We start from the raw sequence: 72,089 nt of genomic DNA, 5'->3' as shown, positions 1-72,089 counted from the left end.
ATAATGTTTAGTATCACCTATTAAACTCGCAAACACTATTTATTGATATTAGACACAATACTAATACACTTATAAATTTCACATAAATATTTATTCTACATATTTACCAATAATATAATTTCACATAAATATTTATTATACATATTTCACATAAATTTAATTTGAATTAGAATAATCAATGAGAGAAATGTATCGGTTTAAAATAGAAAATAATCAGAATCAATATTTTTGTTATACTGTTTACTAAACTGTCTGGTAAGAAAACCAGAATCATATTATTTTGTTTACATAACTAGTAAAGGTAATCAGAATGCTTTAATTTGACAAAATTGCTATTATTAGAATATGTAATTATTTTTTTTGTTTATAGATTTTTAAAGGGCATATTTGTCTTTTTTATTTTTAATTAATAAAATTAAAATTAAAATAAATTAACCTAGGAAAGGGAAATGTATTCCCTATAAAAATGGGAGGAGAACCTTTCCCTTTGTTTTCTCCCAAATTTTTGTGGGTCCTACTACTTTCTCCCTTTCCAAAATGTAGTAAACAAATCAATACCATACCATTCATTCCCATTCCCTTTAAATAAACATGCCATTAAAGTTTAATTACAAGTCACGTAAAAAATGCAGATCTCCCCTCTCTCAAAAATAAAAATAAAAAAAAATAAAAGAATAATTTTCGTTCAGAGTTATTTAAAATAGAGAAATGTTAAGAGGTAATTTAAGGGCCTAAACACTACAAAAAAAATATCATATTATTATTAGTGTATTTAATATATTGAGTCTTATAAATTTTAATTTGATAAATGATATAAAAAATTATTAACTAATTATGAAACACTACATAATATGAACACCTTAAGATACTTAATAATGCTCTTTGAAATATTATAGAAAATAATAAAATATTAAAATTCTTTATAGGGAATTGAGAAATGTTAAAAAATATTAGTGGTGTTCAATATTACTACAAGATAATATATTGTTAATTATTAGCGTAATTAAATATTGAATGTCATATATTTTTTTACTAAATTCACAAGGCGGTGCATAGTAGTGGTATTAAATACCACATATATTTAATAAAAATGCACATAAAAAATCACTTAATATGAGAACTTAAAAATTATTTCTACTAATAGAGATATTTTCCATTTTCGGCATTTAAAATAGTAAGTTAGATGCTTATAAAAAAAAGAGTATTCTTACAAATTTATATTATGAACAAAAGTGATAATTCTATTTAAAAAAATAATAAATATTATATATTATATTTTTTAAGAGATATATATATCATATAACTATATTAGTTTACTTTTATTTTTTTTTTTAAATGAATATTAGTTAAAGATATTAACATAAAATTTGAAGTTAATTTTATATATAACAAAAAAATGTTACTATACTAAAGTATAAATTAATCATACGATTTTTTTTTATTTATTTATGTATTTCTATTACTATGAATATTAAAACTACATCATCTAGAACATTTAAAGAATTTAATGGAGCTCACCAACACCAGATAAGTAGTAACTAAACAAGTTATTAGTTAAGTTAGACAAAGTTTAAATAATAATTATTTAATTAATTATATATATAGTAGAATTAATTAATGGAACGAGTATTTCGTGGTCCCGTTTATTGATGAAGATTAACCAAAATTAGTGGAAATACTATACTATTACGCTATAATTATGGCTACAGTTCCATAGCATTAGAGATATGATTAAGTAGTGATTAATGAATGTATATACCTTTTGTCAAACTAAATATAGGAAATATATTATAGAAAAGAATTAATAATAACATATAATATATATCACCATCATCATCATCATCATATATCATCGTCATGTTTTATTATTTTATTGTTTATTCCATCAATGATAAAACTAAAGGGGGAATTTTTAAATATATACATGAAATTAATAATATTTATGTGAATAACGTCAACTATTTTAATACCTCGCATACTGTCCTTATTTTACCGAAAGTATAAAATAATATATACTTATCCACTTCCGTGCTTCCTTCCTCATTTTATTCAGCATTATAACTTTTTTTTTTTTTTTTCATTTCTCTTTCTCTACAGCCTAGCCAACTAATTGTTTTTTTTTTTTAACAAAACACAAAAGACAAGATAATATACAAACCAATTGTTTTATTAATGTCTTATATTTCTTCCCTTTATAAATATGAATATCTCTATATATTATTTCATTAAACTTTTTAGTTTCTTTTATATACTATATGCTATAAGAAAATAAGCTACTAAGATACACTATTTTTTTTTAATAAGTGTTACTTTACAATTATATTATTTCATATAATTTTTAGTTATTTAAAGAAACTAAATAATATTTTTTTTAACAAGCTAAATAATATCTTAAACATCATAAAGATTAATTACATTATAAAAAATTTATTTAAGTAACAATATGCTATCTTATTGTTTCTTTTACATTATTTTTTTAGTAACATTTTCTTGCCTTTCTATTCAAAAATTTAATAAGATACGATAAATAATAAGTATTAATCAGATATCTCTTATTAGTAAAGTTATTAAATACTGTATAATAATTTTTATAATGTAACTAATTCTGTAATATTTAAAATACTATTTGGTAACTTTATAAGTTTTTTTAAAAAAGATATAAGCAGACTTGTTCTAAATATATTATTTGGTAACTTTTAAATATAAAATAATAAAAATTATGAAATAATTTACAATCTTGGTTATTGTATTAAATTTTAATATATTATATGCTTCTCTTATATAAAAAATAAGATTCTAGTAACTTAACTTTTATTAACCAATAAAATTTATTGTTATATTAAATTTTGTTTTAGTTTGATTGTTAACTAAGTATATTTTAGAAATTTATCAATATTGTCTCAAAGCATACATTTTAGTAACTTTCAAATATTAAATGACAAAATAATTTTTCTAATAATTAATAAAATTGATTGGTATATTTTATTTTGTTTAAACTTAATTTTTTTGTTTTGGTTAATTAAATCAAAAGAAACTAAAAGGCCATTTTTTATTTTGATTATATCCTTATGCTAAAAAAAATATGCTATCACATATTAAAATGACTTCATTGAAGAGTACATTATAATGATACAACTCATATGACCAAACCATTACCAATGTAGTTGGAAAATATTTTCAAAACTATTTTTCTAATATAAAAGATATTTAAAACTATTAAAAGATAAAAAAAAAAAAATATACATGATAAATGTCCCATCATTTGAAAAGGAATTATTATAAGGAAAAGAAAATATTGCAAGTATAATATGAGTTAGATAAAAATTAAGAATAAAAGGAAAGAGGTAGATAGATATTCAAGAAAAAAAAAAAGAAAGAAAAAACTAGTGTATCAATCTAATAATATAAGAAGAGAAAGAGTGATCAGAAAAACAAAATAATACATGTAATGGCAAAATAAATTGGGTACGTATACACGTGTCCAAACAAATTTAAAAAAATCTAACGGTATATGCTATAATCACTACAAGAATTTTGATAATTAGGGGCGGACCTATTACCGGCGGGGAAGGTCCGCCCCTAATAATAAGGTTATTACCGGCGGATTTAGGGGGTCCGCCGGTATTAGTATTTATTTTTTTTAAAATATTAAAAATATAAATAAAAAATAGTAATACCGGCGGGGTACCAGTATTAGCGGCGGACAAACCCCGCCGGTATTTACGATGCACAATTAATGCGGGAAAAGGCCCGCCTTTTATTTCAAATTACAATTAGCGGCGGATCAATACCGGCGGGGATCCGCCGCTAATTGTAATAAATTAATATTTTTTGCATTAATACCGGCGGGGCCCAGTATTAGCGGCGGACCCCCGCCGGTATTGTTCCCCTATATAAACACACAAACACCCGGTTCCCCCATTTCTTCCCTTTCAATTTTTTTCCCCAATTTCTTTTTTCTCTCATTTTCTCTCTGAAAATCGAAGCAAACACCCCCAACCGGCCTCCTCTAATTTTCTGCCTCCGGCGGCCAGTATCGTCTCCGTGTCCGCCTTCGCCTCCGTCTCCGTTTGAAGTGGTTTAGGTATTTATATTTACCAATATATGTTTTACAGTTTATTTTTTTTAGTTTTGTTTTTTAATGTAAATTTTTATGTTATAATTTCAGAAATTGTAGAAGAGGTTTCAAATTTTTTGCTTGGAGAAGAGATCCGAAAGTTTCATTTGTGTAAAGTATGTCTTTTATTTCTGTAAAATTTGTAGTTAGTATTATAAATCTGAAATGTATTGTATATGTAAATATTTTAATTAATATGTGTAAAATATTGTTAGTATATAAATTAAAAATGTATTAATTTGTTAAATCTGTAATTTTTTTTGAAAAAAGAAAAAAAAATCTGTAATGTGTTGTATATATATAAATATATACAGTATATAATATAGTGTATTTTATATATTATATATTATACAGTAGATAAATAGTATATAGTATATATATCTTTATACAGTTTTATATATAGTATATATAATATTTATCTTAGTAAATATGTGTTGTATATATATATAAATATATACAGTATTTAGTATATAGTGTATTTTATATATTATATATTATACAGTAAATATGTGTAATATATAGGTTATTGTTTGAGTTCAATAGTTTATGTGTAATATATAGATTATTGTTTGAGTTTAATTGTTTATGTATTTTGATTTTAGTTATAATTATTTGTTTGGTTATAATAATTTCAGTTTTGTATTTAGTAAAATGTTACTAATTAAAAAATTGATAAATTAAGTTTAAATGTTTTAATTATAAATAAAAAACTTATATAAATATTTGTGTATATAGTATATTTGTGTAATTATTCTTAATTAACAAGTAAAATTTTATAGGTTTTTAATAAATTTATATAATTTTAGAATTAATACAATTTATGAAAATAATAATTATTGAAAATATAAAATTTTGCCTTTTAATATTTTAATAATTTAGTATTATTTTGTAATTATTTTTAAATATGTGATTATTTATAAAAAAGAAATTAATTTTTTAAAGAAAGTTATGTAAATAATAAATTAATATTATTTATAAAAATAATTAGTATTTATACAATAAAATAATTAACAAACATTAGAATAATTAGAAAAAACTTTTTTATTAATTTTTTTTTTTAACAAACTTAAATTTAATTATTTATATTAAGTTAATTATATTTTTTTAATTTTTTAAATAATATGATAATTATATTTATTTGCAAATATATTTATGTAATTATTAAATTGATATATTTATTTATAAGTAAATTAAATATTTATATAAGTAATTATTTAAAAAAAATTAGAGAAATAAAATGAGTTTATTTAATAGTATTGAATATTAATTTTAATAAATAAAATATAATTAAAAAATGCGTAAATGAATATCATGAATTAATAATAAATAAAAAATAAATTGATAACTAATATTTCATAAAACTTTAACCAAATAAAGTCTTTAACCAAATAAAACTTTAAACAATGTTGGTGTACACTTTGTTTCAATATACTATAAATAAACTTTAACCAAATAAATTACAATGTTTATTAATTTTCCTTTGCTAATAAAAACAAATTACAAATAAAATTTCTTAAAATAGCATAAGCTTTTAATTAATTTGTGGTGAATTCATAAAATTTCATAAAATAGCATAAGATTTCAATTAGTTTATTAACATTGCGTAAACTCATAAAACTTTAAAATTCTGTTAGATGACGATTGATAAGTCTTGGATTTCTTGGAGAAAACGCGGTAAAGAATATTGGGATTGTCTACAAGTATTTTTGGCGATGGCTTCAAATTATAAGAATTCTGATGGGAAAATTAGATGTCCTTGTGTTAAGTGCTTAAATACTCGATTTGAGCCATTAAACATTGTGGAAGCGCATGTATTTGATTGGGGTTTTGATAATGGTTATCAAAAGTGGATTTACCACGGGGAGTCAGAAACAGAAGTTGTTGCACGGACGGAAGCTGTTGAGCATATTTTAGATGATGAAGATGACGAGATGATTCCCATTGTTGAAGATTTCATTCGACCAACAACTGAAGATGTTCAACGCAATTCTGATTCTTTTCAATATTACGACGAGTTATTTGAAGAGATTGAAGCTGAATTGTATCCTGGATGCCATTGGATTTCTTCACTTAACTTTCTAGCAAAGTTATTGCATTTGAAAGTTCGTGGAAAAATTCCTATCGGCGTATTTGATGAATTATTAAAATTATTGAATCTTGCTTTTCCGAAAGGAAATAAAATTCCATCGACATACTATGAGGCTAAAAAGAGACTAAAAAAATTAGGTTTAGGCTATGAGTCTATTCATGTGTGCGAGCATGATTGTTGCTTGTTTTATAAAGAGCATGCCACTAAAGATGCTTGTCCAATTTGTGGAACTAGTCGATGGATTACTTCAACAAAAGCTAATGGAAAAAGGGTGCCACGTAAGGTGTTGCGCTATTTTCCATTGACACCTCGGTTGAAAAGATTATATGGTTCAAGACATACTGCAAAACACATGGTATGGCATCATACTGGAAAATCGAAGGATGAACGAGTGATGCGTCACCCGGTTGATGGGATTGCTTGGAAGGACTTTGATGCTAAACCACCGGCAAATTTGGGACATTGAGCAGGATGAAGATGATGAAGATGTTGTACATGATTTAAGCTCATCAAATTTTCAGTTGACTGTGGATCTAGGAGAGTTAATTTTGCAACCTTCTGAAGTGGCGACAATAATTGACACTGCACAAAATTTGAATCTAAATCAGGCTGATGAAAATGATGTGGATGGTGACGCTGATAACGTAATAGATGACGAAGGTGACGAGTTGCTAATTGATCGATGTGAAGACGATATTGTTTCTGAAAATGATGAGTGTGATAGTGACTATTAGTTTACATATGTTATTAATTTGTTTGTAATAATATTATAAGCGATGAATTTGATGATGTTAATTGTATTTCAAACTATAACTATTTTTGGTAATCTATATTTAAACTAATTTAGTCATACAACTTTGCTATTGAAGAGTCATAATGTCAGCCGATGTAGCTTCTTCGCACGGGGGAGACGGTGGAGGTTTAGATCCACCTGATCCTAGTAGAGTACCCTCAGCCTGCGAGGCAGCACCACCGCCCAAAAGAAAAGGTCGTGGTCGTGCTACTAATATACCACTAGAGGCTCGCAGACGTGCGAATGAGGGGCCATTGCCGCTTATACTTGATCCTGCAACAGGAAAAGTAGTTGGCGGGGAGAACCAAGCTTTCATCCGGCAAGTGGGTTTTGAAGTTAGCACATTATTGCCGGGGAACTACTTGGACTTCTGTGATGTACCTCAACATCACAAGGACCAAGTTGTGCAGAGAATGAAGGTAATAAATTGATGGACATAATAAATTTTATTCATGTATAATTAAACTAAGTAATAATTTAATTCTTCAAATGTAGTATTTTTATGATATCGATGGTCATGCTGAACCCGAAAAAGTGATGAGGACTCTTTACCATGAGATGGGCAAAAGATACTCAGAAAGAAAAAACATTAGGCATACTTTCTTCCAAAAATATTATGAGGGGAACCCAGATAATCTTGAGGCGGCACTCAATGCTCCTCCTGAGCACTATGTAACAAGAGAGCATTGGAAAGAGATTATTGATTTGTTTTTGAGCCCAAAATTTATAGCGCGTTCCAATCAAAACAAGCAAAATAGAAAACAAATGAAGTATCCCTCAACTCAAGGCACAAAATCAATGGCAGCTCAGCGTCATGAATTTGTAAGTAGACGTCAAATATTTCATTTATTGAAATAATAATTTTTATAGAATCTAACACTGATAACATTACAGAAGGAGCCTGAAAAATATGTTATACCAACTTGGAGAGACAGCCATCTGAGGAAAGATAAAACTTGGGTCAATGATGCTGCTAAAGAGAAATTTGTGAGTTACACTAATATTTCATTTATTTTCTAATAAATTATTATATAATTGACTATTTAACAATTTTTATTTATGTTCAGGAGGAACTCACTCGTGAAATGGAAGAAGAGATGGCGAGAAGTAGGCTTCAAAGCCAATCTGGCAGTGATTCTGGAACTTCGGAGGTGCCGTCTGACATCCAATTCAAGGTGATGGGCAAGGTCATGGGTGACAGGAGTGACTACATTCGAGGAGTCGGTTACAACATAGCAAAGAAGGGGAAAAGATCAACAACATCATCTAGCTCTTCGAGCCAAAGTCAAACTCAATCTCAAGCAGGGTCTACTATTTCTCAAGATGTTGGTATTATGGCTGAGATGTTTCAAAGATTGCGTGAACGCTTTCCACCGGGACAGGACACTTCTGATCTGTATGACCCGCGATTTGACAGATTCCTCCAACAATATTTACCTACCCAACCTCAGGGTAGTGCAACATGTCCAAGGCCGCAACAACCTTTACAGCAGACTCAGCAATCTCCTAATGTGCAAGGAAGTGCCTCCCAATCTCCTCTTATTCCAAACATGTTTGGACGCTCCTCCCAGTCTCCTCCATTTTTTTACTCTGATTTTTTTGGAGGATCACAGTCCCAACAGCCGATGTTGGGCCAATTTGGGAGTTCATCTCAGCAGCCGATGTTTTTCGGGGGTCCAATGCAGCAAACTTCTCCGGGTCAATTTTTCGGTTCACAAAATCCATACTTTTTCCCGGGTCAATTTCAGCAACAATCCCCGAACTTCTCGCCACAACAATCTCCAAATATTTCGCAACAGCAACAATCTCCGAATTTACCACAACAACGACAGACTCGGCCATTTGTGGAGCTTTTATCTTCCCAACAACCATATTACCCATCACCGCCAGTATCGCAAGCTCAGGAAAATGCACCAAATCCTGATATTAACTTAAACGTTACTGGCTCAAATTTCGAAGATGATTTGTTTGATCAAGACAATAATAATTAGTTTATCTTAATTTTAATTATGTATGGATTTATTTAAGTTTTTAATTATGTTTGGATTTCTTTAAGTTTTAAATAATGTATGGATGATAATAATTAATTTTTAAGTTTTAAATAATGTATGAATGATAATTATGTGTGGATTTGTTAGTTTTTATTTTAGTATTTATTAATAATATAAATTTAAAAAGAAAATTAATTAATAAAATATAAAAAAAAAACGTTATTTCCTATTAATATTAATTTATTTTTTTTTTTAAAAAAACATTATTACCGGCGGGGGTCCGCCGGTATTAATGTAAATATTAAATGTCAGTGGAAACCCAATACCGGCGGACCCCGCCGCTAATTGTCCGCTGGTAATAATAATTAATACCGACGGATGTGTCAGTCCGCCGGTATTAATCATTAATAGCGACGGGGTATTACCGGCGGAGCAATACCGGCGGACCCCGCCGCTAATACTTATTACCGGCGGATTTTTTAATTATTACCAGCGGACCCCTCCGCCCCTAAAAACGGTAATTGTTGTAGTGAATTAAATAAATAGTGTTAATTGTGACATTTATTTCAAAATTTTGTCACTAAGCGTAAATTTCTCAAACTAAAGTCATTTCTTTGAATATTTGTCATCACGTTACATAATGGGGCAATTATAATTCATTAAAGTTATGTTCTTTTAACAATAACGATTAAGAGTAGAGAAGTTAGTTTACAATTCTTGTCTATCAACTTCTTGATTATGGATAACTCTTATATATCTCCAACTTATTATATAAATGTCTATTTATTAATATTTTTTATTGTGTCTTAATAATACAAATTTTTATGTACTTTTTTAACAAAAAAAGATTAATTTTAATTAAAATATAACATTTACATCCTCCCACAAAATAATTAATCATTCACATAAAATATGCATCCATTCATATATACTATGGCAAATTTATTAAAAAAACCAGATTACATTTTTTAGTTGAATTACGTCAAATTTGTATTTTTAGCACACCAAAAAAAAATATAAATTTTAAGTATTAAAAAAGAAAAAAATTATAATATTTTCCTCACAATTTTTCCTAGTGGAAGTAGTGGGAGAATTTAGTTTCAAAACTATCATTATAAAAATGTAAACAAAAAATTATTATTAAAAATAAATAAATAAAAAATACCATGAAATTATTTATTTTTAGAAATAAAAAAACATGCATTTTCTGTCTTTTACTAAATATTTTTTCGAGACAATATTTTTTTTTTTCTTTTTGAATGTCTTTTTAGATCATGTTTAAGATTGTTTAGAAAAACCACTTGAGGCTATAGGGGGTGCGTGTGTATTGGAGGTCCTGGGTTCGAGTTCCAGGTTATGTTGATGTAATATATAAACGCTTAAATAAAAAAAAAGATTGTTTAGAAAAATTGTGAAAAAAAAAAGTGTTCAGAAAATTTTAACCCAAACCCAAAATGCTGCAATTAGAAAGTCCTAACTCAAAAGATATTTTAAACTTTTATACATTGTGTATTTGTGTGTTTCACTATTATTATGGTTTCTTAGTACTCTTCATGAAATTCTTCACGGTGCTGCTAATAAGTAATTAATCGCAGATGCCTATCTCTTTCTGTTGCCTATTTTTTTCTTCAGTCTTGGTTTATATATATACATGTATATGAGTTAATAGAGTGTAACGAGTCTTTCTTTTTTGCTATTTTTGTCTATTTATACATACAATTTTTTCAACAGTATGATTTTGGTTTTTTCTTCCCTTCAATTTATATTTTTTTTCCCTATAGAGTCTATTTTTAATTATATAATGTAAGCATGATACAAATAAAATAAACTAAATTTTATTTTTTTTCTTTGAACGCTTCAAATTATAATACTTCAAATTGGAGATGAGATTGTCATTTGTTTTTTCTATTCTTTTTTGTAATCATAATTTTAGAAATATTAAATTAAAGTATATCTAGGTGTGTGAACATTTTAAAGTTCAAATTCTTACTAAATGAATATAATTTCTTATTTTCATTTTAAAATTCAAATTCTTATTACTAAATGAATTTAATTTTTATTTTCACATCGTTATATATTGTGTTGTTATCATGATAATTATCATGAAGAATAACTTGCTATGAAATTAACTTTGTTGTTTTGATAATAACAATTTTTGTTTAATGTAAATGGGTGCATTGCAGTGATAGTTGCCTCTTCATGAGAGGATAAGATGCAACTATTAGAGCATATTTTGTATTGTATTTTATTTTTTGTTTTTAAAAAAATATTTTTAGAAATGAGAAAAAAAAAAAGTTTTTGAAGTTTTCAAATTATAAGTTGCGTTTGGTTAGTATTTTCTAAAAACAATATTAATCAAAAGTGAATTGGTTTTTAAAACAGATTTTGTTGTTTTCAAAATTTTGTTTTTTGTAATTTTGTTTTCTGAAAACTGTTTTTAAAAAAACAATGACAAACAAGCTTAATTGTTTTCAAAAAATAATTTTTTTTTTTTTTTAAAAAAATAGTTTTTTAATTAATTATAATAACAAACATACACTTAGTAATTAAAAAATCTGTTAAAGTTAATTTTTTTTATTTGAGAATATTTGGTTAAAAATATAATAAATTAAAGTTAAATAGACATTTATATAATAGGTAAGATGTAAATATAATGTTAAAAATGCATGAAATGTTTACCCTTTGAAAATTGAATTATATGAAATGAGATGTTTTTATATATATTTATATAAATATTTATATATATATATATTTATATAGTGAAGTAGCTAGACTCAACTATGTGTAGTTTGAACTTTGAATAATCTAATAGTCTAAAAGTGACTAAGTTAATAAATTACCCATCATCCCATGCATATATCTCAAAAGACAATTAAGGTCTCTCTTAATGTTAAATTTGGTATTAGAGCACACAAATTCTTCACTTACGCAATCCCATATATATTTAGTCTCAAGTAGCCTAAGTGTCAAATTTTGACTTTTTGGGTTGTTATTTTAGTTGACTTTTTGTTTGATTTCAAAAGTGTAATAACATTATAAAACAATGTGATTGTGACAAACAATTAGAGTAGACCATTTTTATACAGTTTTAGTGTAATCGCAAGTTGTCTTTATTAACTTACCACATGTACGTAATATTAACACAAAACCTAAACATTATTTTATGTTATCGTTTTAGCTAATTACTACCCAAATTTCGAAAGGTTCAATTCACAGTAATAATGATTTAAATAATAACTTATTTATTATTATACACAAACTACAACAAAGTTAGCACTTGCCTAAATTTCTTTTTTGGGTTCATAAGAATAATAAGAAATATTAAAAGAAACAAAGTAATAAAATAGCAAAATTCTAAAATTATTTTTAAGGAAGATTTCAACTCGAAATCTTTGTAAGGAGAACTAAGCACCATAAATTAATGTCTTATGCCACTTTTAAACTATTTTATTGATTGCCTATATGATCTTTTTTTTTTCAGAAATGGAATGTATATATTTCAATAATTGATATTTTCATTAAATAACTATATATAAATAAAGTATTTACAAAATATATTTATTCATTAATTTTGAGAGTGAGTGACGATCCTATACATGATACTTAAATCGTGTAATTTTTAAATAGATAATAAAATTACAATTTTAATATTTAAAGTTGTTCTCATCGTTAAATATTAATAAAAAAAAATTAAAAGTTATCTAAGTGTCTAATTTTACTTAAATATGTTATATTTTTATTAATATAATTTATTAATATCAAGTTGTAGTGATGCTACTAATACTTAATAATAATTATAAACAATATAATTGCTCAATCCTCCTATGTAGAACATTAACTATTTAGTAGAAAATAAATGGAATGGTCAAATTCCAACATATGCACCCACTATATCAAAATATGGATATTTTTGGCCATCAAAATATAGACATTTTAGTTTCATTATCTCTCTCTTTTTTTTTGGGGGAATTGCAATATAAATATACAATGCCAATTAAGGGTATAGTTTAGTGGAATCAAACAAAAAGAAGTTGTGATCAAAAGAGAGAAGACATTAATTATTAGACACTAAATAGACAAGGGGTTGCAAAATTCAAAGGAACAAGTGAAGGACTATAGGAAAGAAAAAAGGTGGGCTGCAGGACAAGACAATAACTTAAAGTCTTATAATATGCATTTGGCTTTATTCAAAACAACCATTCTCTAATGAAAAATTAGGTTTAGTGGAATAAAATATTTCATCCACTTATATACAAATTAAACTAAACTAACAGACAAAAGCTTGCACGTTTAGTCTAAATAGTCTTAGATTTTGTGGAATATATTATATAAATATATATAAATATGTGAGTGAGAAAAATGAAACCTCTCCAAATTAATAAATAAATAAATGGCAATACATATCCTTTTCCCTACTTTTGGTGGGGGGGTGAGTGGGAAAAAGGAGAGACAAGAGATGACCAATTCATAAAGTCCTACAAAATTCCACACCCAATTCTTTGTCTCCCAAGCTCCATTTCCTAATTCTTACCATTCCCCAATCAAAAATCTCCACTCCTGCCCTTCTAAACCATTTCATTTTTCTACTTTTAAATTAAAAAAACAAATGTTCATGTATATTCTAATTCACTTTTTTTTTTCTCCTCACATCAACTCAACTTTCTATAGTTTTTTTTTTTTGAAAAAAATTTATATATATATTCCAGTTAGGATACTATGGATATGTATGCTACTACTACTTTATTATTATTTGTTTAATTTAATAAATTGATGAATCATTTCAGAGTACTAATTCAAATTGATAAGAAGATCATCTCTAACTGTTTTTTCTTATTTATTTTTTTATGTTAATCCTACTCAAAGATCTATTTTTATTAACAAAGTAAAGATCCTCTACCGCTAAACCGTAAAAAATAACCTAAACATCTATATTGTACTATGTGAAAGTTAATCTACATCTTGTGAAGAAAGCTTATTATGTATCTCTAATTAAACACTCTATAGCTGTATCATTATCTTTTATATTTTTGAAAATTAATAGCACAATTTTAACATTTTTATCTATTTGAAAATCAAAAATCAAATTAAAAACTATCAATATAAACTTACAGAAATAATGAGGTTTGCAAACTAGTAAATGACTAGTTTTATTGGTTGTTGGCGCAAATAATATTAAATAATGTTATTAATAGTAATTGTGGCAATAGTAATTTAGTAAATATTATTTTATTCCACTATAGGAAAGATGGTCTATAGCTACTTTTTTTTTTAGGAATTCCACTATAACCATTATATTGAGCTATACACAGATTAAGTATACTATATTGGTCAAAATCAAATTAATGAAATTTGTTCCAAGTCATGGGTTAAGTTATTGTTACAAAAAAATACTATACAATCACTAAATGTTAAAACAAAAAAAAAATAACTTTGATCTTTCTCTTCTAATTTTATAAAAGACTAGATACTTTGAATGAAAGGAAAAACAAATCTTATTGGTAAATTAATAATTTTGGGATAAATATTTTACAAAGAGGTTGTTTGTGTAATTGTCTACACTTCTAACTTTTACCACATGTGAAAAGTATTTAAATCGATAAATAAAGTTTCTTGACAAAATGAAGACGAGTATTGTGTGGCCAATTTCTTTAATTGGAAACTAAACTTAATTTTTACTTAGCTCCACAATATATATTTATAGGGTAATACTATAGTAGGACCTAGCAAAAGTTCTCTACCGGTAGGAAACTTTTTTTACCAATGATTTTAGATCTTATGGTTATTATTGTAAGACATATACTCTTATTATAGGACAACTTGTATATAATTAAAACTTTATACATATTATAATAATATTTAATAATATATTTATTTTAAAAAATAAAATAATATTAATAATTAAAAATTTTATTAAATTTAATTTTTTTAATTATTATTATTATTTTCTAAAATTAATTTAAATTATTTTTATATAGATATTTATTTTCAAAAGTTCCTCTGATGTATGTTGATCACTTGAATGATTTTAGATGCTCTTTAATTGGAAGCGTACCAACTTGCTTCTCCTAAACCTAATTTTTTTGGCAGAAAAAATAATATCTAACTAAATTAATTATTTTTTTTTATAAGTGGCGTCTCAAAAGAACAACCAAACAACAAGATAAAAACTATTGAAAAAACAGTTAATAACACTAGAACTACACATAGCCTAAAAGCAAAACAAATAAAAAACTAGGTGTAAACATAAAAAAACCATCAGTAAATTATGAAAAGCCAAAAAAATGAGAAGCCAAAAAAAAAAATGAGTTAAGAAAAAATAATTCTTTTTTAAAAACAAATAATTCAAAAAAAAATTATAAATTTTTTAATTATTAATATTATTTTTTTTTAAAAAAATAAAATTAAATATTATTATAATATGTTTAAAGTTTTAATTGTATACAAGCAGTCCTATCGTAAGAGTATACACCTTACATCATAATAACCACATGATCTAAAATTAATAATAAAAAAAAGTTCCCTACCGGTAAGAAACTTTTGCTAGGTCCTACCATAATCTTGTCCTATATTTATATATATAAATTTGATTGTGACTTTTTTTAAACCCATTACAAAATACAATGGTCTTTGGTGCCCCTAATAAATATTGTACACTAACATTTTTGAAATGTTTGTATAAAATTGATAAAAATCACTATCCAAGTTATGGGTATGGGGATGATGATACCCAAGGTCCCAATCCCCTATTTCTTTATATGTGATATATTTCTACAACTGGTTGAGAAAATGTCATGATATTTTTGGGTCTATATTATAAGATAAATCATTACTTAAAGTTTTAAATTTGTAAGTGGCATAAATTTTATATTTATTTTTAGCAGCATGAGTACCCGATGTTTACAAAACTGTAATTTTTCTCTAATTTCGTCAGTACAGATTCTGTTATTATCTTAAACAGAGTATATATAAGGCCCAAATTCTAAATCATTGAGTTTAGACAGAATCATGTAGTACCAGTTACTTCTAAATATTCTTTTAATAAATTTAAAATGGAGTTAGTATTGATGAAAATAATAATTTTTTACAAATATTTAAGTATTTATGCCGCTAAAAATAACTATTAGATTTATATCGCTTAACTTAAAACTTTAAATATCTCATAAAAAAAAAACTTAAGATATTTAAATATTTATGTTGCTATTCACTCTAGAATATATATAACTTATAAGTATGTTAATATTTTTTGTATTAAATTAATTTCATTCAACTTCTGTAAAAATAAATAATTAAAGTCATTTCAACCTAATTATAGCGGATGACTAGACCTTAAGAAGTGTGATTTGAAATTTATAGTATATATTCAATGCTTTATGTAATATGGAATGTGTTTAAGGAATTGTGAGTAAGACATTAAAAATGAGAAACATACATAATTTGCATTTTTTTCTTTGACCATTCCTAATTAACAAAGATTTTAAGCTTTAATCCTACCCTATATTATTATTATTACCATTAAGTCAAATATCATATGGCATGAAAAACAATTCATTAAAATCATTCACATTATTCAACAGAGTAAACTCCACGGTTATAACTCTCTTAATAATGATTTTCCAACAAATATTCTTATTTTGAAATAGTAACATAATAATTTGTAGCTAAAAAAAATAAGCATTTTCCAGTTGTACAATGTAAAAATAATGAATGATTGTATTGTTCTTTTATTTGATAAAATTCTTACTTTCCAATTTTAGTTTTATTTTTAATGCATACATAATGATTTTAATATATCTAGAATTTTAGGGGTCCAATTTATATAACATTAAAATTGGGGGAGCATTTGCATGTGGCCTACGCCCATTTTTACGTCGTATGTGTATAATATCTATAATAAATGAGTGCTATTACTACTACTACTATTATTATTATTATTTTATTTTTTTTTTTGAATAAAAAGTGTTCTTTATTAACTTGAGCAATCGCTCTTCAGAATAGACATCAATTCCACAGGAACACTGTTAATTGGGAACATACGTTCAATTAAAGAAATAGAATGCCGGGCAATAAAATACGCAGCACAATTCGCAGAACGCTTAACAAAGAATAATGAAACATTTGACAAACTTTTAAACATCTTTTTGCACTCCTCCACAACTAAACCGAAACCAGAAGCAAATCTTTCTGCACTTCGAATTGCCTCAACACAGACCAAGCTGTCAGATTCAATGACTGCCCGTGTGTAGTTGTTACTCTTGAGCCAGCTTAAAGCCTCTCTAATGCCCATAATCTCAGCTAGCTCGGGTGAAACTTTGCCATTTTTGAAGCTTGCAATGACTGAAAGCAGCTCCCCATTGTTATCCCTCACCACACACCCGAACCCATGTTTGGAATCACGATCGAAAGTGGCTGCATCAACATTGAGCTTGATGCCTGAATTCGGTTTGATCCAGCGCTCCAAGCCATCACCTTCTTTAAGAGGTGAAAGCAAAGGAATATTCCCCCACCCTTGAGCTTTTATGTATTGATCAAGTCTCGAACTTGCAAACACAACCACATCCTGAACCGTTCGAACACGCTGCTGCCATATGAGATCATTTCTTGCTGACCATATGGCCCAACATATCATCACAATTTTACATAAAGCCTCGTTATCCACACGAGTAGCAGAAGCTTCCAGCCACGACAGTAAGGTTGATGACTCCCTGCCAACAGTAGTAAGTCCCGAGAACTCCCAACATGACCAAGCGAATGGACAAGAAACTAAGAGATGCATTTCCGTTTCCGCGAAGGCACCACACATAGGACAAGTGTTTTCAATCAAGACCTTTAATACAAAGATTCACCTTGGTTACAAGGCAATTTGATGCTGCTCTCCACACCAGGTCCTTAGTCTTAGGCGGTACCTTCAAACCCCATAGTTTTTTCCAAAAATGATGACCCTCGGGGTTGTCCGATTGAGGCTTTTGGTCTTGAAGCAGCTTATACGCACTACGAACAGAGTAAAAACCATTCTTTTCTGCAATCCAGTACCATGTATCATCCCCACCTGACTGAGTAATGGGGGTACCAAGAATAATAGCAGCTTCAGTAGGCGAAAATAAATCGCACACAACATCTGGATCCCACCTTTGCTGTCCTACTTGAAACAAGCTATTGACAGTGAAGTTTTCAAGCCCAGGAACAATTGGAGAAGGAGTAGTTCTATCCATGACAGGTAACCATGGGTCTGAAGTAATCTGCACAGTCAAACCAGCCCCAATTCGTTTCCTAAGACCAAGTTTGACTGTGTCCTTAGCAGCAAATATACTACTCCAGATAAAAATTTAAGGATTTTGAGTTTGAACTCCTACTATCTTATTTTTTCTCATCCATCCCCTACCGAGCTAGCTTTAATTGCTATTATTATAATCTCTTAGTCAATATTTACATATAAAGTTATATATTGAAATATTTTCTATAGCGGTATTCGTTATATAGTTACAATATCATCTCTGTAAATTTTTAAAAAATTCTAAATAATTTGTAATTTCGAAAATAGAATTCCTGATACTTCAATTTACTACACATATTTAAAAAAATTTAAACCTATTTTTGATACAGTAAATTATTAGAAATTTTTTTTAAAAAATTTTAGTATACTATAAGCATAACAAAATATAGCCATAATTTTATTTTTTTTTAAATAATATTAGCATGTATCTTCGAACATAGAAATTGACTAAAAAATTACAATAAAAACACTTAATAAGATTTTTTTTTCGCTAACATAATATTAATCATTTGATGAGATTTATATACAATATACAAAAAATACAAATATACAATATATACAAATATGTGAACTTACATATATTCTAATATAAAGCTCACTGATCATATTCTTTTTTGGCTGGGAAAAAGTTCAATAATACAGTCATGGACATGTATATGTATGTATGTATTTTTTTTTTCTTTTTTAATTGTTATTACTTTCATATAAACAAAATTATTTTTTAGACCAATTTGTTGGAATCATTTTCCTTTCTGAATGTGAAACTGAAAAGTTCAAATTTATAAAATTATATTATATTTATCTTTTCTTTTTTTTTTTACCTCAATTGATAAAATTCTTTAGAAATTATACATAATTTTTTATCTTTAAAATTTAATATTGAAACCACTTATAAGACTCGTTCATGTAATTGGGTATGTGAGATTACGAGGAAGACAAAGGTTGGATTCCCCATACCATATAAAAGAAAAATCCAAACTTTAAACAAATTTATGCAAAAAGACAACACAAATCAAGGAAGATTTTAGGTTAGCTAAGTAGTTTTCTAAGCTGCAAAATGCCTATGTCACATTTTACATGCTTTTTTTCTTTTCATATACAAATGAATATTTTAAATTTTACCATTTTCCAAGTGGCCAAATATATAATAATTTAATATAAATTTCTTCAAATAAATATATAAATATATAAATTAGACACCCGGGTAGTTGAGGAACTTGTTCAAAACGAGGAAAAACTGGCTAACAAAAGCCAATTATTCAACACACAAAAAACATAAGAGGTAGATATATATAAACAAATATAGACATAAAATAACATTAAAAAATGGGCCATTCTTTGCTTGTACTCCACATTTGGAGACTACTGTTTAGTAATCTTTTTTGGCAATTTAATCAGTTTTGGGGAGCCATACGTTAAGCTTGATTGATTAATAAATACAAATACAATGGAATCATTCCTCAACCTTATTCTTATTATTTAATATTAATTTAACAAAAAGAATTGTAATCCAGTTGTCTGCAATTTTGTGACTAAACTAAAGTGGTCAAATCTATCCACCCACCCAAAACCTCATTCATGATCAGTTTTAGCCGACAAAATCAAATTAATATTTTCATTTGGTTTAGTTAATATGTTTTAATCGTGGCTGGCTTCAACTCTTTATTTTATTACTACCAATAAGTGTTCTTTAAAAAAAATAAAAAAGTGTTGGCAAACATAATTACCGAAATGGAGTATAATAATAATTCGATTATAGATTATTAGTAACTTTTGCAAGGTATACTTCTAACTAATAAAGAGTCGTTAATTCTGAAAAAATAAATTTGTAATCACATTTAATTTGATATCCTCGTTAAAATTCTGAACAATCTATTTAGAGGACGTTTTACAAAAACAAAATATTTTGGTTCTTTTGTCAAAAAAGCATTTGAGTTACTGATCAACTAATCTAAATTATGCACGTTATATAAAGCTATTTCAATTCCATATATTATGCAAACGAAGTCCCATAACATGGGGTGTTAATTTCTTATATAATTATTAATTTATAGTAAGGTTCTTATAGTATGCATTATTTCATACAATCATATAAAAAATGTAGCTTGTTTGGTCAGCTGCAACAATAAGTTAATATATATAACAGTGTTAATCGTTGTTACTATATCAACTTTTATTATTTTTAATAGATGATTTGTAGCTCAAATATTGGACAGTTTCTTGAGTGGAAAACATTGAATAACACCGGCCTAGATTAGATTATGATTATAATGACTAATTAAAATGAATGAAAGAAAAAGTTGATGAAGTAGGTGCCAATGCATGCCATGCCGGGTTTGGCATCTTTTTCTATTTTACCAATTGTTTTTATTAAATCAAAAGCAATATTCCCTTACCAAGGTTGAACTGAATAAGGTTATTTCTCATATTTACATATATTTTTAAAACTAGTCTCAGACGCTCAGTAGCATATTATTTCTATTTCATTTTGGTTAAGTAAGATGAAATGAAATTATTCAATTGGAAAAATATTAATAATAATTAAGAAAATAATCAATCAGGTTAAGTATAGGTTTTAGTTGATAATGGTAATAAAATTCTTTCTGAAGTTGCATTTTAGTCCCAGAAAATAAAAAAAAAAAGATACTTGTTAGACTTGAATACAAAATCTACAAAGGAATTTAACATCTTATGCATATAACTATGGATATGGAGATGTTACACACAACATATAACCTTTCTTTTTTATTCTTCCTTTTCTTTACAGTAACTTAAACCAACTCATATAATGTGGTTTTATTGTAGAAAAAGGAAGAAGGAAACAATAAAGAAGAAAGAAAGAATCAAAACTGATACATTGTCAAAATTCAGCCTGATGCCCTTCTTTCATCAAGATTCAAGAACTGGTTTGCCTTGTATTTTTTCAAGTTGAAATTCGAGCCTCTGAGTTGCCAATAATTGACGGTAAAAAAATCTCTCATATTGGTGTATATGCACACTTGAGAAGTATTCTTGCTATGGACTTACTAAAGCTCCTTAACATAGGATGAAGAATTATCTTTCAAGAGGGAAAAGTTACATTGATAATACACTTCACCTATTATCATACAGGCCTAACAATGCCTACTATTATCCCCTTAGTCCAAAGGACTAAAATGGTGTAAACTTGCACAGACCTAAAGAAGCTCGTGACCGAGCAAGACAACTCTTCAACTCTCCTACTGCTAAGGTTTGAAGAAGCTATTAAACCAGTTTTTCATGAAGGTGTTATATTTACATGTTGCCATCCCATCTTTGAATACATTATTTTGAAATTACCTTTCATCATATCTCACATTGTCATCTGTCTATTTCTGCTAAAAGAGCAAGTAGCTCATTGTCAATGAAGTGTGATTTTTTGAAGAGCTTAAGAGGAGTATTACCTTCTCTGTCAATGACTTTCCGATTAGCTCCCCTGCAATTAGAAGTTGGTAAGAAATACTTGGGATGCGCCTTATGACAGAAACAACATTTAACATTCAATAAGAAAAAAAAAAGAAATGGAATCAAAATCAAGTGAGTATAAAAGTATACAAGACAAACTTCAAAGTAAAAGACTGGTTGGGAAACCCCTGAATCAGAGTAGAAACTAAAAGAGTTTCCAAGTCCACTTAATTGCATAATTCATATGTAGATATAAAATATAATGAAATGTGTGTAGTGTAGATGGTGAGTACAGAATCAAGTGCCATTTTCCAAATCAAGATGTAAATGCATTAAGCTGCAGGCAATATAAAGGCAGACAAAATACACACCTTGTAATAAGTAATTTCGCAATTGCATACTTTCCTCTGATAATGCAATAATGAAGCGGGGTCTGACCTCTTGTATCAGAAACATTCATGTTTGCACCATATTGTAAGAGTAGTTCTACCATGCCAATGTCAGCAGTTATGCAGGCCAGGTGAAGTAAAGAACAGCCTTCGGGGATGTCCTCTATAAGTTTCTCATTTTTTTCCAATGGAATCAAATTAGTTGTGGAAGACTTTTCCCTAGAATTATCTGCAAAGCAATTAGTTAGTGATAACGACTTTCTTGCTTTTGCTAAATGCTCTACATTGCAGGCTTTAAGGATGTACATTTTAGTGCTTGTCCACCGCTGGTACTATTCACATCTACGTCAGTGCAAACAATATATCGGTAGACAGCTTTCTTGTCATTAACACAGACACCTCTCCACACATGTTGCTCCAATGGATAAAGATTTTTATTATCTTTGGCTTGGCGGACAAAAGCTTTTTCTGAGTACTGCAATTACAGAGAAACTTGCAATGAATCTAAGTCACAAACTAACAAATGTTAATCACTTTCATAAAAGTTTATCCGCTTATAAATAGGAAGGAACATCTAATAAACTAAAGCAGATTGCACATTTGTGGACTATTAACAGTTGGCATGCACAATTGTTTCTGAATATAAGTGAAACTTTCAAATAAAAATAACTTGAGAGGAAGAAAGCTCATACCTTAGCATGAATGAATCTCTCCTTTAATGATATGGGATCGTCATGACATGGCTTTCTCATGAAAAACAGCTTGCTAGGTTTGGAAGGGCTACAATGCAAGAATAAATTGAGTAACTCAAAAAGCAAAGCACAAACTTATATTCAGAATAAGTCAAACGTACTCACCCAGTAAGGACACCATCAGCCTGATAGTTACTTCTTGAATACAATAGCTCCTCCCAAATTGAATTTGTATATATATTGCCGAGTGATTCAAATAAAGTTAAGACAGAATTGTGCCAGGCTTTCACATCAAGAGTTAGAGACCTTACCTGCAAAACAAGAAGTTTAGAAATAATTGAGTAAATAAACAAAGGGGAGAACAATTAAAGCTCACCAAACATCAACTAAATAAATGTTCCTCTTTTTTACTATCATCTGCTGGGCAATTATACCGTAACCAATTACGTGGAAACCCTTTTATAGGGACTTCTCAACTTCTCCACCGTATAGATTTTCAAAATTAGAGGAAATATGTCTAGTACTTCAGTTATATTCAAATTAAATTTCCACTTTGGATAAGTAACATAACTTAGTAGGAAATTGTGCAACAGTGAGGCAATCGACAACAGTTTCTTGATATCCATTTGATGAAAAGCTGCGACACATATGGGAACTAGGCAACATGAATGCAAATTAGGATTGCTTACTTTTGATATATGAACACCAAGGTTACGATGGACACCGGAGCATTCAATGCAAATAAGAATTCCGAGGTTTAAGGATGCCCAATCTGGTTCAGGTGCACCACAATCAGCACAGATTTCATTCCCACGGACTCTTTTTAGTATGTCAAGTGGCTTCTCATTTTTCCAACCATCCTTATGTGATTTGAAACTTCTAGAGACACCTGAGGGATTGTTTGTGTGATACATCTTTGAAAAATGATCTTCAACAGCTTTGTGATCAACGTCAGGAGAACTTCTGAATGAACTACTATCACTAGCAGAGTAAAATTCATCGCTTCCTGTGGGGCTTTCAGAGAGATTCTGACACAATAATTGGATTTTATCATTACCACACATAGAAACTCCCATAGAAGCTTCACAATAAAAGAAAAATTCTTTGTATGTACCCTCTCAGGTCCTCCTTGGAAACTCAACAATGAAGCAATTACTCCAGTTATTTTTTCCACCCAATCCATTCGGTCAATGGCATTTTCTGCCTGCATCATAAAACAAAACAGACATATAAGATCTAAGATAAACAAAAGTAACAGTGACATGAGGAGGGTCAACATTCCAAATTCTCATGCTATACCTGCAGCGTGTAGGTTTTGGAAGGTGAAATAATCCTGAAGCAGAACCTTAAATCTGTTTGATCTGCATCAATCTTTATTGTTGATGTCAGGAGGTTTACTGTGTGATGGGCAGATCTTTCATCATTTGCACCACCGTGATGGTGAGATGAAAGCAACCTACTCAAAAGCCCATGACCATTTTCGAAGGAGCCCTTTTTCTGTGGTGCAGACTGGCTTCCAGACTGAAATTTATAGTCAACATCTACATAAGCAGAAAAGAAAAGGCATAATCATTTGAAAGTACCTTCTTTTAGTTAGTAACTCACTGGCCAGCCCCATTGTTTTCGATAGTAGAACAACATCCCTCTGCTATCAAGAACAAAAAATCTTCTTTTCCAATCACCCCTCAAATTGGAGGACCGTTTTGAAAGATAACCTTGTCGAATCGTTTGTACCTTGAATAGAGATAATTATCAGAATAACTATTATGAATTATAACTGATCTGAAGTAAAATGAGAGCAATAAACACCTTTCCCTTTGCAGCAGATTGCATCACGGCCTCTATCTCTTTGTGGGATCGCCAAGCAAAAGGCTGCATACTGTCTCCATTTGTAGAATTATGAGAGCCATTTAATGATTCTTTAGTTTCAAGATCAAACTGCTTTTTGTTCTCTAGCATCCTTTCAATGAGAGATACCTGCTCATGGTTGGAAATTTCTCTAGACTGTTGAGCATAAGTCAAAATCTGTAACGGAAGAATTGAAGTTAAATTTTTTTCCATGAAATAAAAAAGTTTGACACGAATAAACTGTAAACTAAGAAAACATTAGTTCTGCTAACTAGTTGTTGAATGGCATTTGAGTTTGTCATATAAAATAATTGCTCAAGAAGAAAATCAGATGCTTATTACACTTGATGAGATGTTGGGTAGATTACTTAGGGACTAATACATTTCTGATAAGCTAGCTCCATATATAGTCTAAAACTTAACATCAATGATGGGAGTCAGAAAGGGATAGTATCTGGATTCTGACAACGGAAATAAGTTCCATTTCTTTGCAAAATCTGTTCTAAAATATGTTCTCTGAGTTCAGATTCAGAAGAATAAAGAGAAAAATTCTGGAGAATCAGTTACTTTGTAATTGATGTCCCTTTATGCTTACTGTGTAAATTAATGAATTTTCTATTCTTACTATCATATATGCTGTTCTGAAATGACAATTTTTTTTTACTGATATATGTTCTCTCCAGTGTAGAGCAACTGTATTGAAAATTGCATGTCATGCATTCACCTCCCTAACACAATCTTATGGGTTGCAGACTTTAACGTGGACCATATATCAAATGAAATTAAAATAAAAAAACAAGGCAGTCAAAAAGAAAAGACGATTGAGAAGTACAAAGCTATATCTGCTTACATGAAACAAGGATAGAATTACCCAATGTGGTATTGTAAAGTTGTGTTTTGCAGTTCTAATGAGAATGGTTCTATTGCCACATGCCAGTGCATGCTGCTATGGGAATGATCATGAACGTACTCTACTTCTACTCATAGATGAAAGAATCTACAAGTTTTCTAATTTTAAATAGAATTAGATGTACAAGTAATCTGGAAGGCATTATTCTGAGTTAGGAGGGGGAGGGAGTGGTGGTTCTGTTCTACCTACTTCATCCCTCCCATTATCTTGGAGAAAAAGTTTTACTTCACAGAGATCTATTTGTCCTACCCCGGAGCAATCAAATCTATACAGCAAGTCAAGAAATAAAAATATAATACTGTAAAATAGAGCAAGCTACACACCTGATTAATGTAAGGCTCCATTTCATGTAACAGCTCATATCCCTAAAATAAAAGATGGTGAGACCAAATAAGAGGCAGCATACATCTGTGATACAACATTGGGATAAGCATCATTTTGATTGCATTGTATACCTGTTTGAAGTAACGAAGATGAGCATCCATCATTCCGCTGACAGCCTCCAAAAATTCGAATCTCTTCTTTGCCTCAATGTCAGAGAGAGCACCGACCTGTATGTGGAGTTAATCTATTAGAGGCATAAGTGCTTCCACGAGGAATTTTCTAATCAAATAACATATAATTGTAAAACTTAGTTTACCAGATTAAAGCGAGCTTCATCAAATGAAGACCTTGCATTATTGAGTTCCTGGAATGCCTCTCTATCAAATTAGATATAAATAGATAAATGTAAAAGTATCCGAAGTAAATGTATGTAGAAACATTCAGTAGCATGTCAGTTTGGAGATAGCCTACTAGTCTACTATTAGGTATACCTGCTCAATAACAGCAGCAACATCAGTCTTGGTGCTCTTCTTCACTGAGAGAAACTTCTCGCGGGCCTGTGTCAAACAATAGGCAATACAGAACACATAAACAGGACATATCTTTTAACAGCATTAAGCTGGAAAACTCAAAGACAATTTTCATACAACTTGGCTTCAATAGTACTCCACATAGTATTGGATACTAAAACTCAGCAAGAAAAGTGGAAATCAAGTTGACTCAGTCAGAAATTTTGAAACACTTTCCCCCCTATTTCAATTCTATTCCTCAAGGGACCACAATTTGGGAGGCTTTAGTTTTAAAACACATCTTTCTAGTTTCTACTGCTCTTACTAAGTTGATAACCAAAGAGATCACATGTTGGTCATACAAACCAGAAGCGAAAAATCCGTATTATACAGAAATATATCTCACTAAAGAACCACTATAAGTCTAACATCCGCTCACACGGTCAAAAAAAATAATACTAAAGGCTCATCTTTGATGTTTCATTGGAATAGACTGCTCTTACTAAGTTAAAATGCAGCTTTAATTATCATGTTACATTACGGTAAGCAAAAAAGAAAAAAATTATCGGTACAATATAAAATAATGTTCCTGTGAATGTGATCATTCAAAATAGTCTTGTTCATGGGGCCATCTAGCATGGACAGATATTAATTGTATAAAAATATATAATAAAATTATCACTGAAAAAAATATATATGCATGTGGATTATGAAGCATGGTAAAAAGGTAAAGTCCCACGAAATGTCTACTGAGATATTGAGGATGGAAACCTACCTGATCATGTGTGAATGAAGCCTTCTCAAAGCGCTTTCGGGCTTCCTGCAACAATGATACTTACTTTAGTGAGAACATGAATTTTTCTAATTGGACAGTAGGGGATCATGAAGAATGATAGTTACACAACATCATATATTGAATAAAATACAAAGTAGTAAATGTTTCCTATCACGTGTGTATGAACTGAAGAACTGGATGTACCATTGTAGATCATTTTTTTGGTATGCTATTGTTACCAATAAAATGTAGGTTAAGTTGAACATGCCACTACTGCTGTGAGATTGAGCGCACATTGTGTAAATATAAGGACCTGGCAGTCATGGATACTTATTCCCAGCAGTTCATGTGGAGTATTCATAAGGTTTCTATGAATTAAATTCTCCTTTCTTATGCAGTAAATTTGATATTGAAAAGTCCACAAAGTTTTAGTCCACGTCCACTTGGGATTTGTATGGAATTATATTAGAAAGAATATTTCTGCAGTTTTGATTTTACGTCCTTGGTGTTCCTACTATGTGCAATCAAAGTATGTATTTTAAACACTATACCTTTACATCATGAAGGTAAACATTCACGAACTGTAGGAGCCTGTCATTTAGCACATGCTCTACCTGAGAAAAGTCAGTTAAAAAAGATTTTTTTTTTGGCAAACAGCGAAGTCAATCAGAACTGTCTCTTTTCCACAAGTTAGATTGTTGATGATTGCTATTGGATCACCTGGGAATGATATAGGACGGTCAAGTTGAAGAAATATTGAAATATGATAATTTACCTGGGATTGAAGAACTTCCTTATAAACTGCAGTTTCTCTCAAAGCACTTGCGAATCTGCTCAAAACTGGGCCTGAGAGTAGCATGGATTCGATTAGTATATGTAAATCATGTGAACATACACCTATATGAAGTTAAGTTGATGCCCTTTTTCCTGGGGCTTGTTACAGTGAATTTTAAAAGTAAAGAATTTCACAAGCTATACTATTGGGGAAAGAAACAAGAGATTTATATGATGTTGGTAAAACCATTACAAACAGACAACTTTGACATTGTCTGTGAAGAGGCCATGTAAGGTTAATTATCATTATAAATGTAACAAGAATATAAAATTATCACCACAAAGTACAAACTATGATTAAATTTTCTTCTAAAGAAGATGAAATACATATTGATACAGCAAACTAGATATGGAACAGTTACCTCCTAAAGCCATAAAATCAGGGTCACTAGTCTCTCCTCCAAAAGTTTCAAGCGCACTTGCAAAAGCAATGTCGCCATCATAACCGTCTTCAAGGCCTTCTCTGAGAATAAAATTACAAAAGAGAAACTAAGCACAGAGAATCATTGATTTTGTAAATAATGAATTTGAAAGAAATTACACAGTTAAAACATACGTACGTATACTTTCGACATCCTTTGTAAAACTTGTGACATCTTCCCCTTAGTGACTCTGAACTTTCTTCCAAGCACTGTATCTGTTTCAAGAACCACACAATACAATATATCTTAATCTTACATTGTTTAGTAAGCTTGATTGTATGCTAAACAAATTGCCTACCAAAACACAAGAATTAACAATAAAGAAAAGAGAAACATCCATCTACGTTTCATTCCCAAGTTTCTGATACATATTACACTAAAGACACAAACTTATTCATCAAGAAACCAATACCACTGATCTATATTCTATAACAAACCAATACATGCCAAAATCACAATTCACAAATGGGTCATATTTCTTCTCAAGCCAAAAGAAAGAAAATGGGGCTATGAATTGATGAAACGCATGCAAATTGAACATAAATGCTGATGAAAAATGAATCGAATGTAACCTGTTGGCGGAACATAGGAGAATCATCAAGCTTTTCGAAATGCATAATTACGTTTAGCAATGAGCTTCGTCTCCTTTCTTTCTTTCTTTCTTTCTTTCTTGTTCTGTTACAGCACAGAGAAGAGAAGAGAGAGAGAGAGAAAGAGAAAAGAGTTAGCTTTTGGAGAATAATTTATGAGTAGTAGCGAATTTGAAGGAGCCTCGCACGTCTCCATGAGTTTTCTTTATTTATTCAACAAAACAAATTTTTTAAATAAATGAATGGCGAACTCAGCTTCTTACCCGCATTTTACTCTCTGTGTCCTTCTAAGTTTGACTTTTTCTCCGACATCCATATATCCATGGCAGCCATTACCCAATCTCTCTCTCTCTCTCTCTCTGAACTCTGCTTCAACACTCGTTTTCTAATTTTCTATTTCCTCAGTTATGGACCAGTGAAGCCGGAGCCTTCATTATTTATAAACACGTAAATATGTACGGAAAACCATCGCGCAAACGCAAAATTCAGTGCTGGGCACGAACGAGTGATTTCCTTGTGTGACAAGTAATATATAAAATCAAGATGCATTACATAGCTGAGAGCCATTGCAATGCAAGAGATGCATTTCTCAAAGTGAAACAAGCATTGGCACTAGCTGAATTAGCTCATTGTTGACTGGTTTTGGTATTCAAAGGGAATATTTATTGAGGTTTTCATCATGCTATGCCTTCTTTAGCCAGATTTTCCTCTCTTTCAAAACCTCAAGAGTCAAAGATATATGGTAAAATTGTTGCAACCTTTGAGTTGGTGGCATTTGGAACCAATTTGCTTTTTACCTTCAAAAGAGGAGATCAATTGCAGGTGAAACCTCATGATGTATAATTTTTCAATTTCATTTCATTTTCAGCTCTATGTTTTTTATTTCAATTTAAGACAATTAATATTATTAGTTTTCCTTTTACTGTTGCAATAGCTGAGAACAAAGACAATTTATAAGACAAGCAAATGTCTATTTTTCTTTTTGATCACCTCAGCCAATAAAATATCTTAAAAGCTTAGAAGTTGATGAAGCATTGTAGAGGAAAATTACTCTTCTAATAATCAAGAAAAACTCATATATCATATATGACACTAAATGCCATAAACTGATTTTGGTTGGCAGAATATTTTATTCCTCCTAAGCAGAACAAAATAGCATTCTATATTGACTTCTTATTCTTATGATTACACATTTATTCTTATGGATGTGAAGACCGCTGAATTAAGCTTCAATAGTTTGACTAGCCTTGCATGAACCCCAAATGGAAAAATATGAAAATACTTTGTTTCCAATGCCAATTTTCTTGCATGGAATCTGCAAAGTGAAACCCAACCATAAAGATCTCTTCTCTGATTTTCAAAGAAGAAAAAGAAATTTGTTGCAGGGGGCTTGTACTATTCAGTTGTTGATCATCAAGAGTAGAAGTTAATAATGAAGGTTCTGATTTCCATTGGAAAAAGCTCCACAACTAGATTTTTTTGATCAATTGGTCTTCCCCTTAATACCTTTGGCTCTTTAGAAGAGCCTTTAACTTTCCAGACTAGTCTCTTTTTCTCCATTTCTGATCTTTTTTGGTTAGCAGATAAACTGGTCTCTTCTATGCTATTTATCTGAATTTCAAGGAAAAGAAGAATATTAGTAGAAATGATTTAAGTGAGATGAATATCTGGATGGAGAACAAGTTGTCTCAATTATTTGTTTGACTTACCTTCTTATTGTTGAACACCTTTTTCAATTCTACACTTGCCATAATGGAAAGATCTTTATCTTCTCCAACCTTTCAAAGAAGCACCATATGAGAAAATCAGTCTTAGAAGGCACAATCATTGAAGATGAAAAATGGAAGCTTCAATTAGCAATTTGGTCATAAGAGAGAAATCAAACCTCGTACAAGTGTGCCAATCGAAGGAGGACTTTTCCACCTTCTAGCTCCTGCAGAGGTCAACAGTAAGAGATGATTTGAAAGAGATTTCTTAAGACAAGAAAAAACTTGATCTTTGAGAATTGAGATACAAACCTGGAGAGTCAGTATTGCAACATTATCTGGTAAAGCATAGGAGGGGCTCATACCATAAAACGTTGGAACATGGGAATTCCAGTTGTGTTCATCCTGCAACAAAAAACCAGTCATCTTCATATTATGAATTAAAAACTTTGTCTACCAAATACTTCACTGTCCTCATTTAACCTGTTCTGTAAATGCTAACAGAAATGGAGAATATAATTCTTGGCCATAAGATCGACGCCATTTAGCACCTTCTCCTAGGGGATCAACTCTGAGGTAGTACTTTCCTACAATCTGCAAGTATAAGAAAAGAAACCAAATTTAAATATTATGATTTTATTGAAAACTAAGAACAAAATTTGTTATGCTCTTACAGTTAGGCCTTGACAGTTATCAGCAATGCAAACTGTTTCATTTAGTGCCTCTGCCACTCCTCGATCATCATCTTCGAGCAACCTCCTACACAAAGAAGTAAATTCAGAGTAATTTTGAGATTATACCTTATTTGAATCCACACTATAGCACATTGTTTATAACACAAAAACTAAGCCACTTTTCAATCTCTTAACAACTTAAACACAAAAGAGGAGAAAATTTAAACCTGTGAAGCATAAGTTCTAATTGCCCATCCACAATGCTGGATCCACCCACTGCTCTATCCACCAACAATGAGAGCTCAGAGCTCTTATCCTTTGTATAAATGCCAAGATTGATCTGAATGAAAACAAACCAAAGAGAGCAATAGACCAGACTTTGTCATTCATGCTGTAAGAAAGTGAGCACTTTGTATAGTTTTTAACAATGTATTATCCACTTCATCACATCTCCATAAATCCTTGTTGTGGAATATCATACAGTTGCAGACTATATACATGATTGTAAAAGAAGCAAACAGTAGTAATTGTATTATCTGGTATGACTAACAAAATTTACTGCCTGAGTGTAATGATCATAATTTGATGAAGAAAACTTAAGCATGTACAATATCCAAGTAAAGAAAAATAGAGACGAGTTGATTGACTTAATTATCAGATGAACATACTGGGTAATAGTTTCCTGCAACAGGTTGATTTACTTCCAGGTTCCAGTCTTTCCTATAATCTCGAATCTGCAATGAAACAGTTTATTACAGAAAATTTATGTTAACATATCTGCTTTGCCTCTTTGAAGAACCTTGAAGAAATTGAACATGAAATCAATGCATTATCAACTATACAAGCTAACTGATGACAGCATACCCTCTCGATAAAATCACGCCCATTAGAATCTGTATAGAATTTTTTGTTGCTTTTCAAACTGCTGGAGATTTTTGTTACTATCTCTTTTCCAATTCCATCATTGATTGGTATTGGTCCAATCTGAAATGAAAATATTGTTAACATAAGCATGAGATCAAAATTGTCACACATTCAAATGAAACAACTAATTTCCAAAATTTACAGTTCATAGTATAACTTACAGAAAACTCAAATTCGACATGTTCTTTTCTCTTGAACACTCTAGTGATCTGCTCAGTCAGTGCAAAATATTAATGAAAAGAAAAAACTCCATGGCATGAAATATTTGAGACATCCAATCAATCAAGAGAAGAGATAGGAATAAGCACCTGATATATCCATGAATTGATTCTCTGATGTACTTCATCCAATATTGGTCCCCGGAAAACAGTAAGAGGAACCTGAAATTTCCAATCATACACTCTAGATATTCTATTGATTACAAGTAAGTCATTTATTCAAAGTGCTTTAAAAGCATATCATTACCTACCTTCTTTTCATATCTAATAGGATAAGTGAGATTAGGACGAAATATGTATGCTCCTGAGGCCTGCATATCTACACTTCCATCATCTCCAGAGTAATAGCCAAAGGATTGTTCTACTGACTCATCCACCTTGAATAGCACAAGAAAATTAAGCCAAGTAGTACTTTAATGATGTAGCATAATTAAGAAAAGAAAACCAGGTTTTATTAGAACAATCAATCATAACAGTATACCATGCTTCTTTTGTTAATGTATTTTGTAAGTTGTCCACTCTTTTTAGAATAAAAAAGTTTTAAGTTTCCTGATCCCACTTGAATTTTATGATCTTCATTTCTAGCTGACACATTCACTGATTCTTTCTCAGAACCACCACCAGCTGCGAATATGGAGCAAAAAAGTCTTGATCATATGCATATGGAGACTCTAATCTAACTATTATAAGTTCTATGAGTATTAATGTATTATAGATACAATACAAGTGGCCAATACCTGCTGCCCCTTTGGCACTTGAGACAGTGTAAGTACTGAATCCAAGAGGTGGTACAATGGCAGAAAATGCGAGCCAATAGCGAGGTGTCACTTTTGGAAGTTTTCCCAAATAGGCCTTTGCATGGTATTTTCTTATGGCCACAGAAACATGAGACAGAGGTATGAACTGTGATTCAATTTCCTTTCCTCTAAAATCCTTAACCACCACATTCTCATCCACAATCTGTAGTAAGGTTGATAAGGTTAGATCATGGCAGAAGTAAACCAAGCAAGTATTCAGGGTAGAGTTTTTCTCACTAAACTTTTTACAAAAAATATATATATAAAAATTAATACTATCTTAGAATAATTGCTGATTTCAGAAAATGTATATTGCTGATTTCAGGTTACAACCAGAAATAAAGTACTGAAATGACATTTTTTTAATGGATTCTTCTTCTTTCACCAGAAAATGAAACAAGAGAAAGGTGCATTACTTACTGGAATCTTAACAACATCCTCTCTTTTCCATCCCAAGGGGTTATAAACTACAATAACCTACAGAAGGAGAAACAAAAGAAAATGATTTAAGAATACTCAAACTTCTCAAGACCTGACACCTTACTTGCTATTTATTACCACATTACTATTCTCACCAGATTTTTTCCCTTTGACAGATCAACCTCTGATGGGGGACAATAGCTGATGTTCAAAAGTGGACACTGAACAAAAAGAAGGAAAGGAAAGACAATAAATACATGGAATTAGTATGCTGAATAATCTTAATAAGCACAAGAAACAATTACTTGTACACCAAGGAAGATAACCATAATACATTAGAGATAAATATATACAGATTAAACATATCTCAATCAGTATAATGAAGACTACAGATGGTGTGAATGAATAATAACTTATAAATTAATTAACAGAATCCAAAGTTAATGGGGGTGATGAGGAGCATCTAATTTAAAGTTCACCTTCAAATCATTAACTTAAGCTACAATACACAAATGATAATGTAGTACCAGCTGTACTAGGAAAACTGAACAGGGTCATGGTTAATAAGTTCTTGAAAAGAGAAGAACATTAAGACAGGGAGTAAGTTAAACTTTCCTGTTGATACTTTATAGAAGAGTGGTTGTAACCAGTTTTTGATGCCGAATTTGTTAACTGTGAAAGCGATGCTGCAACAACCTTCTCAGCCTGAAACAAAAAATCAAATAAAAAAAGATTCAAAATTACAAACTAATATGGGGAATGAGTGACATGAATCTTACCTCAGAGTAACCAATTGCTATTCTTTTTGCATAATCATCTGCAACATGTTGTTTCGATGTACCACTAACTGCATCATGATGTTGAGCAATTGCTAAAGCATCAGCAAGATAGTCTGTGTTCGGCCCAGCTTTACTCTTTCCCCTAAAAAACTCTAGCTGCCTTGCTGCCTGTTAATGGATATTACAACAACAAAGAGCATCACAAATTTGAAATCCCATGGTAATTGGTAATTACTTAAAAAAGATACATCAAAAGTGTACCAAATAGTAGGCGCTTGTCACTCTAACATAGCCTTTAAGGGCTGGTCTGCTAGTAAAATAACCAGTCCAATATGCATTTTGTTTGTCTGCATAGCTGAGTTATTGACAGGAAAGTGGTCAGTGCAACACAGACAAGAAGAAGATTTTGACTTTCGATCATATTGACTTACGGGAAGTAGTCTTCGCTCTTTAATGGCCAGTACTCATCTGCTGCATGTTTTGCATCAGTGTATATTGATGGGGTTGAGTACAGGGCATTTACACGCCCATCCTACAAGCATGAAAATACAAGAACATAAAACTAGAAAACCACTAAAAAATATACATGTATTGGAATGAGTTTTAAATACAAACTAACTTGGTTAACATAATGAATAAACTTGTCCATCTGCCGAAACCATGTTCTTGCATATTGGTACTGGAAATCTGTCCCCATTGTCCACATGACATGATTTGTACGAGTAATGTTAGCCTGAAAAAGGAAAAGAAGAAGAAGGCTGTCTCTTTTCTGAGATTCAACAGTATTCTACCAATTGCTATTTGTGTAAAGAAGTTGATCAAAAATTTCTAGACAGTATGAATAATGAAGTAAAGATTACTTGTGATATAGCAGCAGCCACAAATTGATTCACACGCTCCATCACATTGTAGTCAAACAAATTTGGATTATCCTTCAAGTGAAACAATAAAGTAAAATATATACATATATACCCCCAAAAAAAACAAACTGTGTAATGTTGAACAAACTACAACAATAATTGACCATAACTTACTTGCACAATAGGATCATCCGTACCACTATTAACTTCGTAGTAAAATCTGCTGGGAGGTTCATAATTCTCAGGAAAAGCCCCAGCAAAGATCTACAAAAAACAGCATTAGGACATAAGAGTCTTCCAATTAGAAAATAAGTTGAAAGAGCTTTATGTGAAAATAACCTGTGAAGATGAGCCAAGACTCTTAGATCCTCGCCAGACAACCTCAAGGGTCTTGTCATTTTTTCGCTTAGCTCTATCTTGGTAGTCAATTCTCCCAAAGAAAAAAGAGTCAAATCCAACCTAAGAAAGAAAAAAAGAAGGCAAAAGGGGTTAAAAGATTGGTTTATAGAGACCCTTTCCTCACAACCATAACAACCATACCTCAGCTCCTAACAGGTAGGCTTGTACGGCAGAATGACCAAATGGATCAATCTGCCAACCAATTCTAGGAGTGACATTAAACTCAGCCTTTATAAAGCGATGGCCAAGAGTAGTCTGATCAATCATATCAATGTAATGAGTTGCAGCCTCATCGTGCATGCACATACCCCCATTTCTACACACCCCCAAGAAGAAGAAGAAGAAAAATGCCAAAACCCACTCATTAAATCACAAAAACAAAACATAAATACATTTGATTATCTTATTCTGTTTAGTAAGTACATACATGAGCTCTAGTTGACCAGAGTTGACTAGTTTCTTGACTGTGCTTTTAACAACCTCACTCTGTTCATCCCACCAACGCTGGAAAAATGCCTGTCATTTACTAAAACAGTAAAACTCATTTAGAAATAAAACACTACAATCCCATAAATTTATATATATATATATATATTTATATGGATTGGCTTGCCTGTTCTACGTAAATGAACTTGCGATTCTTATCAGCCAACAGTGCGGGAACTAATGAATCCAACACGTTTTGAACACAAGCATCCTGTTATTAATACTTCATTAATAACATCAATATTACATTATATATAATTATAATAATAGTAATAAAACATGTAATGACCTGAATGGAGTTGTTGGAGCCAACATAGTACTGATCAATGGTCTTCAACCATCCAACATCATCGTGAGTATGGGGAACCAAATGAACATTGATCTTTCCATTAACAATAGTGGAAGTAGTGTTGTAAGCAATGAACTTAGAGTGTCCAGTCCATGAAAACAGAGCTACCGCCATGAACAACAGCAACCAAGCTCTGATCGCCATCACGGAGTAATAAGTAATTAACAAACTAGCTCAGATCAGATCAGACCCCAATTGGGTTTTCATTACTATCGCTTCACGAGTGAAAACAGAGTCTCTCTGTATGTATGTATATATATATATAAGGATGTATGTACCAACTTTTCTTTTTTTCTTCTTTCTTTTTCAATAGTAATGTTGTCACTTACTACTTGTTCGATTCCAAGTATGAGAATAGACAAAGAAAGAATACAAAATCAATGCATGATCGATACTATACTATGTGGCTAAAACTGAAAGATAAGATCGAAACATAGATGGTTTTCTTTTTTTGTGTGGATAAAAACAAAAGGTGTGTTGTGTTGGTCTTGGTCTTGTCTTGGTCCTGAGTTTTGTCCCAAACTCTGATGATTTCTAGGCTAGGTGTCTTTTTTTTTCCACTTAATCAAACTGTTCGAACCAGGAAGAATACCATAATCGATGGTGGTGGGGTCGATCGGTGTTATCGCCAGATTTTATTTCTTTCGCTTGTTAATTACCATTAAGTTAATATGATTATGTTGGAGGAAGATTGTATAGAATGGTGTAATTCAAACTTTGTTCTTTTTTTCAGTTAATATTATAGGAAAATTGTATTAAAAAGTATGTGCACATATATCTCTATCCGGTTTGGTATATGAAATAATTTTTCGGTGAAATTTTTTTTTATTATTATGTAAATTATAATTATTTAAGATATTATACAAAATTTTAAGAAATTTAAAATAGTTTAACATGCGAAAAACTGCATTCAAACAATGTGTTGCACGCGTGATTATTTTATTTTATACGCATATAAAATAGACTGTTATGTTTGAATATTTTGAATTTCTCACAATTTTGTAAAATATCTTAAATATCTATAACGTACATGAATATGAAAAAAATTAGACTAAAAAATTCTTCTAGATGCCGAAATAAATAGAGAGTACATCAGTAAATCTCTTTTATAAATGGTACATTGTAGAATCACCTGTCAACCAAATTTTATAGTTGCTGCATTATATTGGGCAAAAATAAAAAGAAAAAGTAAATAAATAAATTTTGATGGAAAGTATAAGAAAATTTAATTAAATATATAAATAAAAAGGTTAAATATTATTATGACCCTTTTTTCAAAAAAAAAAAAAAAGTTTAGAGTTTTATTTGATATTTTTTAAAAAATACAGTATCTAATTTGTCATTTAATAAAAGAGATAATTTAATTAATAATTTTTACAAAAAACAAAATTTAAAATAGTATTTACCTTAAATAGGATGTGAAAAAAAAATCAGTTACTAATTCACAAGAGTAAATAAAAGAAAGTGATATTTATTATTAGGTAAACTTAGCTCATATATTATATTGTGTCAAATTTTATTTTTAAAATGTGTCGATTAACTCACATTATACACAACTATTACAATTTAATCTTATTTTATAAGTAAAAAGTACTAACTTTATATCACTTGAAGGGGCTCTTATGAGACTAATGGGAATAATGGGATGGACCAACTTGTATAGAGGAGATGCAATTATTTTGATTACATGGAGATAATGATTTTGTTTTATGATTATTATTAGGGGTTTTTATAAAAATATTAGATTTTAGGTAAAAATTTATAATTTTATATAAATATTATTTTTTTTATAAAATAATAAAATAAGAAACAACTATAATTTAACAATGAAAACTTAACATAATACACAATATAAAGAATACACATTATTTTTTAAAACAATTTTGTCCCGTAGTAAAAAAAAAATTAAAAATTTCAGTATGTGATATAAAAACTCTTATTATTATTATTATTATTATTATTATTATTATTATTATTATTATTATTATTATTATTATTGTTGTTGTTATGTTTGTTGGTTGGTTTTTCCAAATTAGCTGTTAAACCGGTGATCCTCTTCTTAAATACTCTTTGAAAAATATATTACTGTCTGTAGACAAGAAGACAAGTCAATGATCAATTGTTTTATTATACTAGGTGAAGTTAGCACGTGCGATGCACGTGCTTAGCTCTTCTTGCTACATTTTATTTTTTATTTTTATTTGTATAATTTTAATACTATAAATATTTGTAACAAAAACTTAAGTTTGACATTTAAATTTTAGTACAATTTAAAACTTAAAAATTATAGAATACAAATCTTATTATTGTAAATTAACTTTTCAAAAATGTATATATATCTCATTATGTTACACTTTACACTTTAGTAGTATCAATGTAATTATATATTGTTGTAAAGGGCAAAAGTAGTATGGTAATTAGGGGTGTTCATCAAACCACTCAAATCGTCCGCACCGCAAAAAAATGTGGTTTGAAATTCTTTGCGGTGCAGTCGCGGTTTGAATTTTTCTTACACCGCGCGATGCGATTTGTGGTTTTGAATTATTAATATGCGGTTCAAACCACACCACACCGCACATTATAAAAATACCAATTTTTATATGTATTAAGGTCCAATATGTGAATGTCTAACCCAAAGCCCACTAATTATTGTATTATTGAAATGTAATTTTTTTAATATTTATTTTCAATCCTTATGGTATTTTTGACAAGTGTTGCTCAAATTTTGTTGTATATGTGATAGTCTAAACCGCAAAAACTACTGCATCGCACTATTTTTTGTAGTGCGGTTCTGTGATTTTTTAGTTTGGTGGTGCGAGTGTAGTTTGAAAAATTAGAAAAATCGCATGTGCGGGTTGGTTTGAAAAAATTATCAAAAACCGCACCCTGTAAACACCCCCAATAGTAATATCATGAGATGAGTTGTAAATGACGAAAATAATTAATAATTGTGGTAATTAGAGAGTAATTAATTACATGTGATCAAAAATATAAAAGTAAAATAAAATAAAAAAGCACTATATGAGATATAACCAACACTATAACTAATCCTATGCATAATAATATATATTCTTTATTTTTATAAAAAGAAATAAGTGAAAAAAGTAAATAAGACAAATAAGGTTAGATATAAAAGTAAATCCAATTAAATAAATATATATATAAATAAGTAATAGTTGACTGACTAATTATATTGACAATCGTACATAAAAAAAGATATAAGGATATAAATAGGTGAGTGATAGCATATAAAATATAAAGAGTATTATTGTCATTAAAATTATCACACAAACACCACACTTTTATAATAGTAAGATTAGTTTTCTCATATGTATCTATATTTTTATTATTAATAATTTTTATTTGGAAAGAATCATAAACTCCTCCCTATTACAAAATTGGAATAATAACAAAATCACATTCTTTTGGTACTTACTCATTTTTTGAGTCTGTACGTATTATATAAACGAGTGTGTTCTCTTTTAGAGAATTGATCATCTTTAAAAGTTTTTAATTATACAATAAATTAGTATATAACAATCATTCACACATAATTCATGACCATTGGCAAGAAATCATTACCAGTCAATTAGTATATGTTTAAAGTATATATATGAGATCTCACAAGCTTTTGTAACATTAATTTTTGTGTTATTTATTATGGTTTGTTCCTATTTGTTTAGACTATTTTTGTGGTATCGTCAATTAGCAAAAGAAGTGATCATTTTTGTATTCATGACTTCTACTTCAACAACTTTTCAACATTTAACAACAAGTATTTCAAGTTTTTTAAGTTCTTATATTTAATATAGATTAGTTTATCATTATTCTTTCACATTATCTTTTTTTATTATATTGTGTAGTAATAGAGTTTTATTTTTATTTTGTAGGTTTTTTTTTTTGTGGAAGACCTACAAATACAGAGAATTTACCCATAACTTTAATTTTAAATATAATGTCTTAGAAATTTTATTGATTTTAGTTTCTTATTAATGTTAAGCTACTGATATGGGTTGTGTGTTAATTTTTAAGTTTGTATATTGATTTTTTTGAGATTGTCATTCTAATATAATTGTGTTTTTTGGTTTGGTGTTGCAATATTTTTTCAAATTCGCTAGCTTTGGAGCCAACTATTAATAATAAGAAGGTATTTTTTTCAATGTGATGTGGTGTTATTTTGAAAACGTTATAGCTTTATTGTTTAAATTTTCGAGGGCAAATTTATCCCATATGACTCGGGATAAGAATTCTGCAGCACATGATTTGGCAAAGCATGCCCTTCGGTTAGACAATGAGCTATCTTGGTTCGAGAAAGTGTCGTCGTCGATTGTGGATTACTGCTTTATTAATCTTGTGTGATTTTGATCACCGCGTCCAAAAAATATACATATATATAAAAAAGTTTAATATATTTTATTGCCCAATACTAATAAATTAAATATAATAAAAAATGAGTTTTTTCATTTTTACACTTCAAAATATTTTTATTTTCTTGTATTTTTACATAATTATACACAGAAACTCCTATAGTAACTAACAGAGCAACTGAAATCCGTATAGCAGCCTACATAGAAAACATCTGAGAAACCACCAGAGCAACCTAAACCATAAATTTAAAAATATATATGTATATGAGCATAGGCGGACCCACATTGTAGCTGCCCCCCCTGAAAAAAAAATCGAGAAAAAAATGTATATGTATTTTAATTAGTTACAACATATATTTGTATTAAAAGATGATATTTATAAACATAATAGTAACCTTGGTGTAATGGTTAAGGCATTTGGTAGATAGGTTAGAGGGTAAAAGTTCAAACCCCACTAACTACACTTTATATTTTCTTTTTAAATTTATTTACGCCCCCTCACTTTAAATTTTGGGTCCGCCACTGTATATGAGGTAATTTCCCTAAAAAAAATTGACATTGTTAAAGTTATTACTGGTATGAACACTCTCATCAGTTTTTCTATTCAATCTTTCAAAATATATTATTAAAACTTTTATTTTTATATTTGACTTTACATTACTTTATACATCAACTTTTTTTAAATACATCATCAAAACCTTTTTTTTTTAAATATTAATATAATTTATTTATTTCAAATATATAGTATTAATTGTTGTTAATATGGGCATTTTAGAATCTTTTGATCTTTTGGGTTAGTGGGAGTTTTGTTTTCTGTTTGTTTTTAGAAATTATTATTTATAATTTTCTGAATAAAGTTATGAACTACATTTTATGTTTCAATATTTTATTATTGAATGGATATGTTTTCAATTATGTTTTGTTATATTCTCGAGAATGATTGAATTGAAAGCATGTGGTTCATATTGTTGTGATCATTGTCTTTTAAATTTATTTGCTTATTGACAATGATATCTTGTTGGCTTAATTCTTTAAGCATATTTAGTGACACTAACTTATTTTAAGTGGTGTATGTTTAATTTCACTGGCTTATTTATTAAGCATCACGGTATCAGTGAAATCGAGGACTGATAAGGATATTATGTTATTTTAAATTGATCACATGTTGAACATAATTCCTTACCACACTACTAGACTTATTGACCATGTCGATTTAATACTTTGATATTTGTGATTATGAATGTCTTTTGTTGAGTTAAAAATAATATGACTGTCATAGTTCATTATCAAAGGTTAAATTGGACCGGTATGTTGAGATGCTATTAGAGAACTATCATTTTTTAAAGTGGCCACAAATATTTTCTTGTTGTTCAACCCATGAGTCGTTTTCAAATAAAATTATTTTGATATATAATATATATGTATTAAAATCAATGTAGCCCAAGTGGGAGAATGTTAGACTTTTATTTGGGCTTACATTAAATTTTATTGGTTTTATTAAAACTTGGGTTGATTGGATAGTTCTTTGCTGTGTTAGCCCATGTTGTTGGTGATCAATTGTTAATGGGCTTAGCATCTGTGTGTAAAGTCTAGGTGAAGCAGAAGTGTGAGCTTTTCTAGTTGACTGAAGCCTTTGATGAGCAGGCCCAGCCCAACTAGGGTTTTGTAGCTAAGTCCCCTCCCTAACTCTATAAATACATATTGTCTCATCACAATTGAATACTTTTGATAATCAGATAAATAAACTGCTTCTGCTTTAGAGATCTAGGGAGGAAGACTTAGTTGATAGTATTGCACTATCAAAGTGGAGTAACTGCTGTGGATCAAACAGAGATAATTGCTATGGATCAATCAGGTACACATACCTAATTATTATATCTTATTATTGTGTTCTATGTTATATACAAATAGATATTGGGTTAATTGTTAATTTATTTAACATTAATATATACACACATTTTCGTATAAAACTAAATATTAAAACTTAAAATAATTAATAAAATATTTTTAGAATAGTGAATGTATTTTTGTTTCTTGAAATTGAGTAATAAATGTATTTAAATTGAGAATAGTAACTTTTTAAAAATAAAACTTAAAAATTAAGGAGTTTATAATATATGATGTACCTTGTTTTTAGTTTAGCTTTTTAAATATTTTAAAACTTCTCTATTTTAGAGCATCTAATGTGAGTGCTATAAGAGCAAAAAGTTATACTCTTAGTGCTCTAATGTGACTGGTCTGATGCAGGTCTAATGTCTTTCTATTGTTGAAATGAGTAAAGGTTAAAAACGTAGGTTCGATGGTGGTATGATGGTGGCATGATACTACCAATTTTTTTATGTACAATAGCATAAAAAAATAAAAAATAGGTAGCATCGAGCCACTATCGGGCCTACATCGAACCTAAATCTTTAACATTTACTCATTTCAACAACAAAAAGACATCAGACATCAGACATCAGACAACAGGTATTCAACTAATTTTTTGCCCTAAACACAAATCCGACCAAACCCAACTCTAAATCTTAGATAAACTCACTGATCACAGAAATTTATCATATACTTTAATATTAAATCAATAAACTCATACATTCTAATAAAAAAATACAATAAAATGAAATGAAAAAGAGAGGGCCCGAAATCTTACATTACCTTCAACATTGCGATGGTCTGTCTGAGGTGGTCGTGGGTTGGAGAAAGAGTTTGTCATGGATTGGTGAGAGAGTTTGAGATGTATGATGTTAGAGGTTGGGTCGGTGGAAATATTTCGATTCGAGAAGAGAGCGAAAGAGAGTAGAGGAAGAGAGAGGCAGGAATGTGTTGAAAAATTGGAGGAATAATTTAGAGAATGGACAAAAGTTAACCTAGTTGGCCAATATTAGTTAGCATTAGTTTAGGAAAAAAAAAATTAAACTTAATGCGTAGATATTTTATCAAATTTTCCTTTGAGAATGAGAAATATTAAGAGGCACACACTATAAATTTAAGTATAATATTATTGGTGTCTTCTAAATCTAATATTGACTGGATTCCACATATTTTGACTTAATAATAATATAAAAAATTATCAACTGATAATAGAATAACGTATCAATATTATATCAATTATTTTAAGGTGCCAAATAATAATATTAAAATTGTGCTATAATTTTTTTTGAGAAGAAAAGTCTTGAAACCATCTTGAAAGCAAAAAGGATCGGCTAATTAGGAATTTTGTTCCCTGAATTTTGACGTATACCAAATCATGTCCCTTGAACTTTTAAGGTCGTTAAAAATGCCCCTTGAACTATTGAAATTGTTGGATTTAAGGACTTTTTTTCAATTTTAGTAAAAAAGTCTAATATGGATGAAAGTCCAAGGGTCATGGTTTAGTACATGTCAAAGTTATCAAAGTTTGGGAAGCATTGTTTAGTATATAAACAATCACTGAAATAGTAAAATTGAATGAAATTAGACAAAAGTTCTTAAATCTAACAATCTCAATAGTTCAGGAGTATTTTTAACGATCTCAAAAGTTCAGGAGACATGATTTGGTACATGTCAAAATTCAGAAGGCAAAAATCCTAATTAGCCAAAAAGATCACTGAAAAAGAGTTCAAGAATACAATCGGGATGCGCAAACCATCAAATTTTACTAGTAGCATCCGGCAATGCATATTTGGCAAGGGTAAAGACAACAACATGTTCTAGCACAATGAGAAAAACAAACAAACCAAAATCATAAAATTATAATAAAAAAATATAAAAGTAAATAAAACAAATAATACATCACTTTTTTAAAATATGTTTTATTTTTTTTAATTTTATTTAAGTAATTTACAATGTAAATATTTAAGTTTGAGATAAATAAATTTTTAAATAAAAAAATTAATATATTTAAAACACACAAATTGTGTACGTGGTCGGCTGAGATTGAGAGTTCTATAACTACCAAACCCGTAACAGAACATTTCCCGGGTAAAATAGAAAGCGGGTGGGGACCCACGAGAATCGAAGAAGCTCAGAAATCCAACTTATCTATCCTATTCCCTATCCGATAAGAATTCCACATAACAACACCCATTCTTCTTCCTCCTCTGCTTCTTACTCTTCCCAACTACCCATCCACTCCATCGCCGGAGAATCCCAACAATGGCGCTCTCCGCCTGTCTCTCTTCCTCCATTTGCTTTCATCCCACTTCAAACCCTAGATTCTCTCCCAAGCGCACCCCCACTACCACTACCTCAAGGCCCCTCAGACTCCTCGCCCCACCGCCGGCCGCCATTCCTCCTCTCGCTGCCGACGTAGACGGCACCACCATTGCTGTCATAGGCGGTGGCTCCGTCGCTGCCTTAGCCGCCGCGCTCTCCCTGACCGACCCCGAGCGGCGGCGCAAGCTCCAGGCCGAGGAGGTCGGAGGTGGCGACAAGGAGGTTGTGAGAGAGTACTTCAACAATTCTGGGTTTCAGAGATGGAAGAAGATTTATGGAGAGACCGATGATGTGAACAGAGTTCAGAAAGACATAAGACTCGGACATTCCAAGACCGTCGAGAATGTGTTGAAGATGTTGGCCGATGATGGTCCGCTTAGTGGAGTCACTGTCTGCGACGCTGGCTGTGGAACCGGCTCGCTTTCGATTCCGCTCGCAAAGGAGGGCGCCATTGTCTCTGCCAGTGATATCTCCGCTGCCATGGTTGCTGAGGCTGAGAAAAAGGTTTGTTTTTAATTTTCTTTTTTTGATCAAAGAAAAAAGATATGCTGGTTTGTCGTTTTTTGGGTTACAGTGTCGTTTTTGAAAAATTATAAGTATGAGTGTTCGTTTCTGAACTGAGCATATAGGCTTTTCCAGCTGATAATTGAATTTGAAATCAAACAGAGTTTTGCATATTGTGAAATACTCGAGACTTAATGTAATTGGACTTGGATTTTCTTTGATAATAACTCTGTTTTGCTTGGAATTTGGTAAAAGCAGAAATTTAAGACATTTATAGCATGAAAGAACTACTTGGATTTCATATTGAGAAATGCTAAAGTTGTTCAGTGGTGTCTATACGAGTCATAGTATCATATGAGTATTGAATTTCACATATTTTAATTTAATAACTATTACAAAATATTGCTAAATATTAGCTTGGTGCCACCTTGTTGGTGGTACTGGTACAGCAATTCTCTTTCATTTTTTAAGGGAAAAAAGTATTAGCTATTTGGTGCCAAGTATAGAATGTTTGATTGGTTCATGCTTCATTGGACAATAGGATTGCAGAAATTTTTATCCCTTAAAATTTGCTGAAAGAGTTTATCTTGCTTATTTGTTTATGTTTCAGCTGAAATTGTTTCATCTTTCAATGTTGTGCAATGTCAGTTGTCTTTATTATTCTATAATGTTTTTACCTATTTAGATTGTTCAATCTAAACTCTTAGAAAAACATGTGAACCTCAAACTTACTTGAAATATTTTGCAGGCGAGAGAAGAGCTACCAGGGTCAGTAATGCCAAAATTTGAAGTGAAAGACTTAGAGAGCTTGGATGGTAAGTATAACACAGTGGTCTGTTTGGATGTTTTAATTCATTATCCTCAGAATAAAGCAGACGGAATGATTGGCCATTTAGCTTCCTTGGCTGAGAAAAGGTTAATTCTGAGCTTCGCACCAAAGACATTCTATTATGATCTGTTGAAGAGGGTTGGAGAGTTATTCCCAGGGCCTTCAAAGGCAACGAGGGCATATCTCCATGCAGAGGCAGATGTTGAGAGGGCTTTAAGAAAAGTTGGGTGGAAAATTAATAAAAGAGGCATTGTCACTACACAATTCTACTTTTCAAGGCTGGTTGAGGCTGTACCCGTATAACAAGTTAATTTAATAAAGGTTGGATTTCAGTTTTGCCGTAATGAAGTTTACTCTCTTATATTATCTTTCTAGAAATTAAAGAAAGAAGAAAGAAAGAAAGAAGGGTGTAGAATTGTTAGAATGTTAATCCGATATTTTGTAAAGCTCAAAATTGTTGTGTAACTTATTGCTTTATGCTTGTATTCGTGGATCTGTATGTACATTGTATAGGGTAATTCATTTTATGAACTTTAAATATGAGTAAATTTATTTTCGTTTTTTGGAAGCTGAATCGATTGCCTTGATCACTTTTGGTGGTAAAACTCAACCTCTTAAGTTTTGAGCTCATACACCAATAGGGTGATTATTATTATTATTACTTTTATTTTAGAAGAAGAAAGAGAAGTATGATAAATGTGAGAATGGTAGTTTAGTAAATTATAAACAAACATTTGTATGTTTGTTTGTAAATATAAGGTGTTTGATGATAGTAATGATAATTTTTGTTCAAACAATTATTTTGGGAAGAGACATAGGCCAAACCAAATTTTGAGTATCACCAAATTTTGGAGTGCAATTTTAATTTTTAAGTTTTTTATTATTTTACAAGTTTACAAATCTGATTTTTTTGAAAAAAAAAAAAATATATAGGAAAAACAGTTTAGGATTTTTTTTTTTTTTTTTTTTTGTGAGTTTTCGAGTAACTAGCTGCCACCAAGTAATTAGTTACTTTATATTGTTTTTCTTTTCCTAATTTTTTTTTCTTTGAATTTTCATAAAAATTATGTTATGGGAAAAATTAAAAAAATAATAAAAGAATATAGGAAAAACAATTTAGAATAACTAGTTACCTCCTCATAGTGACCAGTTACCTTTGAATTTATAGGAAAAACTATTTGTGTTACTTTATATGTTTTCAAACTTTTTTTGAATTTTCATAAAATAATTTTTTGAAAAAAAAAAAAACTTATATTTTTTAGACAAATGGTTTAAAAAATAGTGAAATATGTGTAATTGTCACTAATTTTGAAAGTAAACAGTAAAATGACTTAAAATTTCGAGTCTTGCCTACTTTGCCAAAAAAAAAATCGAGTCTTGCCCTTTATCTTTTGTTCACTGTTCACTCTACCCCCTTTCATTTTGGCGCCAGAAAAAGTAAAGGGCAAGACCCCAAGGCTCGAGTAAACCATGGTGGACACGGAGGAGGACGATTCGATGACCGAGTTGTTGCGAGACCGATTTAGGCTTTCTACCATCTCTATTGCTGAAGCCCAAGGTTCCTTCTTCTTCTCCTCCTCCACCTTTTTCTTCTTTTAAATCCATTTCTTTTCAATTCACATTTGATTCTAATCCTATAAACAGCGAAGCAAAACGACATGGAAGTATCTGAAACCGTAGTAGCTTGCATTGGCGATTTAGCATTCAAATACACAGGTATTGTTCCCACTGGATTCTGTTATTGTCGCTTTTTCCTTTTCCGAGAATGGGTTCTTATCATTTATATTTATATCTATGTTATTGGGGGTAATGAATGTGATAGGCTCTGTTCTATTAACATGTTGTCTGATATTATCAGGAGTCGAATTTGTTTATTACTTTAATTTATTTCATATTATTAAATTTCATTGCTTGGAGATTGGAAGGAAATCATGTGTACCAAGACCAGAATTTTATTGATTTGTTTATTGATAATTTGGGTTGGAACAGCCCCAGTGAGATTTATCAAAGTTTTTAGTATGTGATGTTGAAGATGACTTAGCTAGCCCATGTGGTTGGGGGGAGTATGGGTTCAAATCCAGTTGGGTCTCACCAACGGCTTAAATGGAAGATAGCTCATTTTCATGTTTGCCACACTAATTAACTATTGCAAAACATTAAATTTCATACTTCTTCAAAGGAGAAGGATAACATACTTAATAATTGAATGATCATTATCAGCATACCAATCAAGGACTATAGCTCTTGTTTGGTGAAAAGCACCACCAAACAGTATAATTCGAACTAGGCATTATTGTGGGTTTAGGCTTTGATTAGTGACATTAAATGCAAGTAATTCTAAAAGTGCTTGTGTACTATCTTATGGGATATTAGTAATGGTTCTCTGTTGTTTCTTGTTGTTATTATTATCTTTGCCGCAAAGCAGAACAGTTAGCAAAAGACCTTGAGCTATTTGCGCAGCATGCCAGCCGTAAATCTGTGAACACGGAAGATGTCATACTTGCCGGTGAGTTTTTGAAAGCCTGCAGCTGCAGGAACTTTCAGCTCCTTCACTATATATATGATTAATTTTTTAAAAAACAAAGTAACCTCTGAATGGAGTCTCATCAAGATATTCTTTCAGCTCATAGAAATGAACATCTAGCTGCTTCATTGAGGTCTCTCGGTCATGAGTTGAAAGCCAAAGAACCTCAATCTGAAAGGAAGCGAAAGAAAGGACCGAGGAAGGAAGACAAATTGAGAGCAAGTACAAGTGCTGTGCATATTGAAGACTAGTTACTATAATAAAAAAAAAAACAAGGCTCGAATTTCATCATCAAATTCTATTTGTATATGTGTCAACTACAAATTTGCTTGGCGCTGTCAAAATTAGGAACTATTCTCTTACTTTCGAGCCTCATTATAATGAGTATATACTGCTCAAAATTCTTCTACAGCACTGGAAATCCTACTCAAATTTCTGCAATTACTCAAGAACAGTGACCAATGCAGCATTAGTGGTCCGACCAAAATGTAAGCTATGTAACATGATCAAGCTGCACGTTTAAAAGTGTTTCAAGACCGATTTGATACCAACTTTACTGTGTTGTCTGACCGAAATGTCTCACATTGTAATAAGAATTACTCTACTCATCACTTGTAGCTTTGTTGTCTGACCGATTTGACAATTACACATAAGTTGATTAGCAATTACACAAATAGAAAAATCTTTCACGACAGATGTGCAAGTCTTTTTAGGTCGTTTTTTTCTATGTTGTTTTTGGAAGTTCAAATCTTCCTGATATCATTTTAGGTTGCCTTAAAAGTGACATTTTATTTAGAAGACATGTTAGATAAGATAACCATAGCTTTCCGGGAAATGCTTCCCCAACCTCGTGTTTCTCCTCAATCACTTTGGCTATGGGAGGGTTTGGGATTGAGATAAGACTCACCATCGATGAGTACAAGAAAAGCTTCAAAGCTTAGAAAAGAGAGAAAATAAATAAACTTTTCATAATATCATATCCTAGTTTCGAGTGTGGATTTGCAAATGCTACTAGTAGTAGTGACAAAGATTGAGATAAGGTCCATGACTGGTGTCAATGCTTGGCATTGATTGGTTTCACCAACCTCTCTTGTGCATTTATCTACATAAAAACAAATAGGCTTGATCTTAAAGCAAATAAAATGTCAACTATGTATAAATCCTGAAATGCGTGTTTCAATATCAACATACATTTATATAAATAAAAATATATAGGGAGCTGAAATTACGGGTAATGAATAATCCCTATGAACTCTTTTATCTCTAATGATTGTAGTTGTACTACACTTTGTAACATGGGTGACATTCTTTTATTTGTTATCTTTGTTTTCATAGTGATTGAGCAATTCAATGTGGAAAGAATCAATTTCTTCCTTTTGTGTTTTCGAGCAAAACTTTATTGTTATTATTATTATAAATGTACCTTTATCTTTACTAGCCACGATATGCAAATTTTTTTAGCATTTTTAACACAAGTGCTAAAGTCAAATTAATGCTAAATTTGAGGTGAGAATAGGTTTGAATTTGAGCACTTTTTGCATTTCAATATTTCATAATCTATGGTTCTATTTAAACTAGGCCCGCTCTTAACCGATAGTGTGCTATGTTGTTATTTGCCAAATTTCGGCATCAATGGAATACGTACGCACATATACTATACACTATAGCCACTTTTTTATTTATTTTTTATATAAAAAAATATTGCTATCAGATTTCATTCATCTGAAATATTTAAATCATTAAATTTAACCACTCACTCATAACATATTATATTAAATAATGTCAAGCACCACCATATTATAAAGTAACTCATCATTTTTAAGTGATCTGAATTACACTATAGCGATTATCGACGCAAAAAAAATTTAGTCAACAAGTTAACTGTCTAGCTAAAGATATACAAAATCGGAATACGAGTTCAATATAAAATAAAATGACTTATATAAGACTAAGTTATCTCATAGACAAAATAATTTTAGACCACTTTCAAGAGGTATTTAATATAAGTAAATAATGAAATCAAAAGTACCTACAAAATAAATAATTATAAAAAATAGATTAGCACATTATACAATAATAATGTTGTGAATTTTAAATTAAGGATGAAACACAATTATTATTTTAACAAAAAAAAAAAACTTTTTTTTTCACTTAACATGTGACCATTGTATCGAAATTAATTTGTTATGTCTAACTACTAGAGTTAAGTCTTTAAGGCAGAAATATACTAGTCAACTGAATCTATATTATACATAAAATTTAAGAGATTAATCAAATTTAATAAATTAAATCCCAATTAAATTAATTATTTTGCTCAAAAAAAAGACAACAAAAACTCAATTAGCTAACAAATAAATAATAAAAAAAATAATGATATAAAATAATAGAAAGAAAATTCTTTCAAAATTATTAAAATATAATTAAAAGCAAAATTTAAAATTTATTAGTGAAAATCTGTAATAACACTCTTTGAGCTTGTATCTATAAGTAAAACTAGTAACAACATACTTCAAATTAGTCAAATAATTTAGTACAAACTAGCTAAACAAAATAACACAAATTAATTAAAAAATATGGCACAACTAACCAAAACAAATATTAACTCGTCATTTAATTGGAGAAGAAAAAAGTTGGTAAAACAATAAAAAGGAAAAAGAAAAACGAGTAGATGTTACAATTAGTAGAGTTGGTTATAAAGTCTCTTTAAGAAAATGAACAAAACTCCGTATTTCTAGTCTCAAATACCAAAAATTTTGGAGGCACAATTAAAATGAGTGAATAGTTCCTTATTATTATCATGAAAAGTTAAGGTTGCATTATTATTATACTCCCAAAAAATTAATGATTAAGAAAAAAGCAGGCCTAAAAAGGAGGAGAAAAGAGAAAGGTACAATATAGGGTCCAATAAATATACATTTTTTATACATATATTTAATTAAGCATGTGTATGCATCCTTGTATCCTTTTCCTATCCAACTAGAAGTGTTTATGGAACCTCTTTTGTCGTTTCTATACTCCATTACTGGTCCTGCCTCATATTTTTCACAAGGAATATCCGTATATATAAATACCCAGCTTCTCACTTAATCAATTGAAGTGATCAATGGGCCTACAACACAATTCAATCTTTATTTCAATCTACCACTCATTAATTATTACATTTGGCATAAAATAAAATAAAAAACCCAACAAAATAAAATGTGGTAAAATTCAGCAAAATAAATTGTATTTTTTTTTTGGGTTTTCAAATTTCGAGTTGTACCATGTCCTGAGTCTGCTGACCTGACTTATCTTTTAAAACTTGTAAGAGATTTGACATGAGGAACAGCTTTGACCATGAAAGGCCAAGCCCATGCTTCCAATCCAATAATGGAAAAGTTATAGCCACCCATTTGATAAATGACACGTGGATAAAAGTATTCATCACACATGTTTAATTAATTAATTTTTAAAGAAAAAATAAGGATAGAGCCAAACCACGTGAACCTTTTTAGAACCTTAACCGCTGCAATGCAATGTCTCTCTTTAGTCTTTCTCTTACGGCTTTCTTTCCGGAAAAATTGTTTCATATTACGTACATCTCATGTCACCCCAAATAACGCCACGAAATTTACCATAGCTAGAGTTGGACACTACACATTTGTTTGGTATCTCGTGTTACACTCTCATATTATATTAAATTGTATTTTATGCAAAATTATATATAAGATTGAATCCCATGAGCACATTTTCTTCTCTTGTGTGTTGTCAAGCAGGGTTCTTGATATGATGTTCAAGTGGATGGGATATAGAAGGTGGCCGACTGATTATGCAGGCTGGCGTATTTGGTTAGCTTTGAGAGGGCAATGCTCTATGCACAGGATCAACTCGTCCATTTTGGCAGTTGTAGTCTACAACATCTGGCTCAATAAAAACAGATGCATCTTTAAAAGTTACTCAAAATCCATTTGTGGTATTGTTAATAATGTAAAGAATACTGTTAAGTACATGTTACAAATCGTAAACACTAGAAAGCTAAATACTTTTGAGAAAAGATATGTGCTAAAATTACAAAGTAGTTAGTTTTTGTGTGTTTTGGTCTGCTTCTCCTTGTTTGGAGTTAGTAGTTGGGTCCTGTGTATTTTATTGGTGTTTGTACATGTTCTGTTGATTAATGAAGTCTTTTCTTCTTGATAAAAAAAAACTATATATAGGATTAACTTTTATGGGCACCTAAATATATAATATTTTAGTATAAATTAAAATGTAATATGATATTATATAAAAATATGATATATATAATCCAATTCAATATACCTAATAGGATGTTCTAAAAGAGCTTTAAAAAAACTACACGAGTGTCTATTCTAATATTGTTTAAAATGATTGTCATAGCTACTGAAAGAAAAAAGAAGAAATCTACAGTATGTGATCTCATTTTTATTGAGAAATTAAAATGGATAATATTTTGTTTGAAAAAATACTCGTGGTTCGGCCTTCAGAGAATCATAATCATCATAGTCATTCAACAATCACAAACAAGCAAAGGCGAAATCATGTATAGCCAAGAGGTGGTCATAGAACCCTAACAATATACATGTGCAAAAACCGCATATGTAGTTTGGTTTAAAAAATAGTCTAAACCCGCACCACGAATATCAATATTGATTATATTAAAAAAAAAAATGGGAAACTTATAAAAAAATATTGGAATTTGGGTTAACTTTTACAAAAATACTGTCACGTAGTTTTTAAAAATATTGTATTTTTATAAAACACCAATAGAACACAAAATAGAATAACTCAAAACAACAGTAGAACAACTAAAAAATAATAGTAGAACACCAGTGAAAACTTAACACAGTATACTGCAGTATGAAACTTATAAAAAAACACAGTAAAAATTGATAGTATATATACTCTAAAAAGGCTATTTTAATATATCGATATCCGAATTTTTTTTGTCATTTTTTATATATAATTGTGTATTTTGTATTTATTTAAGACTATTTATAAAAAAAAAAAATTAAATAATTTATACTGTAGAAATAAGATTTAAATAATTGTTTACCACACGTTTAAAAATAATAATCACAATAGGTGCAAAAAAATATTCTAATCATATTTTCAATTTTGTACACTGTTTGAAATTTTTTAAAAGTTTACGTGTAGTCTAAATAGCTATAATGAATACGATTATAAAAAATAATTTGACTAAAAAACTCTCTTGGATGCTAAATCAAATAAAAAGAATATCATATCAACTTTTTTAGGGGATGTACTATAAAATTACCTTATATACAAATATACATATAGGACTGGACATCGGGCGGGTTGATCAGATTTTGGGTTCTCAGGTTTTGAGTTTAAAAAATTGTATCCGGACCCGACCTGTGAAATGGTTTGGGTTTGCAGGTTTCGGGCTCGCAGGTTCACGAGTCTACAGGTTCGGGTCGACTGAGTTGGTTGGGTCACGGGTTGACTCGGTCAACTCATTATTTCTTTTAAAAAAAAAATCAAATTTTATGTGATTTTTTTATATATATATTAAATTAAACATTTAAGTTATAAACTTATAACACTATAATCTATATTCGTTAGACTAAAATAAAATAAAAAATGAATTAATTTCAAATCTAAAATACAAAAGTCATATATACTATATTGTTATTTTTAATATATTATCTGTGTAATAAAAATAAAATGATTAAATTTTAGGTTTTTTTAATATATTATATATGTAATAAAAATAAAAAATATAAAAAGTGATCGGGTTCGGGTTCAACTCGAAACCCGGTAATTATAAAGACCAACCTGCGAACCCGTCTAAAAGTGTACAAAGTTGGACCCGACCCGTCTGAATAAAATGGGTTTTTTCAATTTTACGAGTTGACTGGGTCGGATTCGGGCAGGTTGGCCAGGTCCGAGTCAAACCCGTTCAATATGTTCAGTCCTACATATATATATATTAATTGATGCTTTTTCTAAGTAACTTTTATTGAGTTAAAAATAATTAATCTTTGTTAAACTTAGCCCTTCCTACTTTTATTGGTTGGTTCCACTAATACTTACAAGTGATAATTGCTCTTACAACTAGTCTATTACAGGAATTTATGTTGCAAAAATCTTAATTAAGAATTGAAAACAAAAAGAATAGGGCCTTAACTTGACACAGGTTATGCGTGCCTACTCATCTCTGATACCTAGGGCGACTACTAAGAAAAGTGGGAAACATGACTTCAATACAATTGATAATTTAAAGTACTACATCGTGCTTAAAAAGTTAAGGGATAATACGTGACATCTCTTATCAGCTCATGTTGACATCGCTTTTAACCAACGATGTTGAGTCTTTAAAGTGAGGAAATTGAATGACCAATTAATAATAACATAAAGCAAATAAAAACACAATTTTTAGAGATTCGACTCAGTATAGTTGTAGTAACCTACTCCTTTTAGTTGTAATACTTAGAGAATTATTAAGATTACAAGGTCTGACCAAGTGAGTTTCTTAATATTCTCGAAAAAACTTACAAGTATTTTTGTAGAGTAATTGCTCTTCAAAGTGTAAAAAAAGCAACCCCTTCCTCAGTGAATGACCTCACTATTTATAGAGACAATGTAATACATTTAGGTCCTAAAAAATAAGAGCAGTAAATTAAGTTCCCTATTTTGGTGGGAGTTGGTGAAGATCGGCTCTAGGCTGGCAATCCCACAAATCTCTGTCTGGCAAGTTGATCCCGAATGAATAGGATTATTGGTTGCTATTTTCGTGGAAATAATTTAAGAAATAATCTGGGAAAGATATGCTTCGCATTATATTTAGTTACCAGACAATTCATTTTGCCCAATATGATCAGTTGCACGACATATCATGAGATACTCGCTCCGTCTGAAGAATAGTTGCAGGATAGCTTCACTTAGATGAAACCGACTTTGAGATGGATCTAGTCAGCCTATTTGGGGGATATGCTCTGACCAACTCTTAACATACCTGCCACGTGTTACCTTGTGAAATGTCAAGTCATCTTGTGCGAAATTTGAGATAACATTTGCTATCCAAGTCTACATAGGAATTGTTGTTATTCGCATGGGAACTTTCAAGGTTTGTGCATTACTCGGATTAGTAACACATGTTAGGGCTCACGTGTTGTTTAGGATGTGACGTTTGCCCTACTCGAGGTGAGTGTATCTTCTTTAGTGTCTTCAAATCTCCGCATTTAATGCTTATTCAAAAACTGAGAAATGAGGAAGCGTGTTTTGACGGTTGCACACCCCCACTCCACTCCTTTAATAATTGGAATTTTTGGCATTTTTCGGAGGAAAACTCATTTTCAATTACATATCGAGATTGCCCTTTAGTGGGTCTATAAAATGAATTTTCAAATTCATTCTAAACTTTCACCGATTCTCCAATTCATAAGGTCGCTAAAAGAATGAGATTTGGTTGAAGGATTCTTCTCCTCACAAGTAAGCTTCTTCAAATTGTGAACCTTATACAAGCTGAGTTAAGTGCATTCAATCTCGCGACAAGCTTGACTTTCCTATTTGTGTAAGTTATACGTTATTTCTTGTGATATGCGAGATGCACCTTATTAATGATACAATCGTCTCGTCGATCATCTTAATACATTTGATATTTTTCAAGAAGACTCCTTTTATGTTTTCTTTTTACAAGGAGATCATTTAATTTTTGATACACATGTCACATGAATAGCCCACGCATTTAAATGAGTATAACAATTATAATTTGAAAATTACTATCATTTTAATTAATAAATAAATATTTATTATTATTATTATCAAATTATTGAACTTTTTAATGCATCATGCTTTTGAGCTAATTTATTCATATTTATATGTTGTGTTTTTAGACTTGTCGTACCTTAACTTATATTTTCTGTATTATGTCGTACTTAAACCTATTTTTTTTTTCTCTACAGTGTTGTGTTGTGCTTAATATATATTTTTTTATATAAGTAATGCTCATTTCAATTTTATGCCTTGTTAGAAAATTCATATGTATTGATGACCAACATAACAAGATAGTACGTATAACATTATTTTCGAGAAATAGTACTATTATAATATTCTTATATGATAATTATATGTCGTCTTTTTACATACTGTTGTCATGTCACATGTATCATGAGTTCATGACCCATTAGCTTGTTCCCCTCTAAACAATCTCATTAAATAATTAAGGAATTTGTTTCGTAGTAATACAAAAAGAAATTATGTTTTACAGATGGCACCATTGGACACCTACCTAAGATTTTCCTCTTTGGATAATAATAGAGATTTAAATTTTATTATTATATTATCTTCAAAGTGGGGTTTTAGTATTATTATGATCTAATAATCAATGATTTAATTAAAGGACTTTTTTATTTCAACACTTTAAAATAGTTTAGTTTTTTTTTTTTTTTTTACATATTTACAAAATTCTATATAGAAATTTCTATTGCAATTTAAATTGTAACAAAAAAATGTATAAAAACCCCTATTACAACTAGTGCTACAATCACTTTAAAAATTCAAACCGTAAATTTTAAAAAAATAATTAGTAATTTCGCTTTAATTAATTAGATTAATTCAAACTCTCTTCTTCTTATAACTTTTATTGAAAGGTGGGATATACATACATGATATAGGGGGTAATACAAATTTCTTCTCAGAGCTTTCATTTAGGCTTGTCAGATGTAACAAACTGTTTGCAATTTTATTTTATTTTTCTTGACAAAAAACTGTTGCAATTCTAAATATGTATTATCAAAGTAAAAGAAAAGAAACCTCTCAAATAAATAAATAAATAAATAAATAAAAGAAAGAATGCAAGTACTTCTTATTTGTGGCCAATAGGGTATTTTTTTTTTTGAAAGAAAATAGGGTATTTACTCTTTTGATATTTTCTATTATACATGGCAAGACCTAGTGACAGCTAAGGGGTTATTTGGGTTGTTATTGAAAATTATGTTTTTTTATGTGAAAAATGGTTTTTAAAAATGTACTAGTTGTAGTGTAATTTAATGTTTTTGAGTTTTAAAAAATGATTATTTTAAAAATATACAAAAATAATAAAAAAAAATTACAAAAATACAATTGTATGAACTTTTAAATATTTTTACGATTTTTACGATTTTATTTACATAAAATACAGCCTTTTGGTGTATTTATATGTTGTATTCTTATTATTTTATTGTTATTTATATATTTATTTTTATGTTATTTTATAAATTTCCTTTAAAAAATTTAATTTGTGATTCATTATTAATCTCAAACTAAAAAAGTAAGAAGATATTTGAAGATTTTTTTGGATTTAAAAATGAAAATAGTGTTTTTTTATTATTATTTTTTTAGCCAAAAACTCAAAATAAAATTTAAATTTTATTTTTCAAAACACTCAATCAATCAAGAATTTTTACGTGGACTCCCATTTTTTAAGTTTTCAAAAACATAAAACTGTTTTCAAATCTTAAACTAATCAGACCTTAAGGTGGCGTTTGGTTAGAGATAATGAAATGGAATGAAAAAAAAAGGAAACAATCTTTATTCTATTCTTTTGTTTGGTTGCATATTTGTAATATCCAGATTAAAATAGTATTTAATTTTTTTTTTTTTTGGATATTAATTGAGCGAGGATAATTATCTTGTTTCTTTGTGTTGTTAGTCAGTTGATATTATTGCTTAGAGTAGTTGTACCAATTTTCTAGAGAGAGTTAAAGTTGTATTAACTACGAAAGTAAAATATTATGGTATTTTTACAGAGTAAGTAATCGTTTAATTAAAGCCCAATATGAAGGTCCATTAGGGTTTTATAATATATTTAGTGAGTTTAATTAATTAATGTTAAAAATTCGTAGGTTTGGATAAATTCGCAGAATTAAAAACTGTTTTACTAAAACGATCATATCTGGAGTTCTAGAGCTCGGATTGAGGTGATTTCAGTGGCGTTGGAAAGATAATTCAAAGATCTATCAATTATGTAGAAATAGATTTATCGTAATTTTAACTTTATTGGGGTCAAAATTAGGTTACAAAGTGACGACCTGTTAAGTTTAGTATAGAAACCCTAAGTTTTAAAATTTAAATTTAAAACTTATATCTAACAAACAAGATTTTTATTTAATTATTCTATTTAGAGTTAAATTAGCATCAGATTATAGGGGTTATTTTATTATTTTCTTTTATAGATTTAATTAGATTATAAAACCTAAATCTATCACATTCTTGATACGTAATATGCAGAGTCTCTAACCCTAAGAAAAATAAAACTCAATCTCAATCTCTTTCTTTCAGCCTGAATACAATTCTTAGAGAGGACACTCATAAAATCCTATATCCTACAAGTTATCCATCTCGCTACCTATCAAAGATTTATAATTTTCCTTCTTGTTTCATTCTCTTCGCCAAACAACACTCATGATTTTCATCAACATAACATTGAGATCATCATCACCATTCTAATAATTTGAGATTTCAAGATCTAGCACTGATTAAGAAGAGTCATCAAGAGGTAAGAGAGTTCTTCCACTTATTGTTGTGAACTTTTAGGTTAAACTATGAAATCTCGTTTTTATTTTTTTTCTGAAAATTATTGTCTTAGTAAAATAGTCATATCTCTCTCAATATTGATCCGTTTCTAGCGATTTTTGTATCGTTAGAAAGCTTATTCGATGATCTAAAATTTTTATGAAGAAACTATTCGCCAGTTCGGTGATATTCTATGTCGAAAATTATCATCTTTCTGATGTTGTTGTAAATCGTTTTTTTCATATTCCTAGAAAAAGTACTTTCACTTAAAATACCATAACTCTCTCAATTCTTGTCCATTTTTAATGATCTATATATGGTTTCAAAGCTTATTCAATTTTCCATAAGTTTCATGAAGAAACATTTCGTGAATTCGGAGTTATACTATGTCGAAAAGTTAGTTTCCTTCTGTATCATGTAATTCGTTTCTTGAATCTTGTTCTTCCAAAACTGTTTTGGTAAAATTGTAATATCTCTTTGAATATAATTCTAATTTCAGAGATTTTGGTATCATTGGAAAGGGAATTTAATTTCCTAAAACTTTCATGAAGATGTTATCTTCTAGTTCTGAACCTTTCAATACTAAAAGTTTGTATTTTTGCTAAGTCGTATAATTCGTTACTCCATATTCCTTCTCAGAAATAGTTTCAGTAAAACAATCATAACTCTCTCAGTTTTAATCCATTTTTAATGATCTTTATATCGTTGGAAAGATAATGGAATTCCCTATAATTTTTATGAAGACAACTTTTACTGAATTAGTGTAGTTGTTGGTCAAAAATAGTAATCTTTCTGCTGTACTGTAAGAGTACGAATTTTAATATTAGGGCCTTGACCCATGTCTTATTATAGGTAGTAGTGACGAGATAACAACTCTTAAGCAGCGGGATTTGAGGTAAGGAAATTAGATAGTTTTGTATGTGTTTATCTGCATAAATTTAAATTCTTTATGTATTGAAATATGACTTATGATTTGTTTTTATGAATATGTATATGGTACTAAAAATGTGTGGTATGGACACAATATGACTTTGTGAATTGATACGTAGATTATGGTTGTATGACTTGTATATGTTGTATGTTGTATTTGTATGTTTCAGGTTGTGTGTTGTATGATGTATTTGTATGTTGCATGTTATATGTTGTATGTTGTATGCTAACGTCTCAGGTAAAGTGGGGGACCATGGTGGGGTATGATACGGGATAAGGCCGTTGAATGTAGAGATACCCTACCCTGCATTTTCCTGAGTCGTGTATGAGATTGTTATGGTGGGTATGATACAGTGATGTTACTGTTGAATATAGAGATACCCTATCCTATAACAATGGTAGGGCTGCATAGGCCCATGTTATTATGTGGGCAGATTAGGCCCAGGATATTGTAGGGTCAGGCTAGGCCCGGGTTATGTAAGTAATGGCTATGATATGCCAATGTTGTGATAATGACATTATTATTTATAGTATTGATATGATTATGTTATGAGTATGATATTGGAGTTATGATCTCTGTATATGTGTACGGTGTGAACAAATAGTATAGACTTGTATGATAAAGGTTTCCATATGTACAGTTATTTGGTTATAGTTATAAAAGAGCATGTATGATATTACTAAAACTTAATAAATACATTAATGGTATGTGTGATATTATATGGTATTGTTTGATAAGCATTTCCTTACTGAGCTTTTAGCTCACCCCCCTTACTTTCCCCCTACAGGTATTAGACAGGGAAGTATGTATAGTGAGCAGGGTCAGTTCTGGTACGTATACTGTGAGCGGCTACGGGCGGACAAACGATCTAGAACGTCGGTGGTGCCTTAGTTTTATTTTAAGCAGTTGATAAATCTAACACAGTGGAAATGCATTATTTAAAATTATTTACTTACTGTATCTTGTTTTACAAATGAAGGATCCTTCTCTGTTGCATTTTGATTTTTTTAAAATCCACTGTTGTATTTAAATTATTTTTTTTATCTTTTCAAATTATGCATGAAAATAGTATTTTTGTAAAATAAGGCAAAATATCGGGGCGTTACAGTTGGTATCAGAGCCGATCGTCCGTTAGCCCGAAGGATACTCACGGTATACATACAGAAGACTGAAAAAGATCCCTCTCACTATTATGTAAGTGTTAGTTTTAATTTTCTTGGTATTGCCATTAATAGTCTTATATGTGATACATATAATTAGAACCTCATCTTAGGTGGTGCTTAGAGACATCAATAGTACCCTCTATCTCTTATGATTGATTACACTTTATAGGAAGAAGATGTATAGGTTTATATTTCTTTATTGTCTTGAATTGAACTAGGAAGGACCGTGTTCCTTTCTTGAAAATTTAGAATAAATTATACTAGGAGTTCATAAGACTTTATTTAATAAATAGAATATTACTAGTTAAGCTTGACAACATTAAGTTTAGATATGTACATAGAATCTTCTCTTCCAATAATTGAACTCTTTTGTTTCTTTTAAATCAACATTTCTTGTAAGAGCTCACACATGAAACTAGAAGATCAGTTAGAATTAATGTGAAAGGAACGACCAATAGAGGTGGGGGCTAAGGATGTGTGTTCCGCTGACCCACAGATGGTTGATGTTCCAGAGAACCCAATAATAGTTAAGGCTAACGATCTAATAGAGGTATTGGAAGGACTACGAGCATGACTAAGACAATTTGTTGAAGAGTTTTCACAGGCTTAGCGAAATATCACCAACACTAGTAGTGGAACTTGAAGCACATAATGAAATGTACCAATAGCCAACTAAGTACCGACGCATATATTTTCACCTATCTATGAATGATTGAAGAAGCGGTCTCTACACCTAGCCATGAATGGAAGCCTAACATATAGGAAGTAGGGATGACTTAGAATAGTAGATGTTATACCAGACTGGGACAGTATAATTTACGAAACCTACTTATTAAGAAGGATGAAATAATAGATCTTTAAGGAGAAGGTGCTATCTTGTTGGATATTCTATAAGTTACACACTCCTAAGTTAGATGGTAAGAAGTATGAGTACTGTATGCAAAGACATTGGAGATAAGTATGTTATAGAAATGAGTCAGGAGAGGACGATGCCATCATATAGAAAGGAGTGTAGTGTCTTTGAATAGAATCCAAAATGAGAAGTTAGAAAGAGACATGATAAAATTACTAGAGGTAATAACTTATGAAGGTATCTTAAACACTAAGAGATAAGCAGAGCATCAACAAATATTAGATTACCGAAGGAAAGTTGTAAACTTTAAACTCAAGGTCATCTACTTGGTGGAGGAGATAATAGAGAAAAATGTGTATGGTTTCGACAGAGACATTTTCAAAGGAGAAAGACAAAAAAAGGTCCAGGCACGGCTAACAATTTGGGTACAACATGAATGAGAGACAACTAAGAGGGTGACTACTCGGAATTGATCACAACTACACAACTAAGAGATTGTGGATGCAGCTTTGTGGCGGGTGTACAACAAACAACTATAGAGAGTAGATCGCAAATTCAAAACTTGAGAAAGAGGAGGAATTAGCATTCAAGGGTGACATCCCTAGATTCCAAATACTCACTGATACAACAACAATGGTGTGGAGTATAGCTTGATGAGAAAATGTTAGGAAAGCCTCACTTAGAGACGGGAGAAAAGTGAGACACAATTAGGACCAAAGTAACATATATTGAAGAATGTCATGGCATGTCAAGGACTATACAAGTTTTTGATAAGTGTTGGGATTAGAAAATACACTCATGCAACATAAAGGAATTCAAGGCACAACGTAAGCAAAGGATACTACAATCCAATTACCACTTATATTATGGGCAATAGTATAAGTATGTTGGAGTGTCATCTAATGAGAAACTAAGAGGAAAACTCACAAAGTCCAGCCCTGCTGAAAAGAGATGGTGTTTCTAGGCCCTATAGTGCCCGAGAAGAAAATGACTATGGATTTGTCAAAAGCTAAAATTGTTAAGAGCAAAAAAAAAAAGGGAAAAATATTAGATATTTTTCTCAATCTAAAAAGCCAGTAATAGAGATCTTTGGAAGGACTCTCTCAAGCTGACAATAGCTAACTTATTGCACACTACTAAGTCTTGTCCAATTGAAAGTGCAAAAGTTAGAAGAAGAAAAAAAAACAAGATAGGTATTGATAATTTGGTGGCGTTTGGATGTAAAATGAGACGCTTGAACGAATTATTGACTTGTGCTTAAAGGTAGTATGGGAAGTAAAAATAAAAAATTCCTGACTAAGGAATTATAAATAGTGAGTCTCTAGTAATAAATCAAATACAAGTAGGGGTATAGGAGGTATAATAGTGATGGACAGAGTAAGGTCTGTTCGGCATAGTTTACAAATTATATATATAGTATCCTTACCCTGATAACTTGGCTGATCAATACATTGTGAGATTGGTATGGTTGACTTATTGTTAAAAGTCAACATATAATAAATAGTTAGGCTACGATAAGCCATGGTAGGGTTGAACTTATTTTAAAAGGGTTATTAGTGTGCTTTCTATGTTTTAATACATATATGGTATAGTCTTAAGTAAATAATCAGTATTGAAATGTATGTTTAAGAGATTTAAAAGTTTTAGAAGTACAATTAAGAAGTTGAGATATTTTTTTTGGTGAATTAAAGAAGGCTACAATATACAGGGCATGAATATGGCTGGGATAATCAATGCTATGATAAGTATGAAATTATGTGATACCTTAGATGGCTAGTATATTAGAAGAAGCAATCATTGAACATAACTATCAGAATCTATCGGCATTACAGATTCAAAGTTCACCACTATAGCAAGATAATACCAAAGTAGATAAAAGTTAGTATAGAAAACTAGCTAATCTCATAATCAAGTCAACTTGATTGAAGGGGGTAATGGAGGACCAAGCACCATAGGAGAGATTAGCAAAGAAAATACAATATAGTGATACAAGAAAGAGACTACAAAAGGAACCGACAGTGGTTACCTAGGAAAATGGGAAGGCGTGACAAGTGCAATGAATACATGGATAAAGGATATCAAGAGGTGAATGTTAGACAAAAAGGTGGTCGAAATGGATCATTAAATATTTATATATAGAAGACCTTTTAAAGAGCTTAAATGTTTATTTCCAAGTGTCATGGAACAAGTGTCTATCGATGAGTGGGTAACACCTATGAAATTGAAAGAATGACATTGTAGCCTTATAGTAGAAAATCAAGTAGAGAAGTAAGATTTTTATAGGTAATAACATTCAACTAAAGAATGGGAATGATTAAAGACAAGTTTGCATAAGGTCTTCTACCCTACTCTTTGTGTTTGTTATTTTGTATTGTATAATGTGTTCTCAAGTGACATGTAAGGATGTTCATTTAGAGAATAATTAGTGTTACTTTAAATGGCATGTAAGGATGCTCATAGAAGAATAAATAGTTTCACTCTTAATGGCATGTAAGGATGATCATAAGAGAAAGAAAAACTTTTCATATATTACGAGCATGTGATTGCAAAACTTAGTATTTAAAGCATGTATATGTAAGTTATTATGATGGAGTACATTTTGGTATTTAAGTAATGTATAGAGAAATAATAATACTTAATTAAGTTGTGTATATTTTATGTGTTATGGATTGACCGATAAGACATAGGTTAAATGCATGTTTATTGGGTCCATATATATGGTAGATAATGAGGTAATGCAGTAAGTGGTGAAAGACATGACGACTCAACACCCCGAGTGTTGGTAAGTTAAATTTCGAGGACGAAATTTCTTTTAAGGAGGGTAGAATGTAATCTCCGGATTAAAATAGCATTTAATTTTTTTTTTTGGATATTAATTGAGCGAGGATAATTATCTTGTTTCTTTGTGTTGTTAGTCAGTTGATATTATTGCTTAGAGTAGTTGTACCAATTTTCTAGAGAGAGTTAAAGTTGTATTAACTACGAAAGTAAAATATTATGGTATTTTTACAGAGTAAGTAATCGTTTAATTAAAGCCCAATATGAAGGTCCATTAGGGTTTTATAATATATTTAGTGAGTTTAATTAATTAATGTTAAAAATTCGTAGGTTTGGATAAATTCGCAGAATTAAAAACTGTTTTACTAAAACGATCATATCTGGAGTTCTAGAGCTCGGATTGAGGTGATTTCAGTGGCGTTGGAAAGATAATTCAAAGATCTATCAATTATGTAGAAATAGATTTATCGTAATTTTAACTTTATTGGGGTCAAAATTAGGTTACAAAGTGACGACCTGTTAAGTTTAGTATAGAAACCCTAAGTTTTAAAATTTAAATTTAAAACTTATATCTAACAAACAAGATTTTTATTTAATTATTCTATTTAGAGTTAAATTAGCATCAGATTATAGGGGTTATTTTATTATTTTCTTTTATAGATTTAATTAGATTATAAAACCTAAATCTATCACATTCTTGATACGTAATATGCAGAGTCTCTAACCCTAAGAAAAATAAAACTCAATCTCAATCTCTTTCTTTCAGCCTGAATACAATTCTTAGAGAGGACACTCATAAAATCCTATATCCTACAAGTTATCCATCTCGCTACCTATCAAAGATTTATAATTTTCCTTCTTGTTTCATTCTCTTCGCCAAACAACACTCATGATTTTCATCAACATAACATTGAGATCATCATCACCATTCTAATAATTTGAGATTTCAAGATCTAGCACTGATTAAGAAGAGTCATCAAGAGGTAAGAGAGTTCTTCCACTTATTGTTGTGAACTTTTAGGTTAAACTATGAAATCTCGTTTTTATTTTTTTCTGAAAATTATTGTCTTAGTAAAATAGTCATATCTCTCTCAATATTGATCCGTTTCCAGCGATTTTTGTATCGTTAGAAAGCTTATTCGATGATCTAAAATTTTTATGAAGAAATTATTCGCCAGTTCGGTGATATTCTATGTCGAAAATTATCATCTTTCCGATGTTGTTGTAAATCGTTTTTTTCATATTCCCAGAAAAAGTACTTTCACTTAAAATACCATAACTCTCTCAATTCTTGTCCATTTTTAATGATCTATATATGGTTTCAAAGCTTATTCAATTTTCCATAAGTTTCATGAAGAAACATTTCGTGAATTCGGAGTTATACTATGTCGAAAAGTTAGTTTCCTTCTGTATCATGTAATTCGTTTCTTGAATCTTGTTCTTCCAAAACTGTTTTGGTAAAATTGTAATATCTCTTTGAATATAATTCTAATTTCAGAGATTTTGGTATCATTGGAAAGGGAATTTAATTTCCTAAAACTTTCATGAAGATGTTATCTTCTAGTTCTGAACCTTTCAATGCTAAAAGTTTATATTTTTGCTAAGTCGTATAATTCGTTACTCCATATTCCTTCTCAGAAATAGTTTCAGTAAAATAATCATAACTCTCTCAGTTTTAATCCATTTTTAATGATCTTTATATCGTTGGAAAGATAATGGAATTTCCTATAATTTTTATGAAGACAACTTTTACTGAATTAGTGTAGTTGTTGGTCAAAAATAGTAATCTTTCTGCTGTACTGTAAGAGTACGAATTTTAATATTAGGGCCTTGACCCATGTCTTATTATAGGTAGTAGTGACGAGATAACAACTCTTAAGCAGCGGGATTTGAGGTAAGGAAATTAGATAGTTTTGTATGTGTTTATCTGCATAAATTTAAATTCTTTATGTATTGAAATATGACTTATGATTTGTTTTTATGAATATGTATATGGTACTGAGAATGTGTGGTATGGACACAATATGACTTTGTGAATTGATACATAGATTATGGTTGTATGACTTGTATATGTTGTATGTTGTATTTGTATGTTTCAGGTTGTGTGTTGTATGATGTATTTGTATGTTGCATGTTATATGTTGTATGTTGTATGCTAACGTCTCAGGTAAAGTGGGGGACCATGGTGGGGTATGATACGGGATAAGGCCGTTGAATGTAGAGATACCCTACCCTGCATTTTACTGAGTCGTGTATGAGATTGTTATGGTGGGTATGATACAGTGATGTTACTGTTGAATATAGAGATACCCTATCCTATAACAATGGTAGGGCTGCATAGGCCCATGTTATTATGTGGGCAGATTAGGCCCAGGATATTGTAGGGTCAGGCTAGGCCCGGGTTATGTAAGTAATGGCTATGATATGCCAATGTTGTGATAATGACATTATTATTTATAGTATTGATATGATTATGTTATGAGTATGATATTGGAGTTATGATCTCTGTATATGTGTACGGTGTGAACAAATAGTATAGACTTGTATGATAAAGGTTTCCATATGTACAGTTATTTGGTTATAGTTATAAAAGAGCATGTATGATATTGCTAAAACTTAATAAATACATTAATGGTATGTGTGATATTATATGGTATTGTTTGATAAGCATTTCCTTACTGAGCTTTTAGCTCACCCCCTTACTTTCCCCCTACAGGTATTAGACAGGGAAGTATGTATAGTGAGCAGGGTCAGTTCTGGTACGTATACTGTGAGCGGCTACGGGCGGACAAACGATCTAGAACGTCGGTGGTGCCTTAGTTTTATTTTAAGCAGTTGATAAATCTAACACAGTGGAAATGCATTATTTAAAATTATTTACTTACTGTATCTTGTTTTACAAATGAAGGATCCTTCTCTGTTGCATTTTGATTTTTTTTAAAATCCACTGTTGTATTTAAATTATTTTTTTATCTTTTCAAATTATGCATGAAAATAGTATTTTTGTAAAATAAGGCAAAATATCGGGGCGTTACAATATTAAAATGTTGGAAATGTCATTCCAATTAAATAGTCTTTCCACCATTTGGTGGAATGACTATTCCATTTTGAAATGGAAGGAAAGGTCATTCCAATGTATGATGAGAAACAATTTAATAATTTTTTTATCAATTTTTTTTATGCATTTTAAATTTCATTCCATTTCATTCCTATTTCTATTCCTATTTTCATTTTCATTCTCATTCTTATATTTTCATTCCTTCCAACTAAATGCCACCTAAGAGTTTAAAATTGTGCTCCATCAAATGCTTTAAAGACTATACACCTTCTCAAACTTTGAGAAAATATTCTCTACATATAGGGCTCGTTTGATTGTATTGTATTAAATAACAAATAACACTATGTTTGGATAAAATAATGTATTGTATTCATTATTACAATAAAAAATTTTAATATAATGTAAGTTGTATTATTTAATACATAACAAATATTTTGTATTAGCTTGTATTATAATATTTACAAAAGATTCAAGGTAAATTCTAATATTCGACCCAAATCCAAGGATTCAGACCCATGATCTGTGACTCGGGACCCAGGAACTAGACCCAAACTCGGACACAGACACAAATCCAAACCCGGACCCGTGACCAGAACCAGGTCTAGGACCATCACTCGAATCCGAACTAGGATCCAGACCCAAACTCGGTCCCAAGACCCGAATATGGGACTTGGGACCCTACCCGTAGTCGATGTTGGGGTCGAGTTTATTAAAGATATATTATAATTTTGGAAAATGCTTAGGTAAAGTCACGAAAAACGTCTGTACATACATGCATTTTTTTCTTCATTATGTGTCACTCTAGTATTTTATACAAATAATTAATTAATTCGTTTTATATTATTTTTATTTATTTTTTTAAATAATTTGGTGACCCCTAATAAAGAAAATTATTAATATTCAATATTGTGCACTCTTAAGTCTTATTATTACTAAAAGATCTTCAAATGAGGTGTTTTACATGAGATTTTTTTTTTTTTTAAAAAAAATACTTCTGCAATATTTTTGTTTGATATATAGTGAAACTTAAAGATTGACGAACATTATGAACACGTTGGACATATAAAACTAAAGTTTTAAATATATTTGACTGTACAATTAATTATTCAAATAACACCAATTTTTTTTACCAGAGTTCATATGATTCTATTAGTATGGCTTTCGATAAATATTATTCACTTGAATGTTACTTATATTGTATCGGCATGCATATGATTTGTTCACTAATAAAAATGCAATCAAGAAATCCTAATAATTTATCACTCATGCATCATTTTTATCATCTACATATAAAAGAGAAAAAGTGGCATACATACATATCACATTGATCAAAAGAAAAATATTATAGAAATCTTTCTTTAAAAAAAAAAAAAATCTCCTGTAAGACACCTCAATTGAAGATCTTAGTAAATGAAGCTTAAGGGTTAATACTAATAACTTTCCTTATAAGGGGTCACCAAATTATTTAAAAAAATATATAAAAATAATATAAAAGGAATTAATTAATTATTGGTATAAAATAATAAAGTGACACATAATAAAAAAAATGTCTTTATGTACAGATATTTTGTGACTCTACCTAAACATTATCTTTAATTATTAATAATCTAACAATTAATTATGATAAAAAACCTTAAATTTCAGCTATATAAATGTAGAATACCAATTCTCCAACTCGCTTTTTTATCTAATAATTTCATCAAAAGAGTTAGTGAGAAGTAGGACGTCCGAATACATATACTCATTTTGCTCATATTTTATTTTATAAATACGTTTTCTACCTACACAATTTATAGTTATTTCGTATACATATAAAATTACTCATATGTCTATAGATTTATTAAATCTAACACTCATTTCTTCTTAAAATTAAGAGTGCAAATAACATAGCATAGCATGTGAGTGAGGGTAGTAACACTACTCATTTTAAGTTTTAAACTTCAATAAACAAAAGAGCCAAACATCACAATTGATAAATGTTTCAAATACACTTAGGATTAAGCAAATTATATTCTCATTGAAAGATTATAACTAAATAGATTTGAACTATAGAAAAAAAAATTAAAATACTAAAAAATATCAATTTAATTATAATAACAATAAACAATTATTAATACTATATCATAATAAAATTATTTTAGAGTAAATATAATACTTATACATGTATTACAATTTGAAATAAAATTATTAATTTTACGTAAATAAATTTACAAAATAAAATATATATTTTATTAAGATATATCTATTTTTATATAAATGTATACTTTATGATTTAAAAAATATATAAATAATTATAATTTTGAAGTTATTCTTATTATAATTAACCCAAATTAACATTTAATTTTTTTTATAACAAATTAGAGATTATTCTTAAATAAAATATTCTTAGATGAGAAATGCTAATTACAATCTCTTAGTCAACCTCCACGTCCGAAATCACATGCCGAATTTTTTTTTCATAGCGGTATTCGTTATAGTTACAGTATCATCCCTGTAAATTTTTGAAAAATTTCGAATAGTTTACAGTACCGAAAATAGAGTTCCTGATATACTAGTTTACCACGCGCGTTCAAAAAACTTCAAACGTATTTTCAGTACTGTAAACTATTTAAAAATTTTTAAAAATTTACAGGGATGATGTTGTAAGCATAACGAATACCCTCATGAAGAAAAGAAAAAATAGTCCGACATGTATTTTCGGACGTGAAAATTGACTAAAAAATTATAATAAGAAATCAGTCATTTCTTTTTTTTTTATTTGATAGAAATTCTAGTGTATATATATATTTTTAAAAAAACATAACATATTGTTGTCATAATTATATACTTGGATTGCCCAAAAAAGAAAAATTGTTAATGGCAAGGTGAAAGAAAGGGAAAAGAGAATCTTTCATTTCTTGTAAGTACAAATACAAATGTCAGATTGGCAGAGTTTAATTATTAGGTAGCATTAATATAAGTTTATTATTCCACTCTAAACCATTTCGTGTACGACACTCACCACTACACCACGAGCTTTTCCAACCCACATTTGCTTCAAAACCATCTTTCTTTGCCTTCCTTGTTTTCTATTCATATTATTTTCTATTTATTTTATTATTAAACAATTTCTATAATATATATGTATTATTTGCATGCAGCACAATTAACATCATCACACATAGAATCATCAGAATATTGAAAGAAAATCATATTGTTTCCCTTTCATAATCCAAAATAATTATTTATTTGTAAAAGTGTACATGATAACACAATATTTAACTTACTTAATAATACTTAATGCTTATATTATTGAAAGTTTGAAAAAAAGTAATAAATTTTCCAAACCAACACTTCAATAATACATATTATATGTGTGACGTTTAATAATATTACTATTATTTCTTAGGAATGCTAACTGAGTTGTTCATAGTTAACAAAATATGTTGTAAAGTTGGATGGAAATACTTTTAAAATGAGTGAAATTCCTAGCCTTATTTTGTTACATGTGATTATATAATAACAATGAATTTTTCTCATAAAAAAAAAAAGAAATTTCAGTAGTATTTATAAATTAATAATGTTTATTACAAATGTGGAAGATATTCATTATAGTCAACGGCATTAATATTTTATTTAGTGACATCCATAAATACACTAAATAATGTGAATGAGTACTTTTTTATTATTTTTTATTTTTTTTAAATATGAGTGAAATACTTCTGTAAAAAAAAAAAAGAGTACATTATTTATTTATTTATTTTAAAATATCTCTGACAAAAAAGAGTACATTATTTATTAGTGATATTGT

At 29.9% G+C, this 72,089-nt stretch overlaps 5 protein-coding genes across 6 annotated transcripts; 2 read left to right on the top strand and 3 right to left on the bottom strand.

Annotated features, from left to right (window-relative positions):
• Positions 1-16,956: 16,956 nt before the first annotated feature.
• On the bottom strand, positions 16,957-17,763 carry LOC133033585 (uncharacterized). Its single transcript, XM_061108496.1, has one exon. The coding sequence runs from the start codon at positions 17,761-17,763 to the stop codon at positions 16,957-16,959; it is 807 nt and encodes a 268-aa protein (XP_060964479.1).
• Positions 17,764-20,931: 3,168 nt separating this feature from the next.
• Positions 20,932-29,896, bottom strand: LOC115705681 (ADP-ribosylation factor GTPase-activating protein AGD3). Its single transcript, XM_061112661.1, is given in 21 exon segments — positions 20,932-21,715; positions 22,056-22,395; positions 22,398-22,548; positions 22,766-22,853; positions 22,931-23,076; positions 23,455-23,793; positions 23,880-23,969; positions 24,065-24,286; positions 24,371-24,499; positions 24,575-24,790; positions 25,847-25,888; positions 25,979-26,074; positions 26,164-26,211; positions 26,339-26,404; positions 27,132-27,176; positions 27,683-27,745; positions 27,907-27,977; positions 28,328-28,428; positions 28,526-28,602; positions 28,960-29,062; positions 29,241-29,896. Coding segments are annotated over 21 exon segments (2,601 nt in total). The 5' UTR covers positions 29,294-29,896; the 3' UTR covers positions 20,932-21,600.
• A 137-nt stretch (positions 29,897-30,033) lies between these two features.
• On the bottom strand, positions 30,034-36,992 carry LOC115705668 (probable alpha-mannosidase At5g13980). 2 transcript variants are annotated; one of them, XM_061112656.1, is made up of 28 exons: positions 36,530-36,992; positions 36,368-36,451; positions 36,182-36,270; positions 35,896-36,070; positions 35,695-35,814; positions 35,530-35,619; positions 35,356-35,427; positions 35,115-35,228; positions 34,927-35,027; positions 34,757-34,850; positions 34,496-34,663; positions 34,335-34,421; positions 33,872-33,940; positions 33,717-33,773; positions 33,237-33,459; positions 32,981-33,123; positions 32,751-32,876; positions 32,590-32,661; positions 32,443-32,490; positions 32,222-32,341; positions 32,026-32,091; positions 31,585-31,697; positions 31,358-31,442; positions 31,167-31,277; positions 31,004-31,088; positions 30,863-30,918; positions 30,687-30,755; positions 30,034-30,588 (listed from the first exon to the last, which is right to left on the bottom strand). In XM_061112656.1, exons 1-28 carry the CDS (start codon positions 36,731-36,733, stop codon positions 30,391-30,393), a joined length of 3,039 nt encoding a protein of 1,012 aa, XP_060968639.1. In that variant the 5' UTR covers positions 36,734-36,992; the 3' UTR covers positions 30,034-30,390. The 2 variants fall into 2 exon arrangements, with proteins under 2 accessions (XP_060968639.1, XP_060968637.1); XM_061112654.1 differs by having other exon boundaries at positions 30,863-30,910; positions 30,996-31,088; positions 36,530-36,989.
• A 7,924-nt stretch (positions 36,993-44,916) lies between these two features.
• Positions 44,917-47,054, top strand: LOC115705677 (magnesium protoporphyrin IX methyltransferase, chloroplastic). Its single transcript, XM_030633076.2, has 2 exons — positions 44,917-45,651; positions 46,400-47,054. Exons 1-2 carry the CDS (start codon positions 45,088-45,090, stop codon positions 46,781-46,783), a joined length of 948 nt encoding a protein of 315 aa, XP_030488936.2. The 5' UTR covers positions 44,917-45,087; the 3' UTR covers positions 46,784-47,054.
• A 741-nt stretch (positions 47,055-47,795) lies between these two features.
• Positions 47,796-49,698, top strand: LOC115705680 (protein MHF1 homolog). The gene is made up of 4 exons (XM_030633079.2): positions 47,796-48,038; positions 48,125-48,196; positions 48,906-48,986; positions 49,104-49,698. The coding sequence occupies exons 1-4, from the start codon at positions 47,951-47,953 to the stop codon at positions 49,253-49,255; spliced, it is 393 nt and encodes a 130-aa protein (XP_030488939.1). The 5' UTR covers positions 47,796-47,950; the 3' UTR covers positions 49,256-49,698.
• Positions 49,699-72,089: the final 22,391 nt, after the last annotated feature.

The sequence above is a fragment of the Cannabis sativa genome, chromosome 1, assembly GCF_029168945.1.
Source record: "Cannabis sativa cultivar Pink pepper isolate KNU-18-1 chromosome 1, ASM2916894v1, whole genome shotgun sequence".
Lineage (NCBI taxonomy): Eukaryota > Viridiplantae > Streptophyta > Magnoliopsida > Rosales > Cannabaceae > Cannabis > Cannabis sativa.
The sequence above is the reverse complement of the archived record's forward strand: the minus strand, read 5'-3'. Positions and strand labels throughout refer to the sequence as shown.

What these genes read in the sequence shown, in the direction of transcription:
- LOC133033585 (XM_061108496.1), bottom strand. Translation starts at nt 17,763, where the DNA reads ATGCATCTCTTAGTTTCTTGTCCATTCGCTTGGTCATGTTGGGAGTTC.
- LOC115705668 (XM_061112656.1), bottom strand. Translation starts at nt 36,733, where the DNA reads ATGGCGATCAGAGCTTGGTTGCTGTTGTTCATGGCGGTAGCTCTGTTT. An exon ending in GCTCCAACAACTCCATTCAG is followed by an intron (nt 36,452 to 36,529) that starts GTCATTACATGT and finishes TATTAATAACAG; the next exon opens with GATGCTTGTGTTCAAAACGT. An exon ending in GGCGTGATTTTATCGAGAGG is followed by an intron (nt 32,092 to 32,221) that starts GTATGCTGTCAT and finishes GTTTCATTGCAG; the next exon opens with ATTCGAGATTATAGGAAAGA.
- LOC115705677 (XM_030633076.2), top strand. Translation starts at nt 45,088, where the DNA reads ATGGCGCTCTCCGCCTGTCTCTCTTCCTCCATTTGCTTTCATCCCACT. An exon ending in TTGCTGAGGCTGAGAAAAAG is followed by an intron (nt 45,652 to 46,399) that starts GTTTGTTTTTAA and finishes AATATTTTGCAG; the next exon opens with GCGAGAGAAGAGCTACCAGG.
- LOC115705680 (XM_030633079.2), top strand. Translation starts at nt 47,951, where the DNA reads ATGGTGGACACGGAGGAGGACGATTCGATGACCGAGTTGTTGCGAGAC. An exon ending in CTCTATTGCTGAAGCCCAAG is followed by an intron (nt 48,039 to 48,124) that starts GTTCCTTCTTCT and finishes TCCTATAAACAG; the next exon opens with CGAAGCAAAACGACATGGAA. An exon ending in TTTAGCATTCAAATACACAG is followed by an intron (nt 48,197 to 48,905) that starts GTATTGTTCCCA and finishes GCCGCAAAGCAG; the next exon opens with AACAGTTAGCAAAAGACCTT.